The sequence below is a fragment of the Podarcis filfolensis genome (genome assembly GCF_964270895.1).
Source record: "Podarcis filfolensis genome assembly, chromosome: 4".
NCBI classification, from domain to species: Eukaryota; Metazoa; Chordata; class Lepidosauria; order Squamata; family Lacertidae; genus Podarcis; species Podarcis filfolensis.
In genome coordinates, this window is record NC_139607.1 from 34,353,069 (window position 1) to 34,424,155 (window position 71,087).

Below are 71,087 nucleotides of genomic sequence, written 5' to 3' on the forward strand. Positions count from 1 at the left end.
TTCAGCACAGAACTCCTCCAAGAAATAGTTGCCTTTCTCTACAATATTGAGATTCCACCCTATCTCATTCCATAGCAATAATATGGTTCAGGAACTGTTTTGTCACTTGATTCTGCCAGTTGTGTAAATTGACCCTGATCTCTCATGGTTATCCCAGATTTGAATATTCCAAAGACAGCAAAGAAGAACATTAACTTAAGATTGGAATGCAGACACAATAAACATTATTTTATTAAAACTATATGAATGTAGTATTTAAGAATGGCACTTGCAATATTGTTACCTGAGATGGCAAGCACCAGGTGCTTATACAAAGATTTGTCCATACAAAGCTTTGTCAGACCAACATCAATAACAAAGAACAAATTACAAGATCATTCTAATGACTGAGAATCTGTACTCCAGGTAGTTGCATTCTTTTGTGACTTAGTGGCACAAGTAATTTGTGACATTCAAGGAAGGCAGTCTTAACAAATGTCTGTTTCCATTCAACCAAATATTTCTATTAATATTTGTTCCATAAATTCTGCACAGTCAAAAGTGGTTAAATACATGCTTTCCTCCTCATGCTACATTTGCAGGTGTCTCTTAATAAGACAGGTGTCTTTCAGCTGCACCAGTCTAACTGGACTTTGACATCAGTTGCCTTTACTCAAAAGAAATAGAATCATGTGTGATAATTGTAGTCCATTTGATCTTCCAGAAACGTTTGGCAAAATAGTTCTGTGTAACTTGGCAGTTGAGGTTCTGCAATGAATTAGCTCCTGATTTTTCTTGAGGTCAATACAGTGCACTGGCAAAGTCAAATCAAATTTTATTAAACGGTCACAGACCAGATTAACTCGTACAGCTAGTCAGCAAAGCATAACACCGGAAAAAACAAAGGACAATTTCAATACAGATTAGGCCATAACAGCAATTTAAAATTAGACAGCATAAATAAAATTAAGTATTTGCCTTCGCCTGCATATTGGCATTGGAAAGCTCTTGTTTCCTGCGCCTAATAGCGGCTACACAGAATTTGGCAACATTGATCGTGATTTCAGGAACCTTATCTTCTACCAAGGCTCTCATACGTTGGAGTTCTGGTTCATTTTTAAGCTTTTGTAGAACTGGGGCAATAAAGGTCAGGCGTAGATCCTCGTAGTAACTACAGTGCAGCAATACATGCAGATTTGTTTCCACTTCCGATGAGCCACATGGGCAAACACGTGACTCATATGGTTTGCCCTCATATCTGCCTAGCAGCAGGGCAGAGGGCAAAATGTTAAATCTGGCCAGGGTAAAGGAGTGTCTGTACTTAGGTATTTGTAAATCAGCCAGATAATTTGCGGGTGAGAACCCTCTCCCAAAGTCTCTAATTGTGGCATATTTATCCATTTTGCCCATATGACATTGCAGCTCTATGTCCCTAATGCGTTGAAGCACTTGACTTCTGGCTCTCTCATATCCTGCCGCTATCAAGATCTGCAGGGAGAAGCCCAAGCTTCTTATCTTTTCAAACAGGGAAGCTTTCCAGGTAGAATGAAAGGTGTCTAAGAGTGTTAAAGGAGCCAAACCGGTCGGGGAAAAAATAAGTTTTAACCAGTAGTGTATCTTTAGAATCCACAACCGCGCGTTGACGGGTGGTTGTCCAACTTCTAAGCGGACAGCTATATTAGATACACAGGGGGGGGGGATCCCCAATAAACACCGATAGAATTTTGTTTGAAATGCCTCTATAGGCGCAAAATTTTTAAAACTGCAAACCTGGGATCCATAAGTGAGTTGTGGGAGTATTTTTGCAGCAAAAACCTAGGAGGCCGCCGGAACGTATTTACCCCCTTTCCCTTGAAAAAATCTTGTAAGGGCTTTATTGGCCCTTCCTGCGTTGGCAATGGCGTTTTTCATCTGTTGGTGCCACGAGACCCTTTCCTGAAAAGTTATTCCCAGATATTTGAAAGATGCTACCTGGTCAATAGGTTGACCATTAATTCTCCATTTGTGTTTCCTTCTTTTTTTTGAAAACACCATAATTTTAGATTTGCTGTAATTTATTGATAGTTGTTCCGCTTGACAATAGTCAGCAAGTGATCTCAAAAGCTTCCTCAAGCCAACGCAGGAAAAGGAGAGTAGGACTGCGTTGTCCGCATACAGAAGCACCGGGAGGGGCATACCTGCCAGATTGGGAGGGTGGGCATTTTCTTTCGCCATATTTACTGCTAGAGAGTTGATATAAAAATTAAATAGTGTTGGCGCGAGGACACATCCTTGTTTAACCCCATAGTGCGTTTGAATTTCTTTAGTCAGATGGCCTGACCGATCGCATCTTACCCTCACCCTGGTGTTTTCGTATAGACCACGGATAAGGCGTAATAAGCGTTTATCTATGTTTGTAGTGCCAAGCTTTTCCCAGAGTCTGTCCCTTGGTATTAGATCAAAAGCCGATTTAAAATCCACAAAAGCTGCATATAAAGACCCCCCTTTTCTAGAGTATTTGTCTGCCAGATGTTGAAGGATAAGGGCCTGGTCTATAGTTGAACGCTTTGCTCTAAAACCAGCTTGAGCTTCTGATAGAATATGCTCTCTTTCCATCCAGTCCGCTAATTTATCACATAAATGAGCAGCGTACAGTTTGCTAATAATACTTAATAGACTGATTGGTCTGTAGTTAGCTGGCTCAGTTCTGTTTCCTTTCTTGAATATTGGAATGATGATGGCTAGACCCCAGTCCTCGGGGATACACTGGCAAAGTTTATTACATTCCAGAGCAATACAGACTATCTATTCAATACTTTTTGCATTGGTGCTATTTGCATATCATGCTCTGAAAAGATTGGAGTATTTTCACTGACCCCAACATTTACGCATCTGCAGAGCTTCTTCTGTATCTTTCGCCGAAACTCTTTGGAGCCAAAGTAATAAACCAGTGGGTCAAGGCAGCAATTGATGGTGGCTACTGCAAATGAAATTTTATATTCAAAATAAAATGATTTTTTCTGAATAGTGAAGACGTAATGGATAATTGACATGATAATGTGAGGCAAGTAACAAACCGTGATCACCAGTAGCAACACTATTATCAAACAGACAGTCTGCTTCTTAGTTTCTCTGAGTTGGGTAGAAGGGGAGTGGAGAAGTGTTATGATGATTGAGAAATAGCAAAACCCCATGATGAGCAGAGGTAGGAAAAAGAAGAAAAATACCAGAGAGGCAAAGTAAGCGACGAAGCGTTCTGTCTTGTTGTCAAACATCTCTTTAGGCAAAACATCAAAGCAGGTGATTATATCCAGGTTTTGTACACGAATCGTTAGGTTGGTCTTCATGAGTGGGACGAGGGGCAGTAAGACAAACACCCAAATGAGGGCGCATGTCAGGACAGAGGTTCGCATGGATCTCATGGCTTTGTAGCGCAAAGGATGGACGATTCCCAGGTAGCGCTCAATGCTGATGCACATCATGGTCAAAAGGGAACAGTGCACATTACCATAGGACAGAACGGTGACAATACGGCACAGAGCATCCTCAAAGGGCCAGTTGTTTCCCCGTATATGGTAAACTATTTGAAAGGGGAGGATCATGCTGTACACAAAATCAGCAAGGGCCAGATTGATGCATAACACAATGGTGGGAGTCCAAGGCCTCGAATACCGACACAGGAACCACAAGCAGATGAAGTTGAGTGGGATGCTGATGCAGGCAATAACTGAGAAGATGGTAGACAAAGTGACCTGGAGTGCATAGCTTTGAAGCATCTCACATGTGTCATCTGACACACGCCTTACAGGAGGGAACAAGACTTTTGATGTTGGGATGAGTGGCATATCTTGAGGCATCCTTCTTCTGAAAAGAACTGAAAGCTGGTGGAGTCTTAGTTCTAGATTGAAAAAGGAAACATATATCTAACATCCTTCATTGTAAGCAAGCAGTATGGTAATATATGTACTTTAACCTCTGTCTATTACACAAATGTGGTGTTTTGTTTTTTAAAAAATGGATACATAAAAGCATGTAAAAAGTAAATACCACAAAAGCTCATAACCATTAGGGATAGTGGATTAGTGCAGTGGACCATTTTACTAATAAACACTGGGTATTTTCACACTTCATGGCATCACATCTGGTTTACCCCAACATGCAAATGACATAGGGAGAAATTGGATGCCTGATGCAGTTGCAGAAGATGGACAGGAGGTGGCACAAAAACATGCAGCTCCACAAGAGAGGAGAGGCAACATCTGTTGCTGTGGAACCGACAAATTCAGCAGCAAATGCCTGAAGTTAGATGGAGCAAAGCATTATATTACAGGGATCATATACAAGTCCACACTACCTACCTTTCTCTAGATTTACATGGGTACTTTCTGCCAATATGCCGTGCTGTTGGGACCAGGTGGAATAGTTTGTGTTATTCAACCATGATAGCCAACTGGTCAGTTCTCTAATCCTAATTAACACCACAATCTCTCAGTAGGATTATCGTGACTTGCTCAGGAGAAGGTAAACCTGAAACGTGGATGATGCTTCAGACTACGTATTGATATATATGAGCCAGGGACTATGGAAAATGCTGCACGAAGCTGAAGGCTTGCTTAGTGTCTGTGCAGATATAGGGACTGTCACCAAAGGAACACTTTATTATTATCATAAATGAATCAGTTAAGTGTATCCTCACCTACAGAAGTTAATAAGGTTCAGCAACATGAGGCTGCATCTAAGCTGAGCTGACAGAGGACCAGAATCCTATTCTTTTGGTAGTGGGCACAATTTTTCTCATTCACCCAGTGCTATGCCATGAAGAGCTACATTTGCCAAAAAACCCCACAACTCTTCTATACACAAGGTGCCCTTTCCTATATTGTGTGGGATTTTCCTTTCCATAAATAGTTCCAGCATTTTATTTTATTTTTAAAAAATAAATAGACGCTCAGAAATTTTATTGCTAATTATCACCAGAAACCATTTTAAGAGCAGGGTGCTTCTGGATGGGTGTTCATAAGGGGATCGGCACACCTCATGCTTGCAAGTTGTTGCTTTTCTCCATTGTTCATATGACACTCCATTCTTATGCATTCACAGCTTGTATTCCCCCACCCTGTGCCTTTAATTCGGATTGTCGCTTTCCAGAGAAAATCTGTTACACTTTTAAAAAACCTGTTGCTAACAGGCCATGTGAAATCTCCCAGTGACTCATTTATAATATTAATTAAACCCTGGTCTCAAATCATCCTAAGAAGTAGAAGCATACTATTTCCTCTGTCCTGATGTGCATATTTCATAGGTTCACTGAGCTAGAAAGCTGTGTAGGGAAGACCATTTCTTTTTTGTTTCCTAAAGTTCAGCCTCACTGTCATTTTACACTGGAGATCCAGGTATGCTTCTAAAAACAAGAGAATTGTATTATTTTGGATTAATACACAGGAATGTATGCTGGCCATTTTAGCTAATACAGAGGTCAAGGAGTACAGAAGAGAGAGGGGGAAATGGGGGCAAACACTTTTTGCAGCTTGCTGTCTCTTCACCATGTATTTACTGATGAGAGCAGTTTGGGTGAGTAGCTGCAGACATGATGAAGTCAGGAAATAAACCCAATTTTCTTTGCTTTTGCTTTCCTGTTGTATGTTTCACTTGCAGGAACTCACTTCTTGTGAAATACGTTTCCTTTCAGCATCGTCTTTCCTCACTGCTGTTTTGTAACCGAGAAAAGAAGAGGGAGCCCTGCTTCCAGAGACTCTAAAAGCTCCCTGAGAGGAGGTTGAAGAAATTCTTGGCCCACTCACGCACTTCCTGTTGTGAAGTGTTTCCTTACATGTTTTATGCTGAGAGTTGCTTCTTGTGTGAGTCTGCAAATGCTACAAGTGTTGAGTGTGCACAAAAAATATATCCCCATGACCCGTGTTCAAGTGACTAACAGCTAAGGCCATTGGTAGAGCCACCACAACCTTTAAGAAGGGTGAAGCAGTCCATTTCAGAGAGTCCATGTTGGCCCGAATATAAGCTGTACCCATATATAAGCAGCACCCTTAAAATTCAAGGGCCTGCAGTGATGGAACCAAGTGGGCCTTCTTGGAGAAGGCATTCCATAGCCCAGATTCCATGGCTGAAAAAGCTGCCTCTTGTGCTCACTTGGTGTGCATCAAATGGCAGTGGAACAGTTGATCTGAGTTACTTGCGTGGGTTTCTGCAGGAGGATAGCTCAAGATAGTCCATGAGATATCCCAGTCCTAGACCATTTGGGGCTTGAAAAGCTCAAGACCATTTTCTTCTGAATTACACCTGGAAAGAAATTAGTAATCCATGAAGAATGGAACAATACCAGAGCTTTGCTTCAATTCCAGTACAGTGGTACCTCAGGTTAAGTACTTAATTCGTTCCGGAGGTCCGTACTTAACCTGAAACTGTTCTTAACCTGAAGCTAATGGGGCCTTCTGCTGCCGCCACGCTGCCGGAGCCCGATTTCTGTTCTTATCCTGAAGCAAAGTTCTTAACCTGAAGCACTATTTCTGGGTTAGCAGAGTCTGTAACCTGAAGCATATGTAACCTGAAGCGTATGTAACCCGAGGTACCACTGTAGCTCTTTGGGAGTTGATGGCACTGCCATGAGTAGCACATGCCCATCTCACATATTGTATTCATAAATACATGGTGAGAGTAGGATTGTACTCTCCAGCCTTGCGTGCCAACATGCACCCTTGAGAAGGAATTCCACCTACATGTTCAGTGCCAGGGTGACACCATGGTGTGGACGCTGTAAAGTGAGATGTCGATATTTTAATAAAACAAATAAAAATAAGATACATGCATGCCAATGCTCATGAATGTATGGGAGGGATGTGTGTACCTCCCTCATGTCATTCACACCTTCCACATAGTGTTCCTACATCAAGCATTGACAGGTCCAGGCCAGAACAAAATAGCACCCCCTTTACACCATTCCATATATAGAAGATGAGCGGGCTGGCCACTGAATCTCATTTCAGCACTGGTGACAGGACAGCATCCACCTTTGCACCTGAGGGCAGCAGGCTAGCTTAGATAGCAGAGGACAAGCCGCATGGTACACACACAGCTTTATCCTTCAATAAAGGAGAATGGTTATGGGTCAGGAGAAACAGATACTCCATTGCCCTCTCCCCAGCATCTGCTGCCTGAGGTACTCGCATCACCTTGCCTATTGGTAGGGTAAGCCCTGACTATGGATATGGGGCAGCCCTACAGAAGTGACAGCCACACCACTAGTCACAATCTTCCAGATATCTTTCCCCTGTAAAACCACCAACCAACTAGTGCCTTCCCAATCACAGTGTGCCACAAAAGGAGGCTCGGAGCAAACATGGTGGTGAGAGGCTTTTGCCTTCTTACAGACTAAGTTTAGTAAAGCCAGTTAGTGAGCCAACAGATATACTGCAAGAGATGGCTGCCTGTGTTCCTCTTCTTCCCTCCCCAGGATTGCATGTCATTCTGACTGGGAAGATTATTCTTATGGACTCCTGGTATAAATTAAACAGTGTGAAATAAAACCAATCCACTGATAGGCCTGGCAAGACATCTTCTTTGGTCAGGTAGACAGAGGAAGCCCATCCAATCCAATTGCAAGTTCCTGATGAACTGGGTGTGTGGAGAGAACAACTACCAAACCCCATGCTATATTTAAAGGTGAGTTGCACTGGAGGACTCAGATGCCCACATAACAATTAGTAAGCTTGTGTACCTCAGGATTACTGCAAAGGCTCATGGGAGATCCTTTCCTGCCAATCAGAATTTTTCCCTATCTTTCTCTGGGACATGTAAACTAGAGGTAATGAATGTCCATTGACCTCATTTGTATTATTAACTGTTCTTCCTCAAACGCGCCCCTGAATTTCAAATAAGCTCTTTAAAAAAGAAAGAATCTAGCATACTTTTGGGATGCTTTTAAAACTGTGGGAGGGGCACAATAACTATTATCCAATGCATATAAATATTCAGAGATCTTGCTAGGTGGTGGGGTTTAGGGAAATTATTATGTTTGCTTAGACTGACAGAAATTATCTAAGGTCCTTAAACCTGCAGTACAGTGGTACCTCGGGTTATGAACTTAATTCGTTCCAGAGGTCCGTTCTTAACCCGAAACCATTCTTAACCTGAGGCGCGCTTTCGCTAATGGAGCTTCCCGCTGCTGCTGCGCTGCCGGCGCACAATTTCAATTCTCATCCTGGAGCAAAGTTCTCAACCCAAGGTACTACTTCTGGGTTAGTGGAGTTTGTAACCCGAAGCATTTGCAACCTGAAGTGTTTGTAACCTGAGGTACCACTGTATAGTGTTGAGAAATTCTGTTCTCAAAAAGGCGTACTTTCTCAAAGAGAATTTGTCATGTTAATGAGTGAAATTATCACAGTTAATGCAAAATTGCTTGCTAATGTATGGAAGAGCTATTTACTCTGGGAATGAAATTGACCCAAGTGGATGGTAAATTTGTGTCTGGTAAAAATTCACAAGCATCCAGATGCCTGCATACATATAAATAGATATATATTAGCCTGTTACTGCTACTACTACTACTACTACATACAGAACCCCCTTACCCAGAAGCACATACACTAAATACGTTCGGAAGATATAAGTACTCATCTTTTATATTCCTTCAATGTTCATTGTACATGCTCTCCTTCTAGTTAAATAATTTTGCAACTGAATTCCACCCAAAGCAGCTTCCTGAGTAACAGAGCTAGACTTTGCAATACACTTAATCATAAATACACTACACGTAAATAGTTTTTTTAAAAAGAAATAGCAGTCAAAACTAATACTGTATAATAAATTAAGCCTGTTAGTAAAAATGATTGCGTCTTCCGTTACCTTTTTTTAAAAAGAAAAAAACCCCAATTAGTTTACCTGTTTATTCATTCACATCTGCCGCTGTGAAGGTTTGAGGTTCAAATTTTGTCGCAAGTGTCTGGACGCTGACTCCAGAGAGTATATTGCAACACCTACTTCCTTTTCATGTTCATGCTTTTGCGCACAAAAATAACACATCTTGCATGGAGAACAGGATCTTCTATCCTCATGGTTCAAGTTTGTTTTTAAAAAGAACACACACACAAAAGCAACAAAAAAAAAAGCGGAAATAACTACGCCCAATTACCCATGTCATTTTTTGCTTTGTCCCTTAGTATTGCTATGAGTTTGTGGGGTGCCTGGAACCCCCTTCTAATTCTTGGATGCCGGATATTGGATTTAGCAACGTGTTAAAATACAGGTCAAACCAGTTTCCTGTGTTCAGGAAATCACCTGGGAGACCAGCCATTGTCCAAGGTCAAAGAAAAAGCAATGGTCCATTATGAAAGCTATGGAGAGGGGCTCTGTGCCTGATGGAAAAATGGGAGGAGCTCCTCCTCCAGCTCTGAGTTAGTTAGCAGGACAAAGACCAGGGTTGGAAGGAGAGTAGTTCCTTAGGATTGCAGTTGGCTGGAATGTGAGCACTGAGAGAATAAGTGGCCATCTGTAAAAATGCAGCAGACGGTCAGAGAGCCATGGCGAATTTCTTTGTGAACGTAAAGCTGCTTTGGCAATGGGAGAAACTTGTGGGGTGTTAATGCTGTGAGCCCCGCCATCGTAAGCTCAGGTTGTATGCATGTGTAAATAAACTATATATCAGAAGGACACCACAGTTTTCCCATTGCTAGTACAGACCACATTTCGTTAGTTGGTGGAGCATGAGACTCTTAATCTCAAAGTCATGGGTTCAAGTCCCACGCTGGGTGAAAGATTCCTTCACTGCAGGGGGTTGGACTAGATGACCCCATTCTTCCTTCCAACTCTACAAATCTGTGATTCTGTGGTGTACTGTTGTTTGAGCCAGCGGCTTCCTTGCAATGTCGGGATATTTATTGCATTAGATTTCTTACCCTCACCGTAACATCCCAGGGCAGGTTACGGTGCTATTTTTTTCTAGAAAAAGAGGTACCAGAAGTCACTATGAACATCTCCCTTGTTCTCTTTTAATAGCAATGGCACCCACCTGAGAGGTACTGGAACTGAGTATGAGTTTCAGCTGAAAAAGAGCCCTGGTTAAAGCAATTTAAAAACACAAGGAAAGGGGTTTAATGAGGGTAACAGTAGATGGATGTTTGCCTCCTACCTTTGGGAATTGGGCTCCTCACAAGCCAACTAAATCAACCCTGTACACCACTGGACTACAAGCTACCAAGGGCCTAAATAGCCTACTGCCTGTTGAGAACTGAAAAAAGAGAGGAATTGCCAGCCATCGAGCAGGCCATAATATTAAGTCTGCTAGGCTGTGTTTGGTTTGGAAGTTGCAAATTATTCAGATCTGCAATTAATACCTTCATTCAATACAGTGTGCCAAAATGCTCAGAAATGAACTCTGAAGAAAGTTGTAAGGATACTGCATTTCTTCAAACATTACCCCCAAAGCAGAACTTGAGCAACGTTACAAATTGTTGTCTATATTTCCATTGTGGTCTGACGGCACTCTGAATAACAACGCACTCAGTGGCCGGGGCATTCCCAACTGGTTGTGGTCTCTTTCCCCACCCCTTCACTTCCCAACAGCTAAAATGAGAGGCACAGTCTACTAGTGTGCAAGGCAAAAATGAAACATATAGGATTAAGTGAAAGGCCATTGCATCAATAAAGGTGGCAGAAAAGCACCCAGGATATTGCAGGGATGCAACATCACACATGGAAAAGTGTGACTGCAGTGGCCCAGACTTCGCATGCGTTAGGTGTGAGCAGAGCATGGCTGTGAAGTGGTAGGACAGAGGAGTGGTAATACAGCACAGTCATGTATTCTTTATTTCATAAATTTTATATACCGCTTTTTTAAAAAAAAGAAAACAAAAAACCACCTCTCTCTCTGTGCGTATATATTCTTCGTTTACAAAATTGTACACACATAAATCATAAAACTTGACACGGCTGACAAAAAAAATGGTTCATGGGGGGAGGGTAAATACTAAACATATTGTTTTACAGTACATAATAATGAAGTTATTACAGTAAACCAGTTCAATGAATTCTTCAATAAATCAACTCAGAAAATAGAACTGTAGAAGTGAGCTAATGAGCAGCGCCTGCTTATCTATGCCATATTGCAATATGCTGTAGGAATTTCTCATCTATGTATTGTTTCATTTGTATATTTAATAAAACCATACCACACAGTGTAAAAAACAGTATCATTTTTCTCTCTCAGTATCGTTTTCCATTATGGCTTTTTGCCAGACTATTTTATACCGGTGATCAATATTCATTAATTGCAAGGTTTTCTAAGTGCTGGCTATTACTGTTCTAACTGCTATTACTAAATGTGTTATTAATCCCTTACTTTTTAATTGGTCCATATCTGAAGTATATACATTAAGTAAGTCTAAAACTGGGGTTATTGGGATTGTCTGAGCTGTAATCTGATCTCTGTAGAAGCTTCCTTCAAAAATTTGTCAACGTTCCCACCACATATGTTGGTATGTACCTATAATTTGGCACCCTTGCCAACATAACAGAGAGCTATTGGGCTTTATATATAAGATAGATACCTCAGTGTTAAATACCATTAATGTACATTTTCCCCAATCAATCAATCAATCAATCAATCATCTCCTTTATTGGCATAGAAAAAGTACATTATATACGTGGATATAATGTATATACACAGCACAGTTAATGAAACATAGTAGGAGATACAGGTAGGTAGCTGTGTTGGTCTACCATAGTCAAAACAAAATTTTTAAAATCCTTCAAGCAGCACCTTAGAGACCAACTAAGTTTGTTACTGGTATGAGCTTCTGTGTGCATGCATACGAAAGCTCATACCAAATAACAAACTTAGTTGGTCTCTAAGGTGCTACTTGAAGGAATTTTTTTTTGTTTGTTTCGATAGTAGGAGATACTTTAGGATAAAACTTTCCAGACATCATGAGGTATGAAAATGGCTCTTAATGGTGATGTAATTTCATGGCGTCTGAAATATACTCAGAGTCGCAAAGTGATTTCATGCTCTTTATTCAGCTCATAGTGGTGAGGAGGAATGAATGAAAGTCCCCTCAAGGTATCTGCTTTATATACATTATTTACACAATGGGCTGCACATGATTGGCTAATTCCGGAATTCTACTGTAAGCCAATCAGGTTGTGGATTCACTTCTATCTGGAGCATGATTGGGTGGTTCCTGACAACCAATCATACCGCTGCATTGTTCTAGGACCAATCAGACTGCTGCATTCTGAATCCTATTGTTCTAGGACCAATCAGACTGCTGCCTTTTGGATTCTATTGTTCTAGGACCAATCAGACTGCTGCAGTTTGGATCCTATTCAACTCAGTACATAACAGCGTCACTCAAAAATTTTGCCACAATTTTTAGTGAACGTTCCCTAATAGTTGCTGACACAGATCTATATTGTGCTTTTGTGAGGGAAATAGGGATGTTCTAACATCTTTCAACATACTGTACTTGACAAACTAGATTTAACTTCTAAAGAACCAGTGGGAGCTGGATAAACCCTGAAAAGTGGCAATTCTAGCAATGCACTTGAATTGCATATATAACTAGGGACTACACCCCTGCTTGCTCTGCTTGCCAGCCAGCCTGCCTTTCCCCCACATTAACTTCCTAAAACTTCCTCTTCCCACTCCATGCAATTACTCAGCTCACTTTTCACCTTCCCAGCCCCTTATTCTGACACTGCTTCTCTTTTTTTTGTTCTCCAGCCCCATTTTGCTTCTGTTTTTACCCCGGTGCCCATGCTTCCTCCTCCTTTTGTACAACCCAGCATCTTCCTCGTCCCACATATTGCAACTTCTCTGCACCTTTTCCACCTTCCACCCAAATCTGAAGCTACCCTCCTCTCCTATTCTGCAAACTTTTTCATGACCCTACTTCTGAGTAGACAAGTTGAAATATACTCAGAGTCGAGAGTGGATTTCATGCTCTTTATTCAGCTCATAGTGGTGAGAAGGAAAGAAAGTCCCCTCAAAGTATCTGCTTTATATACATTATTTACACAATGGGCTGCACGTGATTGGCTAATTCCGGAATTCTCCTGTAGGCCAACCAAGTTGTGGATTCACTTCCATCTGGAGCCCTGGAGCCGGATTGGGTGGCTCCTGCAGATCAATCATGCTGCTGCATTGTTCTAGGACCAATCAAACTGCTGCATTTTGGATCCTATTGTTCTAGGACCAATCAGACTGCTGCATTTTGGATCTTATTCAACTCAGTACATAACACCAATATAGTGCTGCACAGCAAAACAGGTTGCTGCCCTGAGTAGATTACAATCTAAAATGTAACACAGAGGAAACAAAGGAAGGAGGTTCAATTCAAGAATTTTGCTTTCTATTCTATATAAGGTACTGAGAGATATGCTCCTATTGACTACATGACATTTAGCTGTCACAGCTAATAACCATTGATAGACCTATTTTTCTTTGTTGAATGTTTCCTTTGCCAACTGTAAATTGAGTCTAAGACTATGAAATAGGTTCAAGAAGTTAAGATTCCCTCAAAGCTTAATCTCATGGAAACAGCTTCCTCTAGCGGAGTTCTAATGTAATAAATTAGTTTTACTCAATGGTGTATTTAACAACATGCAATATAATCAGCCATTTGCTTGTTCAATGGGGCTTACTAAGATGTAAGTCCTATTATGTCAAATGGAACTTACTCCCAGGTAACTGGAAAAACTATGTTAAAGAGTGAAGCAAGTGGCAAGCCATTCTCAACTATCTGGACAATATTTTTAAATAGGGTGGGGGGTGAAGTCAGAGCTTGTGGACAGAGCAATTTTTGTACAATTTGGTTTTTAAAAAGCACACACAATCAGAGACAGATTCGAAAAGCATGGTCTGGCAAGAATTTTATTTGCAAAGGAATAATTGTAAGATGTCAATGTAGGAAACTAAAATAGTCTATTCTTCTTGGGAAATGAGTCTGAACTGATTTAAGCTTTTTGTTATCTACATACTTGCTTGATGACCTGCATATGGGAAAGAAATAGATACCATGGGCAGGCCACAGTCTGCTAAACCATTTGGTCTAGGAAAGGAAGGCTAGATTCTGGCCTCTAGTCACCCTGATCATAAGGATCTAAGGAAGAGACTTCAGTAGTGCTTTCACTTTCCAAGCCAAATGGAGCACAACTTCCCTCAATGAGGCATTTATTATATTCAAAATACATCATCCAATCCTACATCATCCAAACTAATACTGGTTTGTTTTTAAAATAATATTTTAATTAAATTTTCAACAGAAATAACAAAAATAAAAAACAAACCACCACCACCACAACCAAAGAAAATTATACACAAAAACAGTATCAAATCCAAAGGGAATCTCTTGACTTCCCTCCCCTCCATGCCCGGATTCCTTAAATTTCCTTTTCAACTGCATATCATTTCTACTTGAAATTATTTTTCTACCCCAACTTTCCTGTACTATTTCTTAAAATCCTGCCAATGTATTAACCTGTTTGCAATACTTTTGTAAATACATAATAAACATTTCCCATTCTTTTTAAAATTTCTTGCCATCTTGATTTCTGAGCCTTTCCAGTTAATTTCGTGAAACTAATACTGTTCAATGAAAACAGCTTGCAAGTTTACTTATGAGCTGTCATATAATGAAAAGCATCATGCTGGTCTTAATGGTCCAAACACAGCAGCTATTAAAGCACATGAAAGCACACACATGGAATAAGGTAAAAGGTAAAGGGACCCCTGTCCATTAGGTCCACTCGTGACCAACTCTGGGGTTGTGGCGCTCATCTCGCTTTATTGGCCGAGGGAGCTGGCGTACAGCTTCCAGGTCATGTGGCCAGCATGACTAAGCCGCTTCTGGCGAACCAGAGCAGAATACAGAAACGCCGTTTACCTTCCCGCCGGAGCGGTACCTATTTATCTACTTGCACTTTGACGTGCTTTTGAACTGCTAGGTTGGCAGGAGCAGGGACCGAGCAACGGGAGCTCACACCATCACAGGGATCCGAACCACCGACCTTCTGATCGGCAAGTCTTAGGCTCTGTGGTTTAACCCACAGTGCCACCCACGTCCCAGACCACATGGAATAAGACCATGGGTCAAATCCCCACTTGGCCATGAAGCTCACTGGGTGACGTTAAGCCAGCCACCATCTGTCAGCCTAGCCCAGAGCTTTCCACACTGTGTGTTGCGGCACGTTTGTGTGTTGGCTGCAGTGTGTAGGTGTGTCGCGCAAATGCTCCCTGCATTCCTCCAGAGGATGGAAAGGAGTTAGTATAACCTCTGGTTTGCTAGTAAAACTGAACTACTGTGTCATTAAATGATACAGGTCTAAAAAGGTGTGTCACCAACATGAAAAGTTTGGAAAGCTCTGGCCTAGCCCACCTCACAGGGCTGTTGTAGAAGATAATCATGTATGTCACCTTGATCTCCTTAGAAGAAAAGTGAGATATAATTAGAAATAAAATTAAGTAAGTACACCCTTATTCAGTGTGATGTACATTGACCCTGCTGTATGTCACGGTCAACGTGGGTCAGATTTTATGTTGAGTTGGCTGCTGAATTTATCACAACTCAGCTTTCTGACACACAAAATTGTCTTTTGTTGTTGTTGTTTAGTCGTGTCCGACTCTTCGTGACCCCATGGACCAGAGCACGCCAGGCACTCCTGTCTTCCACTGCCTCCCGCAGTTTGGTCAAACTCATGCTGGTAGCTTCAAGAACACTGTCCAACCATCTTGTCCTCTGTCATCCCCTTCTCTTTCCCAACATCAGGGTCTTTTCCAGGGAATACAAAATTGTCCAGTTTTCTTTTAAAAACCCACTATACTGTTAATTGGAGATTTTAAAACAAGAACAAAATAGTCTCAACGTCTTTTCCTTCGCTTGACATACGTTGAAAATTCGCACTGAACCACTAGATGGCAGCCCACCTTTAACGATGTAACTCCAGGAAGACAGTGATTTTTCTACGGTTGGGAAGCCCAATTCTTTTTAAACTCTATGATCTTAGTTCCATAGATTTATATACAGTATTTTAAGAATCTTTGTAACGTATCTTTGTCTCATCAGGAGGAATAATTGGTCTAACTTTGGAAAAGTCATTCTTGCAGCTTTCCTTGGAAGTGACAAATTCCCACAGATTAGAATACGATATTTGAATCTAGGGAGTCGTGTTGCTGTTGTTTTAACTTACATTTCTTTATATATCGCAGCTGTGCTTAGACACCAGCGTGAGCCCGCTCTCAGAATCAACAAGTCGCAGGCTACTAGCAGCAAAAAGAGGCACCCGTACTCCTATTAATTGCGGTCTTGCTTTGTATGAACGGCTTAAAAATAGTAATAGTCCCAACGGTGCAAATTCTAAAGCAAACGAGATCCATTGCCACGATACTTCAAAATTAGAGAACGGTATGAATGCTAGCACATTTGCAAAGCCAAGCAGGCTCCGGGCTGCTTTCAAATTGGATGCTGGAGATTCTTGCATTGCAGGGGGTTGGACTAGATGACCCTCGGACCCTCTTCCAATTCTATGACTCTGTAAGATGAGACCTGAGACTGCTGATCATTTTTTTATTAATAATCCCAAGACAAAACACGCATCACATTACAGTTGAAGCTCTAGCTACCCAAATTTATTCCGCGGCCGCCGCCGCATGCATGCAGGAGGAGCCGCGCGTCCCGCCGATCCGCGAGCAACTCAGAAAACTTTTCCCTCGGCGTCTTGAAACCTGAAGTGCATATCACGCGTGTCCCTCTACATTCCGCGCTCGCCGTCTCTCTGTGTGCACCAAGCCCTTATAAGGACATTCCCTTCACTCTATAGCGGGCGTCCTGCGGGCCCGCCCTCGTTTATCTCGGAGGAAGCGGAAGTGCTTTTGTTTTGGTGGCGCTGGGCACTGTGGGAAGGCCGGTGCGGTGCGCGCGTGCGCGGTAGGCCGGACGAGAGGGCGAGAGAGGCGACCGCGGGTTACCCTGGAGAGGAGGAGGAAGAAGGCGGGCGTCGGCGGCGCGGGGCTGCTCCTTCCTCCTCAGTTTGGCGGAGGCCAGATGTGCCAAGGACCGGGCGCGCGGTAGGTGCCTCCTCTTGCCCACCGCTCCGCCTATAGCCAGTCGCCCACAGTGCGCGTGTGCTGTTGTGCGTGTGTCAGGACCGACACGTTTCCTGGGTGCGTGTCTGTGCGGGAGACGCCAGCCTGCCTTCGGGCCCGTTGTGGCACTTAGCCCACCTCCGAAAAAAGCGAATGTCCTCTGCTCAAGTTCTCTATTCTGTGCTCATCGCCCCCCCTTTTTTCTCTCCAACAGCTCCTTTTTCTAAGTCTGCAGCCCCAGCACGACGTCGTCTTTCTTTCTTTCTTTCTTTCTTTCTTTCTTTCTTTCTTTCTTTCTTTCACCAGACTCCTGGTGGCTCCTTTCACCTGCGCTCAGGGCACTAGGCTTCCCTGCCCTTCCCCTGGAGTCAGAATCGGAAGAATCTTTATTTGCATCAGCCACTAGCCATAGGAATAAAATAAAATGTACTGAAGATAGAGGTAAAACTTGACCATAGAAAATACATTTTGGGGATTTGCATCAATAAGCCTTTCTCTGGTTTCATCCTCACAGCAGCACTGTGAGGTAGGCTAGGACCGTTTTCTAGTCCATGGCCAGGTGGGGGTGGATGTGAACCTAGGTCTCTCTCACTGGCCTTAGTACACAACACACTGCCAGTGTTGCATATTGTGCGGTCAGTCTTTTTGTTTCGGACCTGAAACCCTTCTTTAGCACCAGCCTGAAAAGTGGGGCCTACCCGATTCATTGCCCAATTTCTTCTTCCTTGTGTTTTAGGGAGTGTGCACTGAATACTGGGAGCAAACTGGAGGTAGCTGTCACCTTCATGCTCCCTGGAGACAATCTGGCCAGCTTTTGTTGGAAACAAAATGCTGGGTTGGATAGGCTTTTTGGCCTGAGCCAGCAGGACTCTCCTTACATTCTCCTGCTTTTCCCATTGACCAGCATATTACGTAGTTGCATAATTTAATTTTATGGTGTTAAATTAATTGCTATATTGATTGAAAGTAGAATATATTCATTCACCTTTTACAAATAGTAAAATACTTTTAACTTGCATGACAATTTAGTAAATTCTCTTTTTATCTTAACTGTTGTAGTTAATTTCTGAGTTAGGGTTGCTGAAACATTTTATGTTTCATGCAAGTAATGCTAATGAAAATATTATCAACTTAGGCTGTAGTCCTAACCCCATTTACCTGAGAGTAAGTCCCATTTAATTCAGTAGGATTTACCTCTGAATAGACAGGTTTAGGATTGCAGTACTTGTCAGTTGGATGTATTCTCATTGTGTAACAATAGTTTGTAAATTTTGCTCGGCATAGCAAATATATAATGCACGTGCTATACTTAATACTTTCCCAGAAATCATTTTATAGTAACTTTGGCTTTGAGGTGTTTGCTGCTCTTCAGTGCTTCATTAACTAAAAATAATCCTGTGTTTGGTTTAATAGGATGGAAAGTAAGACTCTTAATTCATTTGTTTCAGTTTCACACAGGTTTCTGTATCCACTCGAATTCATCTCAGTTGTGATGCATCAAACAACCTGCAATGAATTTGAAGCAAAAGACTACAGCTATTTCTCTGCATCTTCAGTTTCTTCTTAAACACAGTTAACTTTCTTAGTACCCATCACACAGCTTTGCAGTTTCTCTGCAGTTGGAGTACAGAAGTGCAGTGTGATTAGGAAAGAGCGTAATATTTTGTTGTGGACTCTCTCTCTCTCTCTCTATATATATATCGTTTTGATAAATTTTAACAGAGGACTTGTTCTTAAGCCTTTGAATGCTGCTTTCAGGAAACTGTTAAAATGATCATTTATTCAAAGAAAGGAACCACTTTCTGCCAGTGTCTAAATCACAGATAAGCCTACTATCCCTTGTTTGCTTATTGTCCTTTTTGTAGCTATGGCAGCTGCTACAATAGTTCATGACACATCAGAAGCAGTGGAGCTTTGTGCTCCTTATGGGCTATACCTTAAGCCCATTACAAAAATGACTATCAGTGTGGCACTTCCTCAGTTAAAGCAGCCTGGGAAGTCTATTTCAAACTGGGAAGTGATGGAAAGGCTGAAAGGAATGGTGCAAACACATCAGTTCTCAACCTTGCGGATATCTAAAAGCACCATGGATTTCATTCGCTTTGAAGGAGAGGTAGAAAATAAGAGTCTGGTTAAATCCTTCCTTGCATGCCTGGATGGTAAAACTATAAAACTTAGTGGCTTTTCAGACATTTTAAAAGTCCGTGCTGCAGAATACAAAATTGACTTTCCTACTCGACATGACTGGGACTCCTTTTTTCGTGATGCAAAAGATATGAATGAAACTCTGCCAGGGGAAAGGCCAGACACTATTCATCTGGAGGGCTTGCCTTGTAAATGGTTTGCGCTGAAAGACTCTGGCTCAGAAAAACCAAGTGAAGAAGTTCTTATTAAAGTGTTCAGTAAATTTGGGGAAATACGGAATGTGGACATACCCATGTTGGACCCGTATAGGGAAGAAATGACTGGCAGAAACTTTCATACGTTCAGTTTTGGAGGCCATTTGAATTTTGAAGCTTATGTTCAGTATGAGGAATATGCAGGTTTCATCAAGGCTATGAACGCTTTGCGAGGGATGAAGCTGATGTACAAAGGTGAAGATGGCAAAGCAGTGGCTTGTAACTTAAAGGTGAGATACTGTTGAGCTGTTCCTAGGAGAAAATTCTTCAAAGAAACATGTTCTTTTCCTTTATATTTTGATGTGCTGGTGCTTAAGTTACCAGTTTTAGGTGCATGCACCCCATAGTGAACCTTTAGAGGCATTTATTTTAAACATTTGTATGCCACCTTTCCACAAATGGTACCCAAAGCGTTGCCCAACTAAATGGTGTGGGGAATGTAACTTTGAATATGACAGAAGGAGCAACTCGCAAAGAAAATGTCACAAATTATAGTAACTGTGAAGTATGAATTGGGGGAATGTGCTGTCACTAGTTCTTAACAAGATACGGGTATACAGTTTATGAATTGTAATGATGTAGCAGACGTCTGAAAGACTAAATATATAGAGCAGCTGCCAGTGCAGCTTCTCTTTGTGCAGCAGAAATCCACTTGCACAAAAGTGCTTTTGGTTTTCTTATTTCTCCTTCAGCAACATCCCTGCCCCCCTCAAAAAAACAAGAAAAATAAATCTGCTCCAGTAGTGGGAGGATAGGAAGGGGAGCCCTGTTTCCTGTATGGATGCCCACTTACCCTACATTTGATCTCACCCATAGTCTCTTTTGGGATGCGGGTGGCGTGTGGGTTGAACCACAGAGCCTAGGGCTTGCCGATCAGAAGGTCGGTGGTTCGAATCCCCGCGATGGGGTGAGCTCCCGTTGCTCGGTCCCTGCTCCTGCCAACCTAGCAGTTCGAAAGCACGTCAAAATTGCAAGTAGATAAATAGGTACCGCTCTGGCGGGAAGATAAACGGCGTTTCCTTGTGCTGCTCTGGTTCGCCAGATGCGGCTTAGTCATGCTGGCCACATGACCCGGAAGCTGAACGCCGGCTCCCTCGGCCAATAAAGCGAGATGAGCGCCGCAACCCCAGAGTCGGCCCTGACTGGACCTAATGGTCAGGGGTCCCTTTACCCTTTACCTTTATAGTCTCTTTTAAGTCAGATGATCTCAAAAAAATACATTAAAAGCATATCCAGTCTTTTTGTAAACCTGAGTATTTTGTGGCATCCTTCTGAATTGCCTTTTGCATTGCTTCCTGTGCTTCATTCTGTGCTTACTTTTTTGAAGTTCGTGCCCTTTTCCTAGGCCCTATCGAAGCATGCTGTTTCACACACTAGAGAGAGTGGGGACATGCTGCCTAGCTGCTTCTCCTTTATATTCTAGTGTTCACCTTCTAGTTCTCACCTGTGCCTACCCTTGTTCCCCGTCTCAATGTAGGGATGGAAATATCTATAGCAGGGAGCTTGCTGCATTCATATAGGTTCCCTATGGGATTGAAACTCTACATGATTCTAAATTGCACATGGATCTCATAAGTAAAGCAAGCTCCCCACTGCACATATTCACCATCCAGGGAAGTAGAAGGGCATGGAGCCTGGTATGGGGACATGATGGGAGCTGGACCAACTGCTGTGTCTCTAGTCTCTCTTATATTATTCTAATTGCATTGGGGAATTGAATACCAAAATAGGGCTCTGCTACATGTGGGAACAGAGAGTAGGAGTGACGTAATAGGCTAAAGTTGCCTTGTGAGAGACTGATGGTTGGGCATTTCATACACTATTTCATGCAATTCCTAATTTAAAATTAAAGTTATTTTGCCAGTCTCCTATTTTTTGACATTCATGTAATCATAACACTGAAAAGAAGAGCAATTGTTCTGGCATTATTCATCTTTATCTTTCCAGCTGATTTTTTTTTAATAGTATATAATTCCATGTTTAATATGTTCTGTTAAAGAACAGAGTGAACTCTATGTAAAATTAGAGTTTGCATTTAGAAGTAACAATATTTATCTAGTCAGCAGTTTAACTAGAAAGGCATGTGGGTAAGTTAGTGGTTTTAACAGTACGAGTGGGCATCTAGGAAAATAGTTGGATCAGCCCCTCAATTACTGGAAATTTGCTGTTATCTGCATTGCAATATGGTTTCAGGCATGCAACCTTTGTGTTCCTTTTGAATGCAGTCCATTGAATGCAGTCCTATGTGAGCAGGGATTTGCCGTTCAATTTGATAATGATGCATTCAACATTGGAATCTTTCAGTGTTCCCATTTTATGGATGGATTAATTGGAATTGTATTTGCATACCACCTAGTCAATAATGTCCTCTGGGCGTCCCTTTTCCTTGTTCTTCCTAAGGACAAGTAAACACTAGGAAGCCTGTCATTTACAGTTCAAAAATCTTGCAAGGCTTTTTTGATAATTACTTAAGGAGGCACACTGCGGCAAAATATGAGAACCACTGTCGTTCAGGACTATTAAAGGTTAAGAATGAATATGCTTAACTGTGATAATATACATTAAGTTAGTGTCTGCTAATGTGGACAGACCTGATGTGGCTTAGTTTTCAAGCTTCTGTAACTGGTAACCAACCACAAGTGTACCATTCTAAAATGCACAATGAAATCAAATGGAACACTTAAAAATCTGTGTACTTTAATGTGAATACTTTTTGTTCTGTGCCTGTAAAAGGTTTCATTTGATTCAACAAAACACCTGAGTGATGCTTCAATTAAGAAACGTCAGCTTGAAAGGCAGAAGCTCCAAGAGCTTGAAAAACAGAGAGAAGAACAAAAACGTAAAGAAAAAGAAGCAGAGGAAAGACAAAAAGAGGAGGAAAGGTACGCTTCCTTCCTAAGAAATAACAAACTCTGTTGATGTTTTTGTACTTGTAAAATGCAACATAGTTATTTCTGTTCTTATATTTTGGGCTGTTTACTACTCAGATGTTTTGAATATTGTAAACCATTTGTATTTTGCTTTATGTAAATGTTTACATTAAGAAACCATAAATTGGGGTGTTTGATACAACCTTTTGGAAAATGCTACTATTCATCTAGAAAGCACAACAATAGACCATTCACTGTTGCTTCTGACAGTAAAATCAATCTAAGAAAATAACAGATTCTGAACAAGGCCTTTTCCACTTTCAGCTAATTAAGCTTAACACACTTGATCCTGTTAATATGTGTCTTTAGTTAAGCTCCTGTAGGTCTAATGTGGAGTAGCCAACTTGGTGATCTGAAGATGTTGTTGGGCTAGAACTCCCTTCGGCTCCAGCCAGCATGGCTAGTAGTTTGGGATGACAAGGGTTTATAGCGCCACAAAATCTGGAGTGACCATGTTGGCTACCCCTGGTCTAGTACAATCTGTTTAAAGCTTCTGATAGAACACCAAGCTGCAGTCTTTGATGAAATTACTTCAGAACAGTTCCATTGACACTGCACTTGTGAATGGTTACTCTGTACATTTCTCTTGAGCATCTTATTTATCAAAGTGTTACTGAGCATGTTATGAATAAGGCTGGTATATTTTGTTGGCTTGTGGGTGGAGATAATTAATATGCCACCAAACATGTTTAATTCCATGATTCTAGACCATGGGGTGATACCATTTAGTCATACTCAGAGGACGCCCATTGAAATAAAGTCTACTGATTTCATTGGTTCTGTTTTGAACATGGATAGCATCAAATGGCTTTCAGTAGCTCTTTGATACTCTTGGCAGTGTTCTATTGCAGTAAGAATAAATAAATAATAATAATAAACCTTTATTGTCACTACACCACCTGTGTGCATTGAAATTAAACGAGCCCCCCCCCCCATACACTCAGTCTTGTTCTCACTCTGTGTGCTTGTTGGAAATCAATTGCACCACTATTTTTTTCCATTCAGCAGCCCAACAGCCCACGGATAAAAACTGTTCTTTAACCTGTTGGTGCGGCTGACTATACTTCTGTGTCTCCTACCTGAAGGTAGGAGATTAAAGAGGTGCTGGCCAGGGTCTGAGTCATCCCTAAGAATTTTCCTCACTCTCCTGAGGCAGCAGTCTCCTGCGATGTCATCTAGCGAACTCAGGGGACAGCCCATAATGTCATGTGCTGTATTCGCCACCTGCTGTAGGGACTTCCTGTCCATGGCTGTCAAACCAGCATACCACACTGTAATACAGTATGAAAGGACACTTTCTATTGTGGCCCGGTAGAAGGAGATCATCAGTTTTTGTTTGACTTTTTTCTTTCGCAAGACCCTGAGGAAATGGAGTCTCTGTTGGCCCTTCCTAACCACCTGGGTTGTATTGATTTTCCAAGTGAGGTCTTCACTAAGGTAGACTCCCAGGAATTTAAAGGAAGAGACTATCTCCACACAGCCCCCCCCCCCGATATACAATTGGGCTAGTTCCCCTCTCTTCCTCCGAAAGTCCAACACCATCTCCTTTGTCTTACTGATATTTAGGTGCAAGTTGTTCTCTAGGCACCATGTCAAGACTTTTTGAACCTCCCTATATGCTGATTCATCTCCACCTCTAATTAGACCCATTATAGTGGTATCATCTGCAAACTTAATAATTACAGTAGATGGATCGGATGAGATACAGTCATGTATACAACGAGTACAGGTAAGGACTCAGCACGCATCCCTGTGGGGTGCCAGTGCTGAGCTTCAGAGAGGTAGATGTAACAGGCCCAATCCTCTATTTGTGTGCGATCCCTCAGAAAGTCTTTTGTCCAATCACAGATGGTAGAAGAAAGGTCCAGGTCCCTCAGCTTTTTAATAAGAATGTCTGGAAGGATGGTATTAAAAGCCGAGCTGTAATCAATAAACAGCATTCTGACATAATTCTCCAGTCTCTTAAGATGACTCGCTGCAAGGTGAAAAGCTGTGGCTATGGCATCATCTGTTGACCTATTTCTCCTATAAGCGAACTGGTGTTCATCAAAATCTGGTGGAAAACGTGTCCTAAGATGTTGAAGAACCAATCTCTCAAAGCATTTCATCACTACAGATGTTAATAGCACAGCTCTTGCAGTTTGATGGCTTTAGCTGCATAAATTACACCCAAACTTAATGATGCAGAGCTAGCTTTATGCCAGATAGAAGGTATGGCATCTATCCTCAGAATGTGAGCAGTTCTTCTCACACCTTGCATTACCACCTTTCTGATGAAAACAGGTGTTGTAATGGCCAATTCTGTTAATGTGTATTAGACTTAACAAATAAGGATGTGATTTATGGTGTTCTTGATACCACGTTCTTATCCATAAAATGATTAAAATAGTATCAGTTCTGTTTTACCTTCTTGTTGTGGCTTGGGAAAATATTCAGAAATGTTGCTTTGTGCTCAATATGGCTTCGTTTCTTACTTCTGTTTTGTAAGACTTCAATCCTTAACAAAGGAGCAGTTCTTTGAAATTGGTGAGGTTTAACCTCCAAATGAATTTGAAGCTGTTGGTAATAGTTTTGTTTGTTTGTTTGAAGAATTCTTTAAAATCCTTTAAAATTGAACCTATTGCGACTAACTGCAATCTTTATCCTTAGGAAACAGAAAGAACTTGAGGAATTGGAGAGAGAGAGAAAGAGAGAAGAGAAATTGCGCAAAAGAGAGCAGAAACAAAAGGATCGTGAAATTCGTAGAAACAAAAAGCGGCTTGAAAAAATACAAGCTGAGGAGCAAAAAAAACTACAAGAGAAAATAAAGCTTGAGGAGAGGAAGCTTCTCTTAGCTCAGAGAAACCTTCAGTCTATTCGATTAATTGCTGAACTGCTGAGCAGAGCGAAGGTAACTGGTTGTTTGTTTTTAAGGTTTGGACATGTGTGCATGGGAAAGCAGTATAACCCCCCCCCCAGCAGCTTATAAATGAGGATTTGATAAATTACACACACACAAACACAAATGGATTTCTTCTCTCTATTTTATAATGATGCCTCTTCAGTTACTCCATTTTAAATAATGTTCATAGCACCTTGCTGTTAGCATTGTGTTTTGACTAGGCTAACAACCCAACTCTGTCTTCCTGTTTGAAGGACGAATAGGCTACTGTGTTTTCCGACATCATAAAGCTGAACCAGAGTGTCATGCAATCTGTGCAAAAGGGACAAAAACCTGTATCCAGGAAGCATGCATAGGACCTGGGAGTTGGGCATCAAGGGTCTCCCTTTATCCCGTGCCGTTACCTGAGTTTCTCCAGTAAGGGATCATGACCAGCATTGGGATAGTCATGAAGCTTGCCACATCAAAGTCCTTTCTGAGTTCACAAGAATGCAATTGTTGCATTTGAGGAGTTAACGTTGTTATGTGTTTGTATCAAGGACCTTTTCAAGTATAGCTTGTGCTCATTTGCCAGGTTTAGGACACTGATTTTGCTGCTGTGGCACAAATAACAATTTGTCAGTTTCATGAGATCACTCTGCTTATAAATTTATTTAGGACCTGAATAGTAATTTACAGAGACTTGAAAACCTAGGAAAATCTAGCAATCCATTCAAGGAGAATAAAAAAAAACTAAAATAAAGTTCCGACTTTCCTTAATCTCAAGCCTTTCTTAAATCTTAAAGTCTTCATGTCATCAAGTTGACAACAGTGCAAAATTATTTGTTGCAAAAGTTGATCAGTATAAAGTAGAGTTTGTTTTTTGGTCCTTTTGAGCTTCTTTGTTGGGTTGTTCAGACTTGTTTCCTAGGAACTGATCTGCTTTGAACCTATTTCAGAAAGGCTGCTGGATTGCATTAACAATTTAAGAATGAGAAGCAGGAAATCTGCTATGGTTCTGTCCTTTAGTGTGTTGGTGAGTGCTGAGATGGGCAATTCTTTTTGGCCCTGAGAGTTGCATTTGGTGGGTGGAGAGCACACACACTCACATGCAAGCTCACAAACCTTTCTTTCAGCAAGCCCAATGGGTACACACACCAATTGTCCATGAATTCTCAGCTCCTCCCAGTGCCAGTCAGCTGAGCAGCAGGAGAGGGGAGGGACATGATAGGCAGAGGTCCTATCACATGCCTCCCCCTTCTCCAGTTCATTGGCTTGGGCAGCATGCTCCCCCAGCCCATCAGACAGGCAGGCTGAGGAAAGCACTATTGCAATAGGCGGTAAAGCCTATTGGTGGAGGGAGCCCTTTCTACCTATGTAAATTGTGTTCCCTGCATATATCTGTTTGTTGGGCTGATGGGGCGTATTGAGTTGGGCTGTAGGGAAGGTCTCTGTGGGATGCAGCCTGCCTACTTGTGGTCCGTGTAGTTCCCTTTTTGGGGAATAGTTTCCCTTCTAACAGTTCTCTGAAGTTGTGCAAGGTTGACCCTGCCATGGAATGAGTGTATTTGATATAGAACTAAGGGAAATCTCTTCTCTCTATATTTTTAGGCAATAAAGCTTATGGAACAGGAGCACAACGAGGAAAAAATCCGCCTTCAGCACTTGGAAGAAAGGAGGAGGCTGCAAGAAGCTGAACTCCGACGGGTAGAGGAAGAAAAAGAGAGAGCTCTTGGATTGCAGAGAAAAGAAAGAGAGTTGAGGGAGAAACTGTTGAGCAACCTCATGAACAAGAAGGTAGAAGAAACCCATCTGAAGAAGAGTGAAGCTAATGTACTGCAGCCTATGCCTTTGAAAGCTCTGGTGGGTGTTCCCCATTGTGTTGCATCTACTTCCATGCTGTCCCCTTTAGCCAAATCGATGCAGCTCTGTCCTAGCAGCATAAAGGCTAATGAAAGTGTGAGCAGTCAGCCAAAGTACTTAAATGGAAGCCTGCATGAGGATGTTCTCATCAAAGACACTAAGATTAATGTCAGTAACAGGGACACCGTTTCCGATGAAAGTAGTTCAGGTGTCCTTTCATGCATTCCTACAAATCAGCAACACAAGACCACCCCAGACCGTGAGCAGAACACCTGCAAGAAAGACTTGCTGTCTGAGCAAGGCAAATGCAATAGGGAGCCGAGTAAGGGGAAGACTCGCTCGTGCAGAGACATGGGCAACCATCATAGCAAGGATAAGACTGAAAAAAGCAGGCACAGAAGAGACTTAAGTAGCGATGATGAAAAATGTCGGAAAGAAAGGCGCCTCCATAAGAAATACTCTGCGAAAGGGAGCAGTCCTGGCCTGAGGAGCTTAAGTCGGGAATATGCACAGCACAGGCGATCCTTAAGCAGAGACAGGAAGGAAGATAAAAGAGGGCGCAGTCATGGCCACAAGAGCACAAGCAAGAAACAAAAGCACCGGAAGAGATCTTTGAGCAACCAAAGAAGCACTTGGAGTAGGTAATGAAGGACTTGGCCTTTTGTAAGGGCTATCTCAGAAAGGACTGTAGTGGAGCTCTCGTTATTCAGTCCAGGGAGGAAAAGAAAACTGATTGGGACTTCTTTTTTTTACTTGAATTTAGTTTATGGAGTCCAATACATATAGCTGCGCTTTTCAGAAATATTTTGGGGGCTTCTTTTATCTGTCAGCAATGTGTTGGCTTTCTACAGTGCTATAAATTCTGATCATTCTTGCTCACGCTTTTTCTGTGATAACCAGCCTAATTAGGCATTCAGCATTTCACTTCATTTTCAAAATTATTGGGTCCTTTTTCATTTCTAATGATTGCAGCCACAGCAATCTTTTGTTTAGAGACTGGCATGTGTATGTTTCTGAAAGGAAATGTAAACTTGACACGTTGACCTACTTGATTCACAGGAAATAAGTAATTCCATCCGGGATTTTTTGGTATCTTAATTGGTGCTAGATGCAACCATATTTTTTATACACTTCTGTGATGCCTTCTTTGCTATTATGACAATTGCAAACTTGATAGATTGTTACAGGGCCCGAATAGACATTGTGTTTGCTACTTTACACATTTTGTTCCATTTTGAAGGAAATATGCCAGGGGTTTGGAGCCTTTGGAAAGCAGATATACAGGCTGCTGTAGTTTTAGTATTCACATTTGACCTTTTCTTTGTTCAAACCATTGGTTGAAATTTTCTTCTACATGCAATTTCACAGGTGTCTATTTTGAAAGAGGGGCCTTCCTGCTAAATTATTTTTATGTGCTACGTTCAGGTTCAGAGTTGTACTTTCTCTTAAGTAACTTTTTAAATAATATATTTGCTTCTGAAAATGAAGCTCGGGAATTTCCCCAAAATATTAACGTTGCAGTGCAAAACCAGCTTTTTACCATCTAATGGTAAAACCACAGAAGCCATTGCCAGTGAACCCAAATTACTGTTTCGTATTTCGGTACATTAAAAGATATATACACCATTAAATATGAATTGGTTTGTCTTTTGTTTTAATAACTGATTATGCAGAATCCTTAACATAAAGTGGTTCTATTTTAAAGCTTCTTCTCTTTTACAAGATAATTTCATTTTTATCTGCTATTTTGCTCTTCCCAGAAGCAGGAACCTTCCCACTGTTCTTTCACATTGATGAAGATTTTTGTTTTATTTCCTGCACCAAAACTTTTTCCCTGAGGTCACATTTGACCTTTGGCATAATACTAGAAATCTCCTTTTTGTTTCTGTATTTCCAACGATGCCTTGATCTTATTGTATATAATATTTAATACTTTCCGTGGCATTTCAGTTTAATATAGCTGTATCTACATTGAAGCATGATCTGACCTAAACTGTGGGGTCAAAGGATTTCAGATGTTATTTGCTCACATTTTCTTTTTTTGCATCCAGAATTTCACAAATTTGAAAGCTTGGGGGACAGGACCTCAAATGCCCTGTTTCTGTGTGAAGCTGTTCAGCCTACACACAGCACTTTGCCATAGTTTACTTTTTGCAACCATGTTAGCTGTTGTACAGCAAGATCCCCCGACCCTTGTGACTAGTTGTTTAGGGGCACATGGGCTGCAGTGGTAAGAGCAGGTTAGGGAAGTCCTGCTATCTGCCCAGAAGCCACCTCATAGTCTTCTGGAGTCTGGTCAAGTTTGCACTTGCACAGGAAGTACTCCAGAGTTCCATGTTTGCCCCTTGATGGTGGATAATAGGTATCCTAATGCTTCAGTCAAATTTTCTAGCCATGCTTGTGTTTGAGAACATCTGTGCACCTGCATATCCAAAATGAGATCAAGCGCTGCTGACAGTGTTCTACATACTTTCTGGTTTCTGTGCAATGAACTTAAAAGCAACATCTCAAATTACAGGGATTTAAAAAAAATGTTTTTTTGAGAGTAGCCGCCGCATAACTGCTGTGGCTTTCTTTTGACCTAAATAGCCTTGAATGAATTCACCCTCACTTAGCCTTTTTTTCCTTTGCCATCTCTGATGGCTTTAAAAGAGATACTCCTGTTAACACAAATTTAGCTGTGAACTTCTAGCCCTCAGGCTAATTGGGCCAGGTTCTTAAAAGGTATCGTCATGAACATAGTTACTTTCGCACATTGCTTTTTTTTTTTTTTTTTTTGCAGAAAACAATTTGTGACACTGGTGGTTTTTCCAGCAGTTCTAATGTTGAGCGTTACCTAATTCAGGCGAGAATTTTCTCTTAGAACGAAATGAGCATGTTTACAAGCTAAAACCCACTCCATCCACTTCACACAGTAATGTGCACAATGTTGCATAACCAGATGCGGATTAGAGTCATGTCTGGCATACAGATGTAGATTGATGAAATGGAGCTAGAGAACAAGGCCGTTTTAAAAAAATCAGAGTGAATTAGAACATCCAAAACAGTAGCTCACTAATAAAATATGCTTTAGTCCCTCAGCCCACTAATTTTAATGTTTGTAGTTTGACACATGAATCAGAAGAACATGGGGTAGTTGGACTTGTATCAAAGAAACTAGGGTTCAAATCCACATGCAGCTTTGAAGCTCAGCACACTTTCTCTCTGAACTTAACATACAGTAAGCCTGCAACTTCCATGTTGTTAAGTTCCAGGGATCATGCCTGAAGCCAAAATCATGCATTGGGTGCAATGGCAGGTGGAATTGCCAAAGTCTTTTCCCCAACAGACCCCAGAACCCTTTCCTCCCCCTTTTAGTTTTTTTGGCCAAGTGTAAAGCTGAATTCACATAAGTTAAATGTGCATAAGTTGCAGGCTCACTGTACCTTACACAATAGTTGTGAGGAAAAAATGGGACAAAGTTCACATTAATACACATAGAACTTGGAATCAAGGTAGTTGCAAATGTGGTAAGTAGTCCAAATGCGACATTGCAGAAAATGTTGGCCTGTTTCTGGCTCTGTGCACATTCTGTGATTGTACTATGCAGCAGCATACATTATTATTGCACAGTTCAGTTTCCTGAGAAGAGACGCTTTCCTATCTTTTAATTTAAAAAACCACATTTTAATTAATTAATTAGCATTAAAAGAGAACATGTGCCGCATTCCGCAGAAGCCTGTGTTTTTTGTCATTAATCTGGCTAGAAATATGTGAGGACTGGATTACCTTTTGTCACAAGTGAAGCACCAATTTTGCTTACTGGCTGCTTTCATCTTCCTCATTGGGAAGGTGCTCCAATCCTTTACTTAGTCTTTCTCACTCAACCATATTCGTTCTGAGATGGGATAACCAGAGGTATCCACAAAAACGGAAAATATTTTCATAACAAGCACTTCGGGCATTAGGTTTGAGCACCTTAAAATATTCTTGGCAAACGAAACCAAACTCTAGTTTTATCTTCATATTCTAATGAGAGCTTAGATGGTAATAATCAAGGACAAAAAGCAGCTTGTGCAACCTTTGCAATGTGTTCAATCAGTTTAGTTATTAGAACTTTCAATCCTCTTTCAGATGCACTACTCTAGTAAATCTTTTCAGCTGATTATCTTGGGCCTCCTAAAGAGACAGATGCCATTTGAGCCATAGCAGGAAAGTGTTGTTTGCATCTGTATCTATCTATCTATCTATCTATCTATCTATCTATCTATCATCTATCTATCTATCTATCTATCTATCTATCTATCATCTATCTATCATCTATCTATATCTATCTATCTATCATCTATCTATCATCTATCTATCTATCTATCTATCTATCATCTATCTACTATCTACTATCTATCTATAAGGTAGATTTCAAAATTACTTTCTTTTTACTGAAAAGGGAGTTGACTCTTCCAAATGTTAAAGGTAAAGGTACCCCGCCCGTACGGGCCAGTCGTGTCCGACTCTAGGGTTGTGTGCCCATCTCACTTAAGAGGCCGGGGGCCAGCACTGTCTGCAGACACTTCTGGCTCACGTGGCCAGCGTGACAAGCTGCATCTGGTGAGCCAGCGCAGCACACGGAAACGCCGTTTACCTTCCTGCTAGTAAGCGGTCCCTATTTATCTACTTGCACCCGGGGGTGCTTTCGAACTGCTAGGTTGGCAGGCGCTGGGACCGAGCAACGGGAGCGCACCCTGCCGCGGGGATTCGAACCGCCGACCTGACGATCGGCAAGTCCTAGGCGTTGAGGTTTTACCCACAGCGCCACCCGCGTCCCTTCCAAATGTTATCTATCTGCATATGCATAGCAACCTCACTGTTGGCACCCATCTGTCTCAAGAGACAATGGAGTGTGCCTCCAGGGGTGAAGGCAAACCGCTGCATTAGCAATACCAAAGTGAGCACCTCAGGGCACAAGCCTGGGCAGCATGGTATAGAGGTCCTGAGCTGCCCAGACAAGAAGATGCTCTTCTCAGACTTGCTGGTGTGGTCCAAAGAAAACACAGTGATACATTTAGCACCAGCTTGGCTGCAGGAGTTGCTGGAAGGAGGTGCACAAGTTGTCATCCAACTGTCTTAGGGACTCCACTTTGGATTTGTGTAGGGTCCTGAGCCTTTTATTCCCCCAAAGATATCCTGCAAGGCACCAGAGGTATAAAATTTCCTTAAAGAGGTTTTCCTCCTTCTAGATGGGCTTCTTTCCCAGGTTGACAAGCCCCATGTGCTTCTTACTTCCTTCTACAGCATCTGTCTTCTGTGTGGAATAATCATGCAACAATAATGTTTGTACAGCACTTTTGATGTTCAAAGTGCTTCACATGCATAGAAAACAATGCTGAGGAACGGTGAAGGTCTGGATGATGTTGGGAAGTGGAGTTCATCTGGAGGGCACCACACTGGCTATCCCTGGCATAAGATGGTACTTCAGATTCAAGGGGAGGATGCTGAGGCTGAAAGAGATTGGCTTGTCTAAGGTAATCTAATGAATTCACACCAGAGGTGCAGATTCAAGGCTTATTCTCTTAGCCATATCTCAGTAGGCTAATCGGATTATTTTGAGGGATCAGGCTGGTTAGTCTGAGGCCTCTACTGATGACTTTCCAGAAACTGCAGAAGCAAAATATTCACTATTCCTTTTCCTCAGCCCTTTCTACTCACTTCAGACAACCCCACAGGTATCTATTTTAGTATTTGTCCTATCATCTTGACTTTAAAAAGGTAAAGGTACCCTTGACCATTAGGTCCAGTCGCGGACGACTCTGGGGTTGCGCACTCATCTCGCTCTATAGGCCGAGGGAGCCGGCATTTGTCTGCAGACAGCTTCCGGGTCATGTGGCCAGCATGACTAAGCCGCTTCTGGCGAACCAGGGCAGTGCACGGAAACACCGTTTACTTTCCTGCTGGAGCAGTACCTATTTACTTACACTTTGACATGCTTTTGAACTACTAGGTTGGCAGGAGCAGGGACCGAGCAATGGGAGCTCACCCTGTCACGGGGATTCGAACCGCCGACCTTCTGATCGGCAAGCCCTAGGCTCTGTGGTTTAACCCACAGTGCCACCCGCGTCCCTATCTTGACTTTAATTGGAATCAAAATCCTTTACTGGGGCCACTGCTGGCAAGGTCTTGTTCCATTTTAGCTTGGAGCATCATACCTAGGAGCTGATTCGATTGGCCCCTGCCAAGGGCCCAAGCCCAGGAGGATGCAAAAATCAGACCTCTCTACTCTGGCTTGGAGAGGCTAGGAACCCACCCATCTGTCTGTGTATTCCCTGGGCCGCTCCTCTGCTGCTCAGGGTTGCTGGGTGAGGTGCACAGACTGCCTCAGCGGAGGAATCTGATTGCTGGCATGGGGGCCCCCTCCCCAGTCAGCCACCACTCCTGTTAGCAGTGTGAGTCAAGTCTCCAGTGGGGCTTGGGAAGGAAGACAGAACAGGCCAGAGTTTCAGGAAGAGGAAAAAGGAAGGACGGAGGTAGAAGGCAAAGCAGCAAGAGGAGGCAGGGAGGCAGACAGATTTGGGACATAGAGGAGAACCCAATAGCCATGGAGGAAGTCACTGGCAGAGTGCAAAAGGAGACAAAAGCAAATGTTTTGAGTTTCTGGTACATGGTCTCACGCAACTTCAGAGACACCAATACAGCTTCTTGCCAAGGGTGCAAGGGAGTCTAGGTCATAGCTGTCAACTTTTCCCTTTTCTTGAGAGGAATCCTATTCGGAATAAGGGAATTTCCCTTAAAAAAGGGAAAAGTTGACAGCTATGGTCTAGGTACACCTCTGATCTTAGTGCAAAGGCTTACACTTGCACAGTAGAAGTTCCCATCACCTTTCTCTCTCCTTGTGTGTCCCCAAAATCTGTTCTGGGTTTCCCCCAACCCTCCAGAGCAGATCTGAGAAGTTCTCTTCCAAACATGGAAGTCCATGTGCTAACAGAATGACTTGTTTCGTTGTAACCCTTTGTTACCAAATTACTGTACACCACACTGAGTCGTTGGTATATATCAGGCATGTCCAACCAGTAGATCATGCTCTTCCGATAGATCCCCTGCTGATCCTGGTAGATCCTGGGATCCTGGTATTGATCATGGGATTAAATAAAGTTTACCAAAAGTTAACAAATAAAAGCTGAAGAATTCTGGACAATCCACCCACGCCACGCATGCTCCTCCTACCTCCAGTGATAATGGGTAGATCACTGCCAGCTTTTTTATACTGGGAGTAGATCACAGTCTCTTGGGAGTTGGACATGCCTGGTATATATAAAAGCTATAAATAAAAAGAATGCAAAATGCCTCTTTCGCACAGTCAACTGGTCTTGCACACTTGAAGCTATTCGGTGGTCACATTTTAATATATTTAACAATAGTTCAGACCCTTCTTTTGGCTAGTGGAGTTTTTAATTCGAGCAAATGAACCCATAACACTGACTACAGCATCCCCTGGAAGGGAGAGCTTGCGTCAGCACATTTGTGGTAATAAGACTAAATATGTCTGGAGTGGTATTAGTACAGTTAAAGTGGACTACCCAGAATCATCTGTGCCTACAGGCTAAAGAGGCTTATTTAAATGAAGAAGGAAAGAGGATTTCTCACAGTGCAGTGGACAAAAATGAGCTCCGCAGAGGACCTTGAATATCCTCGTCTCTTAATTCAGTACCAGAATGGATTTTTAATATCAAAGGTAAGGCTCACAAATGATATGCCTCAAGAAAATTTAAACCAGAAAGTGATACTTTTTTCTTCTTATTGTGGATGTGTGCAGAACCTAGAGCATCTATAGAGGTGAATCTTTTAATTTATCTGTTTTAATTTTGTGTTCAACAGCTTGCAACAACAGGTGTTAACTAAATGTGCTGGGATGAATGCAATGAATGAAATTTAAACCAGTATCAAAGTAAATACGTAATCTTAAACCCCACCATTTGAATCATCTCCGTTGAACCAGGGCTCCTTGTAAACTAAAATTTCCAAACCTGCAATCATTTCTTGGTAATCTAAAGTCCATACATGTTTAGGTTAAAAGCAAAGCATGTTTTGACTTTTCTCTGCATATCAAATTTGGAAAAATCCAGTACTAAGCAAAGATGTCACTTAAAGTAAATCTCACATAGAGTTTTCCCAGCTTTTCAGTGCCCGCTTGTAGAAAGAGCCCAATTGCTTTAGTGCTTACAGCTTGTGCCCTCCAGGAAGAAGCTAGCCTTGTTTCTTAACAACAGTATTTCGCTGTGGAAAGAGAGCAAGAGGTGTCAACACAGTTCCATTTTGATATACATCTCAGATTCTTCACAGGTGTGAAATAAGAAAACTCCTAATATGAACCTTTTTTTAAAAGAGAGGGGAAAAAGAGATTCTCTTCTGTAGGCGATATGCAATTCCAATCAATAGAAAAATGCAAAGGTTTTGTAAACCCGCAAGGAAGCTGGGAACAAGTAAAGTTTTCAAAGATGCTAGAGAATCATCAATAAATAACTTTGAACTAGCCCCAAGGGGGAAATTATCCCTTCAAAATTTGTGGTAAAGCTAGATATTGAAGCAAGCATATACTGTATAGAGGTCATGTTGCTCTTTTTAAAAAGAGTCTGTTGCCAGGATAAAAATAATCAGGACATCTACTTCCAGCTGTGGCTTCAACATACTGTTTTTATTATTGTGTATGGCAACAATAATAAAAACGCGGGTGGCGCTGTGGGTAAAACCTCAGCGCCTAGGACTTGCCGATCGCATGGTCGGCGGTTCGAATCCCCGTGGCGGGGTGTGCTCCTGTCTGCCAACCTAGCAGTTCGAAAGCACCCCCGGGTGCAAGTAGATAAATAGGGACCGCTTACCAGCGGGAAGGTAAACGGCGTTCCGTGTGCTGCGCTGGCTCGCCAGATGCAGCTTGTCACGCTGGCCACGTGACCCAGAAGTGTCTGCGGACAGCGCTGGCTCCCGGCCTCTAGAGTGAGATGAGCGCACAATCCTAGAGTCTGTCAAGACTGGCCGTACCTTTACCTTTACCTTTATGGCAACAATTGTGTATTGTGTAATATTATGTATGGCACCCGGGACGCGGGTGGCGCTGTGGGTTAAACCACAGAGCCTTGGACATGCTGATCAGAAAGTCGGCTGTTCGAATCCCCGTGACGGGGTGAGCTCCCGTTGCTCGGTCCCTGCTCCTGCCAACCTAGCAGTTCGAAAGCATGCAAAAGTGCAAGTAGATAAATAGGTACCACTCCAGTGGGAAGGTAAACGGCGTTTCCGTGCGCTGCTCTGGTTTGCCAGAAGCAGCTTAGTCATGCTGACCACATGTCCCGGAAGCTGTACGCCGGCTTCCTCAGCCAATAAAGCGAGATGAGCACCGCAACCCCAAAGTCGGTCATGACTGGACCTAATGGTCAGGGGTCCCTTTACCTTTACCTTATGGCAACAATAAAAATCCCACAAAAAAAAAATGCATTCAGACTATGTATGCTTAGTTTAATAAAGACTTAGATGAAGCTCAACAATGCATTGCAGAGGTCAGTTTAAAATTATTTCTGCCATTCGACTGTAGGCTGCCGTCCCAACCAACCCTGCTTACCTGGGAGCAAGCCTCATTGAATTCCATAAGACTTACTTCTGAAAAGTCACTGCACTGTTAGCCACTGCTGTGCTTTCTCTCTTTGCTTCTTTCATCCCTGCCCGTTCCTTTGGTTTTAGGTGATGTTTGCTGCCTGTGAGCTGGGAGTATTTGATCTGCTGAGAGAGTCAGAAGATCTCTTGACCTCGAAGGCCATTGCAGAGCAGCTGGGCAGCAGCTTCCAGGGAATGGAGAGGTTGCTAGATGCTTGTGTGGGTTTAAAGCTGCTGAGAGCAGAAGTGAAAAAGGAAGGAGGTAACCGTGTTAGAGGAATCTAACATGACCAGCCACCCCTGTTTTGGCCTCTGCACATTATGTGCCTAGAAACTGACCATAACGTTTTTTAAGAATATAGGAAGGAACCAGCTGCCTACACCAGCTGCCCCCAACCTGGGTATCCCAAATGTTTAGGACCTTAACACCCATCAACCTGAGTCAGAATGGCCAATGGTCAAGGTTGTCCAAGCCATCTACTGAGCCCCAGTATCCTGACTTGTGTTGGCTTTTGAGGGTTTCAGGCAGAGTCTTCCTCTGTCTGGAGAGGCCAGGGATTGAGCCTGGAGCCTTCTCCTTGCCAGTGGGCAACAAACAGATGGGCAGGGTATAAATAATAAAGTATTATTATTATTATTATTATTATTATTATTATTATTATTATTAGGTTGAAGGTAATCTGAAATAGAGATTGCTGGTTCTGGTTCACCTGCTCAGCTGTCTTTCAGCTTTGGTAAATAGGTTTTTCCTATTTCTATATTGTTTTGATAATCTGCAAGCTGTGTTTGCTAAATGCGAGAGTATATATATGCATGAATGCACCATGGAAGGTGATTCTCAAACCACTTCCAGCTCTTTTTAAAATGATTGTCTGTTTCCCACCTGCAAAACAGAAAGACTTTTGTGAAACATTCAAGGGTGAATGTGTGTGTTGCGCATACACAAGAGGGCATCTAATCTCTCTCTGCTTCCAGGCAGTTTCACCTTGAGTTGCACAAGGATGCTGTTAAATCCCCAAATTTGACATATATTTTTGGCAAATGGGAAGCAGCGTCAGTGTAGATTTCTAAGAGGATTGCATCAAAAACTGCTTTAAGCTGGACAGATAAATTGTGCAGATGCATTATTTTTGTTCTTAAGATGATGGTGCCACAGATAGCATCACCACTGTGCTAAATCCTGACTTTGCCTTCTTTCCTCTTCAGCATTTTATGGAAACACGGAAATATCAAATCTCTACCTCACAAAATCAAGTCTGAAGTCTCAGTATCATAACTTGATGTACTATTCCAAAACCATCTATTTGTGCTGGCACTACTTGACAGATGCTGTGAGGTAAGGTGAACGATGAGGAAGTTTATGTTGATAATTGAAAAATGAAACCTTTGTAAAAACTTGCAGTGAACCACTGCATTATTCCCTTTGCATTGATCTTTTTCAGGAAAACTACTGTTTACTGTTGAATGCTGAAGTGCTAATAGTTCAAACAGGACTGATATAGAGTTACTATTGTTACACTATTACTTTATTTTTTATACCACACACCAAGTGGTAGCATTGTGTTATTGTTAACGCTTAAGAAGATTCATTTTTTGCAGGTGTGTGGAAACCAGCTAGGGAATGCTTTGTCATAACAGCGCTATTTACCGAGAGAATTCTCAGGAGAATACTTAGCAATGAGGAACTGGCACGAAGGTGTTGAGATACCAGTTGATTCTATTGTCTGTGCCAGAAGAAAACAAAGGAAATTGGGGTGGATTTTTCAGCGAATGAGGACCACCATATGGTTCTACTGACTTCTTTGAAGTAGCTGTTGTTAGTAATACTAAGTTCTTTATCACGGATGGTTGGGAGCTGTGGAAGAGGATTTTCCAAGTTCAGCTGAAATTAATGCAAATTTAAAATGGCCCATTTAGCCAGTTTCCAAGTAGAAGCCTCCCAACAAATTTCCATTATCTTCAAGTTCTGGTCATTTGCCATAATCCAGAGAAAGCAATAAATATTAAAAATGGGAAGGCACTTTAGCTCAAGACATTTTGGAGACCCTCTTAACACCTGTCAGTTGTTTCAGAAGTAGTAGAAGGCGGAACTAAATCCATATTTCCCTTCAATTCAAAACAACTATCAAGCGTAGCTCTGGCAGAGAAGCATCCTGTATCACCCATGTGCACCAGTGATGGAACAATTCCCTTTGGCTCAATTAAGAATGCACTTGGCAATTACAAGCTTCCTCGGCATGTGTTTGGAAAAACACACACATCTGTTTTCTAAGAGATCTCTCTTGGCACATGTTCACTGGTGGTGCTCTGCAGATAGGCACCTTATCTTATGTCTGCTTGAGAGGAAAGCTGCCTTGAAATTTACCTCCACCTTTCCCAGCCAAAACAACAGCAACAACCGTGTAAATACATTCAGTGGGGAAAGAAAGGGTTTTTAGAGCTGGGTGAGAAACATCAGTTACATGAAACCTTTGCAAGGAACAAATCAAAGTAATTGACCCAAAGCAGATTATACGTGCCAAGCAAAAGGCTGCTTGGTTAGGTTGTCTGGCTCACACAGTTCAGAGACAGCTGTGAGAGTTTCATTGGGCACAGTGTGGTGTAGTGGTTAAGAGCGGTAGACTCGTAATCTGGGGAACTGGGTTCGTGTCTCTGCTCCTCCACATGCAGCTGCTGGGTGACCTTGGGCTAGTCATACTTCTCTGAAGTCTCTCAGCCTCACTCACCTCACAGAGTGTTTGTTGTGGGGGAGGGAGGGAAAGGAGAATGTTAGGCACTTTGAGACTCCTTCGGGTACTGATAAAGCGGGATATCAAATCCAAACTCCTCCTCCTCCTCCTCCTCCTCCTCCTCCTCCTCCTCCTCCTCTTCTTCTTCTTCATGCATGTGCCTACAAAGCTTATCTGGCTTTGGTTGTCAAGGCCACTGAATAGTTGGGGTGTGTGTGGGGTGTGTGTGTGCAGAATCTTGTTTTACATTCCAAATCACAGAAGACCTAGGGGGTGAGAAGCTTGATTTGCAATATTGTTAAGAATGATAAGCTGGGCAAATTTGTATTCCAGAAGAGGTCATTTCTGGCATCGCTAAATTGCATTTATGGTTCTTGATGCAGCTAGGAATGTAGGCATATATAAGCATACTTCTGTCTCTTAGGTTCCCAGGAAGGATGGGAGGTTACGGAATATTTTGATGATTTTTTTTTTTTAAAGCTAGCTTACTTCAGGATCACTGCTCCTGTGGAAAAGTGAACTCTATAAGCAACATCATGCAAACATTCTTAAGCATTTGTTCAGGACTCTTCTTGAGTATGGCAGTATTACGTAATATAAATGACATTTTAAAGTTAGCTGTTGAATTTATCAAGATTTTTTTCCCACTTAATTTAAGGGAGGGGAAAAACCAATATGAGAGAGCGTTTGGCATTTCATCAAAAGATGTCTTTGAAGCACTTTACAGGTAAGGCTTCCACTATAATGGTTTAATCTAAAACACAATAGATTGCCCCTGATCAAATGCCTCTGTGTGCACGCTGTTTTTGATAGCAACGATGGTTAGTGTGAAGGTCATTAAACTGGGGGGGGGGGGGAGCACACAGCAGTAATCTGTTTTGGAGGTTAATAGTATATGGTTAACTGAGGCCAGCGTGTCATGGTCCAATTCTTGATTTCTTAAGAATGCCTTGCTTGTGCAATAGAAACAGCAGATCTATGTGTCCGTTTGCAGAGCTGCCCTTCCACAGAAATGAATGGGGTCGTCTGCACAAAGATCTCATGGGTGTGTTAAAGAATATGTAATTCTTTTAATTAGGATGGCAGAAAAGCTGTCCATGTCTTTTACATAGCAGTAAATCATTGTGGACATTTGCAACGAGCTTATTGCTGGTGCAATTTCAAATCTCTAGATCAGAGGAAGAAATGATAAAATTCATGTATGGATTGAATGCAATTTGGAGCATATGTGGCAGAGATGTGATAGCTGCATTTGATCTTTCTCTGTTCCCTGTCATTTACGATCTTGGAGGTAAGTGCCATTTAATAAGTTTCAGTAGTTTTCCTTTGACACACACACAGAAATGTTAAAATCTTGCATGGAAAAACTTGCACTTTAATACAACTGCCCAGTTTAATGAAGGCATTAAAAATACACTGGGTCTATTTTATGGACTGCCATGAATTTTAAGAGTTGCAAGCAGTTACTCATATGGCAGCTTGAGGCAATCCAGTACTCAGCAGTACCAGTGTGTTTACTGGGCAGCTGTCCAAACCTGACCTTACTATAGTGGTTGGCGTGTTCTAGTACATAACCATGTTGGCCTCAGTGATACCTATAGGATTTGGAAATGCAGTTTGCAGCACTCAGTGGGGCTCGTGAGGGCCTTCTCTGTAGAGGAACCAAATATTTCCTTGTGTATCTTGGCTCCTGTTAGTAGTGGCAGAGTTGATTTCAAGTCCCAGCACCCCTTGTGCCATCAAAGAGGTTTGTGGAATGTCACTTCATTTCATGCCGGGTGCATACCAGGGGACCTTAGCTTGGGGTGTGGTCCTGTCCAGGCCAAGACAGTCAAAACTTATGCCACTTCAGATGAAGCAGGCATCATTCCCTGCCAGAAATGGTAAGAAACCCAGAGGCAGGCCCATCCATACTTAAAAAAGGATGTGAGAAAAAAAAAATAGTGCTGTGCTAATATGGGTTGGTTGGTTGGTTGGTTAGTTCGTTAGTTATTTTTCTCCGCCTCCTCCTCTGAACTCATCACTGGTTATTTTTAACCTTTTTCTTCAAAAAGGAGGTGCTGGTGCTTTAGCCCAGGAATGTGTTTCACTATATCCAAATTGTTCAGTCACAATTTTCGACCTGCCTAAAGTAGTACAAACAGCAAAGAAGCATTTTGTGTCCTCTGAGGAACGGCGGATCACTTTTCATGAAGGTAAAGATGGTGGTTTCTGAGAAAACTAGGTTGAGGAGGAGAGCATTGCTCTTTACTGTAAATTCCTTTCCCCTCTCTGTAGAAAGTAGCCCCATAATTTAATACTGTGCCTTTTTTCCTAAGGCTATTCCCCCCCAACATTTGAAATATTTTATTTGTTGGACATTTCAGAAGGGCCATACAAGTGCGACCTGGAGCTAGAGCTTATATATATGTGTGTGTGACTGCAAAGGCTCTCTCTGCCTAACAGATAAGTCACTGGATGGTTTTTAGAGTTGGCTCTTCCAGAAAAATGTTTTGGCTGCTTGCATGAATGTTTCTTAAAATCCCAGACTCTGGGTGATATTCAGCTACTTCTTAATCAGAGAAGACCCAATGAAATTAATGAAGATGATTGTATACCACCCACGGTGTTTAAGAATGAAATAGGTTAAATGATAATATTAGAACCTCTATTCTCCGAATTAATTACAGGATAGACCATCTTCACATGGAACCCAATACAGAAAGTGCCTGTATTGCTTGAACTTACTGTTCCTTCTTTCACACATGCCTTGTGTCCAACAAATAGAAAACATGTAGTTTAGATGCTTTTATTAACATGGTGCATATCAACAGTTACAAAACCCGTCCCCCTAGAGAACTTTAATGCTGGCTCAAGCATGAAAATAAACACCAGCGAATCTTCTTCTGATCTCAGCTACTTTGGACCCATTCCATGTTTTCTTGACATGCTGGATTCTCAGTTAATCAGAAATTAATGTTTGTTTTCTGCCTGACACAGGAGATTTTTTTGCAGACCCAGTTCCAGAAGCTGACCTGTATATTTTAGCAAGGATCCTCCATGACTGGGCAGATGAGAAATGTGTGCAGCTTCTCAAAAAGGTGCAGAAGGCTTGCAAAACTGGTACGCACACGTATATAATAATGTACAAGAGCCTGGCTATACATTGCATTCGTCACTTCAAAAAACCAAGTGCCTTTATCTCTCTGGGACTGTTTAATGTGCTCAGTGCTTTCCATTAATTGTGACGTCAGCTTGTCACTTAGCATTCTTGCAACCACAGAAGGAGGGGTGGTGGAATTGGTGGCAGGCTAGGCAAGCAGATATCACTCATGCAATAAGGCTTCTCCTTCCTCTCCTCTCCCTGTAGCCCTTCAATCTGTACTGGAGGGCTACAAGCTGTTTGAGGCTGGAGGGGAGAGAGAGAAGAGAAACAGGAAGTATCTCTGTGCAGGTGGGTGGAAGTTGTTGGTTCTCAACATACTTCAAGGAAACTTTTTATCAAGGGGTGAGCTGCAGCAGCAAATGTTCCCCAAACAGATTTTATTAAGAAGCTCTAAAGATAACCCTCGATAAGAAGTTTCTTGAAAACACATTGGGAACGATATCTATTTGTGCAGCTGTCTCTTTCATTCTTGAGTTTTTCTACAACTGTTACTGATCCTTTCTATTTGTGCTATTTTTTAAAAAGAAAGCTGAGATTCAAAACATCAAGCAGCTACTCCCATGTGCACAGATAAGCTTTTTTCCACTCTCAAAGCAGGCATTCCTCTTGCCACCTGACTATTTTTGAAGCTCAGAAGGGTTTCAAAAATAGTTGTGATAGCCTATGGGAACCTGCTTTTAAAAGGGAGAGGAAATATTCAAAAATCCCACCAAGCATGCACAAACTCCTAAGTTTGTCTACGTAGCTGTCCTTGGCATTAGAAATAAAGTAGCTGAAATGTTAGTGGCAGTTGTAGTTGTATTCCCCTTTCAGAAGTTATGGAAGGACTAAATGGACATGGGGGGCAGTGGCATTGTGATAGCAGGCTGAATATCCTGGCATCTCTCTTTCTACATTGATTGATTGATTGATTGATTGATTGATTATATTTCTGTGTTGCTTTTCATTCAAATGAATTACAAAGCAGCTTGCAAACAATAAATAACAATAACAGAACGTCACAAGTGCAACGTAAATCATAAAGAATAATTAACATATCATCAGTAAAACAATTATATAAAGCACTATTAGCAAAACAACTAAAAAAAAAAGCTAAACAGCACAATTACAAATCATATTATAGAATTCACAATGGTCACATGTATGACATGATGAGCCTGGCATTGTCATTCCTTTTATCAATCAATTTAGCCTTTCCATAACGTCTTGAAAAGTCTTTGGTTATTTTATAATGGCAGCAACAATACATCATGTTACTTTAATGGAAGATGCTCAGTTTATAGTAGGGATAGCCAGCCTGGCACCCTCAAGAGGCTTTGGACTCCAGCTCCCATCAGCGTCAATGTCAGGGATAATGGGAGTTGTAGTCCAGTAGTATCTGGAGGGCACCACATTAGCTAGCTCTGGTTTATAGGAGGAGTATAGAAACCCATACTTCGCTTACCGGTCTAAATCCTTGTTGTTCTGTTTCACGTAGCTCCATCTTCATTCCTGGGTGCTCTCTTTTTCTTGAAATCTTAGGCTGAGGTTATAGACCCCTTATAGGATTAAGATGAGGCCGGGCAATGTGTCAAAATGAATCTTGTTTTCCCCAACCAGGTGGTGGCGTTTTACTAGTCGAAACACTTCTGAATGAAGACAGAAGTGGTCCTTTGGAAAGCCAGCTCTATTCCATTAATATGTTGGTTCAGACTGAAGGGAAAGAGCGGACCCCTGCAGAGTACAGCAGCCTCCTCACAGCAGCTGGCTTCAGGGAGATTGAAATCAAGAAAACTGGAAAGCTGTATGATGCCATTTTAGGAAGAAAATAATATAGTCTCTGCAGCTTTATTATCAGACGTGGCAAATAAAGCAAGAATAATAATGATAGGGTTTGGTTTAAGTTAAAAATATCTATCCAACTCACAGTCGCAATTATAATATCAATAGCAATCTAATAACTGTCAAATGTTACAGTACTAATTTATTTAATTGCAGCCTAGGGAAAGAGAGTGCCTGCTTGGCCTTTTCAGTCTAGAATCCCTTTCAGCTTAAGCATGCCTTACAGTCTACATAGTGAATATTCGTAGGTATATTCTACTAGCCATTGGTTTGGGCCACTGTGATGTCATGTGGTGTTAAAAAAAAATTGGTCATGGAATGCTAATCTAGTGAGGGAAATGAAAACATCACACAGGTGCAGGGAGATATCTTAAGACAGATGTACAGGAGATGCAGGGTCATTGAGATGGTAGGTCATGAGAGAGGGCTAGGATAGAGTCAGTGGCCAGAGGACACTTTGCTCACATGTTGTAAAGCAAATTCCAAGTCTGCTATGGGGTCTGGTAAATGGTGGGGTATGTTTTCTTGTGCATTTCTGTGTGTGCAGTTGTTAAGCGGACATTTGTATTGCTGACTTCATGATAGAAATCCCGGCCGCATGTCTCCTCCACTCTGGCTCCAAGGCTCCTTCCTGCAAAGAATGAGACTTAATTGTTTTATTTATTTTATTTAACATATTTATATCCTGCCTTCCTCCCAAATTTGGATTCAAGACAGTTAATGGAAGTTTATAACATTATTTCAAAATACACAGTAATGAAAACAAAAGTAGTTAATAGTTAAAAATGTGTTAATTCACTTCTGGAGCATGATTCACCCCTTAAGGAACACCATATTACTCTGATATTGGCGGTATATTCCAAAAATAAATGAAACAAAAGAAAACCTTTTGACAGATGGTGATATCTTATTTTTTGTTCAGACTAGCCCTGTTCTATAATAAAGTTCTCTGAAATGAATTATTTTGCAAATGGCAACTCATTAATGAATGAAAGAAAAGACTTATCAGTTAAATATTTTGACCCTTGGATTAGTTAATAGAAATATCGAATGAGCAGGATTTATTTAAATGCAAAACAGTCCTGGAAGATGGATGTATGGGCTACTGTATTGTGTAATGATTTTGGGGGGACAGTCTGTTGCAGTCAAAACAAAGAGCATTCTGGCACTTCTAAGCAGCCTCTTGCAAGCTGATGCCCTCTAGAGCTTTGAAGTCCAAAAAAATCTGTAGGACATCTGCTTGGAGGAGGCTACCTTAAAGCTATTCAGTATAGCTTTGGTGAATTGGAGTCTATTTCATCGCATCAGATACGTGAAGTGTCATCCTAAGTTGGCAGGTGACACTATAAGCAATGAGGCTGGGTGGGAGGGAGGCAATGTAAATTAAAATGTCTTAAGAAGGTAAGTGAGCAAGTTGGCACTGAGCTTGAAAGCAAATCAACATTTCTCTCACGAAACAGTATCACATTCGCCATTAGATGGTGCTGCTCTTCTATACTTCAGCTGTACCCTGTGACTGGTTCTGAAATGTCTATGCTGGCCAGCACTTCTGCACTTACATTCAAGGATGAAGTTCAGCACTGAGGTCAAGTTGCTAAAACCAAGACAAATCCACTGTAAACACCCTGCTCCTTAATTCTGCAGAGTAAACATTCCATTATCGTGGAGTGTTTCCTTGTGAAATATAAGTGGAATCTCATTCCATAGTTTTAAAGTAACATGCTATATTTCCAGGTATACGTACATACAATAATATACTTTTCTGATACCATTTATTTGAAGATAGAACTTTTCTACAGGTTCAACAATCTAGAGATATGTAAGAAACTGGCTAAAGCAAAGCAATACTTTGGTCCAACGAAAAATGCATAATGTTGCAATAATGTTCAGGTAGCTGTCATTTTATATTCAGGGGTTGTCATGTGCCTTCATCAGGAAAGGATAGGATATGAACTGCAGGCTGTATTCTGCACAGTTAAAAGGAAAAGCTCCTTAGCCTACCACCAAGTGGCAACTCATCCAAAGTCTTATATAGTTCTGGACGAAAGAAGAGGGGACAGTTACTTGGTGGAGAGGTCTTGGTGACCTGGACAAAACTTGCAGGTAAGGATGGGTGAATCTGTCAGTTTTGGTTCTCTAAGATTCTAAATTTTCCAGTCTTAAATTCAGTTCTCTGCATTTCTACAACAATTTGTATTTTTTTTTAATGAAACAAAACAAAAAACCTAGTGAATATTCACCAGCTTGTCAGTGTCAGTTTTTAATGCATTTGAAGTGTAAATTTTGAAGGATAGTTGTATTTTGGTTTGCATGTTGATTCAAGAAGCGTGAATTAAGACAGAAACAAAATCAGTTTTCTACTCCATCTCTACTTGCAGGTGATGCATTTCCATGCCTGACCCTGTCTGAGGAGTTCATTTGACCAGATCTCTCATTACATTTTTATTTCAGCAGGCCTTTAAATTGCTTTAGGAGTGCCTTTTAAAATGAAATGTAGCTGTAATTCTTAGGTTATTTTTAATCCTGTCTCTGGAAAAAACCAGTGTAGGAATTTTATGGCTGACCTATATGAGGCAAAACCCCTGGTGTGAAACAATATAAACATAAGTAGACATCTTGAACATGCTGAGGGAAATCTATGGAGGCCATTTTCCAAAATGGCTGCCCTTCATCCTCTCACAACACTTGTCTCATGAACCATGGAACCCTACATTCACAGAATATATCCAATTACTATACTATATATTTTACAGGACTCCACAAATATTGCTCTCTAGAATATATTTGCTTTACTGGGCTGAGAATGTAAAGCAAAGTAGTTTTGCTTGGTTCAAGATGCGAATGAAACAGGCTTGCGGGTCTTATCAGTTGACAAGTAATTTTAGATGCTTTCCATGGCTGTGCACCCAAGTGAAAGGTGCTAGACAGTTATTTGCTTGTGCATCATTTTCTGCTTGCCTGAAATGAGAGCATGGCTGGAATTCAAACGAGGAAGCAGCATGCCATTTCTAAAACTGTTAAAATTCAGCAATATCGCTTTGCAACGATTGACTGAGACTTTTGCCTGGATCAATAAAAGTGTTGAATGCAGAGTGGGTGCTGGTAACAGTGACAGGAGATGTTCAGGTAGACAAGGAGCAGGATGTGAGAATATAAGCTATACAATAGCACGATTGTCAATACCTTGTGAATGCATGGAAGTGCTTCTTTCTGCAAAAGCAGTCAGATTCAGGGTTTGAAACAACTCGAAAGCTACAGGGATTTGGAGATTCTTCCTGAAAGAACTAGTGCCACCCCCCTACTCTAAAAATGGAGATATGACAGCGCTGCAGCATCCACAAGAGATAAGGTGGGAGTGGGATGTTGGGACAAAAAAGAAATTTTTCCTTTCTAGACTTGTAATAGAGGCAGGATAATTTAGATTGTGACACAAATGGGGAACCAGTGGCCCTGAAGACCTTGCTAGACTACAACTCCCATTAGCCTCAACCAGCATGGTCAATAGTCAGGGATGATGGGAGTTGTAGTCCAGTAACAATATAGCTTCTCTGGTCTGAGCACAGCTCTGAAACAGACATAAAATAGAAGATACATGACAGGATCTCTCCACACATTTAAAGATATGTTAATGTGAGGGAGGTTCTGGTTTCGGTTGGAGTAGTGGTGCTGAGGGAGGGGATGCCTGCTCTACTGGTCTGCTTAAAAAAATTATTAGCCCCACCCTGTGCCCGTATCATGGCTTTATTATTATTTTTCTAGTAGAGGGTAGCATTTAGATAAAAAGCAGTGCAGGGAAAAGGTGCCCCCCTCCTCTAGCTGCTGATCCAGTCAAGTTTCTTTGGGCAGTTTTAAGTTCTAAAATAAAATCTTCTGGAATTCCAGTTGCATTTTACTCTTATCATGTCTGTCTCATACTCTATTTCAGTTCCAAGCATCCCCAAAACCTGAAATCAACAGCCTACAGTTCCAGTCCTCCTGCAGCTACAGATCTTGTGGGATGGGGGCAGGGAGATTTATTACTTTTTGCTGGATTTGACTCATGGAGTATAATGTGAGGTTATCTAGGAAGGTTATGTAAGGTACTTTCCCTCCTGCCTTAAGGCTTTAAAACTCCACAGATCCATACTATGCAGGAGTGCTTGGTAGAACAGAACTTATAGATATATATTTTACTGCTTTTCATCTCTCAAACTCAGAAATGTACCTGAGAGTTATGAGGCATAAAGGTGACCTTGCCGATAGCTGCTTTTCCTTATGAGTAATTCACTATGAGTGCACCCACTTCCATTTCCATAAACAATAGAGCAACCTTTTGTAGTGAATGTGTGGAAAACACAGAGACGCTACTAAAAATGGAACAGACTGAAGAGAGCAGCAGACTAAAAAGAGTAGCTGACTCACAGCTTTTCCTTAACGGCAGTTGACAGCAGCCATTTTGCTTAGGTCAAGGGAGTGCATGTGCTCTTTATGAAAGAGAAAGGGATGACGTTTAGTGTTTCCCAGATGTCTGAGAGCTGGATCAGATGCTCCCTGAATTAAAACAGCAGACACATTTCACGAAAAGGATTGCTTCGACAGCACAGTCCAAACCCAAGACCTGGTAGGATGGGAGCGTTTGGGTTCAGCATATCTCAGGCACACCTTGATTCATCAATAGATAAGTCCCTTACCCTAGCTCAACTGACATAACCCATGTGTGTGCAAGTTACATTACAAGAAGAAGAAGAGGAGGAGGAGGAGTTTGGATTTGATATCCCACTTTATCACTGCCCTAAGGAGTCTCAAAGTGGCTAACAATCTCCTTTCCCTTCCTCCCCCACAACAAACACTCTGTGAGGTGAGTGAGGCTGAGAGACTTCAGAGAAGTGTGACTAGCCCAAGGTCACCCAGCAGCTGGGTATAAGATGTATCTTATATAAGCATGAAAGCTTATACCCAGAACAAACTTTGCTGGTCTCTAAGGCGCTACTGGACAATTTTTTATTTATTTCGACTGCGTCAGACCAACACAGCTACCTACCTGATTCTTCTTTAAATTATCTTTCCACTGATATATAGTGTTATGGTATTACTCAAAAAACAACAACTGGTGTTATGAGTCATCAAACCTCAGAAATACACTTTTCCCAAAAGGTTTCTACAATTTTGGCCACTAGTGTAAGTAGGAAATCGTGAGATAGGCTGCTGGAATATATGGACCTTCCTGAGAGAGACCTGGTGGGGGAAGCCTGCGTATATCTTATTTTTCTTCAGAGTTATTTTTTTTGAGTAGTGGGGGGATTTTTGCTCTAATAGGTATGTAGAAGCAGTTGTAAAGCATGGAATGGCGATGGGAAGAGAAATGTTAATTTTGTGCTTTACAACTGAAGTAATGCACAGAACGCTTGTAAGAGCAATAAGTGCAGAGTCCAGAAGTATCCAGCTGCTTCACTGCTTTTAACATCCTTTTACAATGCAGTACTATTGCCAAACAGGGAAAAAAGAAACTATACAGTGGCATCAGCCAGCTAACAAATAGGCCAGGAATATTTTTTACCTTCAATCTACTTTTCTGAAATGCCGCTTCAGCATAATATCTCCTTTGATTCCCTCTTGAAGTGAGCAAAGTATTGGTTGTTGTGAACCGTTTGTATCTATTCATTTATGTCAGTTATTCTCCCTCTGAGGGTCATCAATGCAGTCTGCCTTTCTCTGCTAGTCAATGGAAACATAAAAAAGTGTGTCAAACTGAGTTGTCCTTGTTAAGGGTGAAAAATATATTACGTGACAGAAAAAAAGTAATGTCTTTTGATCTGGCTTTTGATCTTCGGAGATTAAACTCAAGTTATTCTCTAATTATTTTCATTGGATCCCAGTCACTGTGTACAATAAAATTTAACCTAAACAGTTTTTGAGAACTGTTTCCACACTGATGGGTTGACAGAGATATATCTAAAAACTGCAAACTCTGCAGGTGTCTTCCTTTTTGTCCCTCAGCCAACTTATGTTGTCCATCTGATTGACAGGTGGGCACCCTTGCCTGATTTAGAGGGAGGTTTAGGACTAAGAAACATGAATCTCAGTGTGGCTTTCTTACTTTTCTTACCGTGCTTTGAGAACCTTAGGACAATTAAGAAGGAATATTCTGTCAATAGTTAGCTGATATCTAATTTTTAATTTTTACATGTTATGTGATATAGTTGCTGTAAAGGTTTCAAATTGTATGGGAGACCATGTGTTGAGATAACTGCACTCCAGGGGCTTAGATTAGATAATCCTCAGGGTCCCTTTCAACTCTATAATTCTATTATCTTCTAGACTGAATGCTGTCATCTGCCCCATGTTTCAGGTGTGCCACTTGCTTTGGAACCACCCCTTCTTCCCAAAGAACCTTCCACGGTTATTCACCTAAATATCTTTCCTAAACACTTTCCAGACCAGACATATACTTTAGTGGTTCTGAGAAAAGAGGAGGTGACTCTGTGACTGACATAAGAGCCAACCAGTCAGTGCCCTGCTCCAGACAGGGGGGAAGCTGCTTCAGGAGTGACATTGGAGCTGTCCAATCAGCACCGCAAATCTGGCTTCTGCTCACACTACAGAAGCAGGCCTGCTTTGTCCCTGATCTGAAGGAGAACAGTGTGTATGTGTGTCAGAAGTGTGGTGAGCACAGATGCACCTCAATCTCACTACTGAAATTACGTATGTCTTCACACTTCATTTAACATGCATATACCATCTTCTCTAATAGCAAACTCAGGGTAGTCAAGTGCCTATCCAACTGGAAGCATAATAGCCACCTTAAAGTGGTTGTTTCTATGTATTTTGAGGACTCCCTAGATGTCCCTAGAAGCACAGGTTTGTTAAAGAGAGAGAGAGAATATGCTGCTAACCCAGCTTTGCCAAGGACCTGTGAGCTTCCACGCAGTATGGCAGTGATACTTGAACCTTTAGAGAGGAGAAATTATATAGATCCCAGAGGTAGGGAATGTATTTTAGCCTGAGGGCTGGATTGGAAGTTGTCCAACCTTCTTGAGGGCCACATTCCAATGGTGGGTGGGGAAAAATATGTTTCTGGAGAGAGAGAGAGAGAGAGAGAGAGAGAGAGAGAGATGTTACTTTGTGTGTCTCTGGGCTCTGCAATCAGAATTTCTCTCCCCAGAGCTACTGGCCAGTATCTAGAAATAAAATGCACTACACACAACATATTGCAGGCTCCATATCTCAACAATGGCTTGGAGCTAAAGGGGCTTCATGTGCACTTAGTCTTCCTATTACAGCACTTTGAACCTCCAGAACATGGTGTGAGGGCTGTACCCATCAGGGAGTATCAGCCCCCCCCCACATTACACAGAGAGACTATAAGCATCCACAGTAGGGTTACCAGATGTTCCTGTTTCCTGGGACAGTCCCAGGATTTGCAAATAAGTCCCCGGACAAATTCCATACCCAGATTGTCCCTGGATTTCATCTAATGTCCCTGGGAAATGCAGCAGCGGCAGTCAAAGCAGCCCAGAGCAGTTGGCTCTGGCTGACTTCAGGAGCTGCTTGGAAGTCCCCATATGATGGTGGTGCAAGGTCTCTAAGATGCAGCTTCCGGGCTTCCTCCACCTTCCCTGACTGCAGCAACTAAGCTGTGAAAGGAGGCTTCATGCTGCCTATTGGAACAGCCTCCCAACTCCTCCTTGCACACAAGCAACAGTGTGGCGGGGATCTCTCAGCTGTGAAGGGAGGCTTCACACTGCCTATCAGAGCTTGCGTGCAAGCAGGAGGGGGTGGGCAGGGATCTCTTAGTTAGGCAACGGAAAGCCTCCCTTCCCAGCTGAGGGATCCCCGCCCCCTCCTGCTTGCACGCAAGTAGGAATGGGATTGGGGCTGCTCCTATGGGAAGGGAGGCATTGTGCTGCCCGAGCCTCGCTGCCTCCACTGCTCTCGGCCCTCCTTCTCCACCTTCCATGCCTGACCCACCATGCACCCCTTCCCCACTACCACCACCAAAGAACCAACAACTCAGGGGCTGCCCAGGCTCATGGAGAAAGCAGATAGAAGCCTCGGAGAAAGGGGAAACATGGCGGTTGAGATCAAGGCGGTGGCCACCCCTCTTCCACTGCCATTGCTGCAGCATCAACGTCCTGAATGTATAGTATGTATGTATTTAAAGTGTCCCTGGATTCATTGAAAAAAATCTGGTAACCTTAATCCACACTGCTACTTTGATCTGTCCAAAAGGAAGAAACAATTTAAGTCAACCTTAACAATAGTCCTAGGACAGAACTAGAACAAGCACTGGGTGCTGGAGGAGGAGAAGCAGAGTAACTACATCATGGCACTGCAAGTATTAAGTTGGAATGTGAATGCACTCAACTCCCCGGAAAAGAGACAGAGAGTCTTTCATTTATTAAAAAAAGAACAATTGGACCTGATTTGTTTACAAGAAACGCATGTGATAAGGCTACACAGGAAGATTCTAAGTAATAAAAGATTAGGATATGAATTTATTTCATCAGATAAAGTAAAGAAAAGAGGAGTAGTACTTTATGCAAAGGAGAGCCTATCACCGAAATTTTTATTTAAAGATGATCAAGGAAGATTTGTTGCAATTGAAATTCAATCACAAGGAAAGAAATTTTTGATACTAGGTATTTATGCACCAAATGAGGGGAAATCGGAATTTTTCAAGAAGCTACATGAGACTCTGATGGACTATCTGGACTATAATATGATTTTGATGGGAGATATAAATGGAGTAGTGTCTACTAATATGGATAAGGCACAGAGACAGGTAGTAACAAAAGATGGCAGACTACTAAAGACGTTTTTTGACATGACTGACAATATGGACTTAGTTGACATTTGGAGAACTAAGAACCCCATGGGAAGAGAAGGAACTTTCTATTCTGAGGCCAAAATGACATGGACAAGAATTGACCAAATTTGGGTAACTAGGGGGCTGGCCCCGAAGATTAGAAAAGTGGAAATTTGTCCCAAAACCTGCTCCGATCATAATGCGGTGAAGATGGAAATGAAACTAATACCAATTGGTTCCTTTAGGTGGAGGATGAATGACACTTTGTTTAGGAATGAAGAAGTGACTAAAAAGGCACAAAAGAACTTGAGAGACTACTTTGAGATAAATTTGAATATCACGGTTGAAAAAAGAGTAATCTGGGACGCAAGTAAAGCAGTCATGAGAGGGTTTTTGATACAGCAGAATGCAATTAAGAAGAAAATTCAAAATGAAAAAAAGGATAAAATTCTGGAGAAAATAAAGGAAGGAGAAAAGAGACTGAGAGCAAAACCAAAATCACAGGAGATCCTGAAAGAGATAAAGTTATATCAAGTACAATATACGAAATTGATGAATCAGGAAATTGAATGGAAGATCAAACAGATGAGACAAAAGACATTTGAATTGGCAAATAAATGTGGGAAACTGCTGGCTTGGCAAATGAAAAAAAGACAAAAGCTTAATACTATTACCAATTTGGAAGTGGAGGGAAAGAATATACAGAATCCAGTGGAGATTAGGCAGTGCTTTCAGAGGTATTTTAAACATCTATATACACAGGAGACCCAGAAAGAAATGGACATTGACCGATTTTTGAAAATAAATGGATTACAAAAAATCTCTCAAGAAAATAAGCTAATGCTGAACTATAAAATAACAGACCAGGAGGTTGAAGGAGCCATTCAGAACATGCAATTGGGCAAATCCCCAGGGCCGGACGGCTTGACCTCAAGATACTACAGATCCTTGAAAGAATGGTTAGTACAGCCTTTAAAGGATGTTTGCAATGAAATACTGGAAGGGAAAAAGGCACCAGAGTCGTGGAAGGAAGCATATATTACACTTATACCGAAAACAGAGTCTGAGAAGACACAGCTTAAGAACTACCGCCCTATATCATTGCTCAATGTGGATTACAAAATTTTTGCTGATATTATGGCCAAAAGGTTAAAAAAGATACTGGTAGAAGAAATTCATAAAGATCAAGCGGGCTTTCTCCTGGGGAGACACTTGTCTGACAATACGAGGAACATAATTAACATTTTAGAAAAATTACAAGTGAAGATCAACACAAAAGCAGTTTTGATATTTGTGGATGCGGAGAAAGCCTTTGACAATATTTCTTGGAGTTTTATGAAGAAAAATTTACAGGGAATGGAGGTAGGCCAAGGTTTTGAAAACGGTATAGATGCAATTTACTCAGAACAAAAAGCTAAATTGATTGTGAACAACGTAGTTACAGAAGAGTTCAAGATTGAGAAAGGAACACGACAGGGGTGCCCAATCTCTCCATTGCTTTTTATATCGGTCCTGGAGGTTTTGCTAAATATGATTAGAAGGGACCAATTGGTTAAAGGCATACAAGTCGGAGCTAAACAGTACAAATTGAAAGCATTTGCGGATGATTTGGTATTGACATTACAGGAGCCAGAATCTAGTACTAAAAGAGTATTGGAATTGATTCAAGAATTTGGTCAGGTAGCAGGTTTCAAGTTGAATAAGTTGAAGACTAAGGTTTTAGAGAAAAATCTAACACCGATTGAGAGAGAGAGGTTTCAGAAAGAGACAGGATTAACATTGGTTAAGAAAGTGAAATACCTTGGGGTTAACATGACTGCTAAGAATGTGAACATGTTTAAAGATAATTATGAAAAATGTTGGATGGAAGTGAAAAAGGATCTAGAAATATGGACAAATTTGAAGCTTTCATTGCTAGGCCGAATTGCTGCGATAAAAATGAATGTATTGCCAAGGATGCTGTTTTTGTTTCAAACATTGCAAATTTTGGACAAAATGGAATGTTTCAAGAAGTGGCAGAAAGATATTTATAGATTTTTCTGGCAGGGCAAGAAGCCCCGAATAAAATTTAAAATATTAACTGATGCTAAAGAAAGGGGTGGATTTGCCCTGCCAGACCTTAAGCTTTATTATGAGTCAGCCGCATTTTGTTGGCTGAAGGAATGGCTACTTCTTGAAAATACTGATGTATTGGATTTAGAAGGGTTCAATAATGTATTTGGTTGGCATGCATATTTGTGGTATGATAAGGTCAAAGCACATAAAGCGTTTAAAAACCATATTGTCAGGAAAGCACTGTTTAATGTCTGGATAAGATACAAGGATTTGCTTGAAAACAAAACTCCAAGGTGGTTGTCACCAATGGAAGCAAAGGCTCTGAAAAAGCTCAATATGGAGGCCAATTGGCCGAAATATTGGGAGATATTGGAACAAGAAGGAGACAGATTAAAGCTGCAGAGTTTTGAAAAACTAAAAAACAAAGTACGGGATTGGCTTCATTATTATCAAATAATGGAGGTTTATAATTTGGATAAAAAAATTGGGTTTCAGGTGGAGAAATCAAAATTGGAAACAGAATTGTTAGATCCTAAAACTAAGAATTTGTCAAGAATGTATAACTTGCTGTTGAAATGGAACACTCAGGATGAAACAGTGAAATCAGCTATGATTAAATGGGCACAAGATGTTGGACATAATATTATGATAGCTGACTGGGAACAGTTATGGACCACAGGTATTAAGTTTACGGCACGTAATGCCTTAAGAGAGAATATAATGAAAATGATATACAGGTGGTACATAACACCAGTCAAGCTTGCAAAAATCTATCATTTGTCTGATAATAAATGTTGGAAATGTAAAGAGACTGAAGGTACATTCTTTCACCTTTGGTGGATGTGCCCAAGGATCAAGACCTTCTGGGAGATGATTTACAATGAAATGAAAAAGGTATTTAAATATACCTTTCAGAAGAAACCAGAGGCCTTTCTCCTGGGCATGGTCGGCCAATTGGTGCCAAAGAAGGATAGAACTTTTTTTATGTATGCAACAACAACAGCAAGAATACTTATCGCAAAGTATTGGAAGACACAAGATCTACCCACCCGGGAAGAATGGCAGATGAAAGTGAACTGGCGGAGATGACTGGCAGAATCTGAGACCAAGGTGAAGAGTTGGTGGAAGAAGATTGGGGAAAATTTAAAGTCTATCTACAGAAACATTGTAAAATCCAGGAATGTTAGAAGAATGTTGGAATGAAGTATTGTGGTATTAGCAGAAATGATATAAAAGATTAGGTAAAAATTGATTTTTCAACTGCTGAAAGACGAGAATGTAAAATTATAGTACATTAAGATAAACTATTAGGATAAAAACCAAACTGGAAAGGATTTGCTGAAATATTTAATTGAACTAGAATACAAGAAAGGGAGGTGTGAGGAGGTCAGGGAAATAAGTAAATGAAAGACAAGACATGGAAAGATGGAAATGTTTTTAATTGTTCTTATTTTTCTGTACTTTGTATTTTCTGTTTCTTTTTCCCCCTTTTTTTCTCTTTCTTTTTCTCTTTTCTTTTTTTTTTACATTTTTGTAACTTTTTTGAAACTTTAATAAATATCATTAAAAAAAAACAATAGTCCTAGGGATGGAGAGTTAATGAAGCTATCTAAGAAATGTTTTATTACTCAGTGAGATTAAGTTATTATAGCTGTTATGCTTTATTTTGATGAAGTTGTCTGTTACTATAAAACCCAAGATAACTAAGATTAAGAATAGTTTAAAGACAGAACAAATTAATGAAGAAGGTTATGGACTTTTATTCCTTGTTGGTTTGGCATTATCCCATTATTTCAATCTCCTGGAGGATTTGAGCTCCCTGATATATTTTTATGGGTAAATTGGGACATCAAGTCAGTCTGCTGTTCTGTGCACTACACTCACAAAGGTTAGCTTCTCAGAGTGTGATGATACAGTAGCAATGCATTTAAAAAGCAGCTAAAAACGGAGGACATTGGTTAATGTGGCTCTACCAGGAAGAACGTAGGGTTTTGTTTAGTAACTGCAGTTATCACACTTGCCATGGGGTGTAGCTATTGCATTTCTCTACGACAAAATGCCGATTTGCCAAAGGGCATACAGTATTTGTAGAAGGGCTTAAACAGAAGAGCTGCATAGTATATTCCAGGGAAAACAGAAATCCTTCTAAATTAGGCTTGACAGTGGGAAACAAAACGTGCACTGTGGCACATGGACAGTGCTTTCTGACACACCTTTTAATCACTAAGTTTCTTTGCTTAAAGGTCTGGGGAATTTACAATTTCAGCAATGTCATATGTCAGACATAGGTTTTTATTTTATTATAGTGGTACCTCGGGTTAAGTACTTAATTTGTTCCGGAGGTCCGTTCTTAACCTGAAACTGTTCTTAACCTGAAGCACCACTTTAGCTAATTGGGCCTCCTGCTGCTGCTGCACCACCGCCGTGTGATTTCTGTTCTCATCCCGAAGCAAAGTTCTTAACCCGAGGTACTATTTCTGGGCTAGCGGAGTCTGTAACCTGAAGCGTATGTAACCTGAGGTACCACTGTACTTTTATTCATTATTCAGGCTTAGTTCTTCACCTAAGAATGCAGATAAAACCTGGTGACATATAGCTGGATTGTCAAACACAGGAATTAAGAGTAAATTCTTCTTTAATGCATGGTTGAAGGAAACCATATGATACTTCATATGAGGTTCATATAGTTTGGAGGTCTGGTTACACTTCATCTGTATATGACTGCTAATGTGTACATTTTGATCAGATTTTTTATATACCGTATATACAGAAGATGGAATTTTTCCTTTCCCTACCTCCACACTGTCTCTTATCTGTTTGGGCTTTTGTGCTGACATGAGCTGCAGCCCTAAGGAAACTTAGTTGGAAGGAGTAAATCCCAGTGAAATAAAATGCCTTTTAAATTTATTTTCTTTTGGCATTTGCATGCATAAAATTTCTCTGCGTGGTTTACAATCATTAAGTAAACAATTTAAATGCAAAACAAAACATAAACCTATAAATAAAATAAAATGCAACAAAAGCATTAAAGCACAAGCAAAATTGAATTTTTCCATCTCTAACCCTGTGGACCCAAACATGTGAGCTCTACACTCATAGTTATTTATATGTAATGTTCAACAAGTGTTACAATCTGCATATGCAATAGCTGAGCTATACACACTAACAAGTGTGTGCTCCATAACACTTGCTCATGTATACAGACAGCTTGTACCTGCTTTCGGTGTAACATTTGAACAAACCTTGGGCGCCTGATACAATGGCAAGTGATCTGGGAAGAAAGACATGCTACTGCACCTTAGATAGGCAGCTTAGATAGCTGTCTTAACAAGGGTGAGGGAGGTAGCCAGAAACATTTTAGCATTTCATTTTCTGCTCTCTCATGCACAATATAACTAAGGTGGAGACAGGCATGCTGGGTAACTGAAGATTTATTAGAAAACACCTTGTGGCATCCAGTATGGGAACAGCATATGGATTTCTCTTATCCTCCTCTGTGATTTTCTCCACCGCCACAAGTATACTGTGTGCTTGATGAAATGTCAGCCGAGAACTGCTTTGAGATTTCCTAATGGCTCCTGGCAGGTAGAAGCAGCAGCAGCTAAAAACCACAAGTAAATCAGTCTTGCAGCGAAACTCCCTTTATTTACTCCTGGGTTATCTTGTCAAGCACTGGAAATATCTTAACATCTAACAGAGCGCATAAATCATCTCTGCACATGGCGTATCTGCGGTTTGTCTTGATGATGGGTTAATTAGCAGGAAGATCCTTGATGAGTCTGTAATTTGTCTCTGTGACAATGTCTGAGGATAGAAGAGTGTGTGTGTGTGTGTGTGTTTGTGTGTGTGTGAGAGAGAGAGAAATAGAAATAGTCTGTGAGAGAATCTCTGGAGTGAGTTATGAAGCCCTGGGTTATGACAGAGATGAGTATTGCTGTCTAAAGTTACTTGCAGATTTCTTGTCCAACCAGGGTCAAATCCTCCATGTCATTTGATGTTTTGGCTTTTCATAATTATATTATTTGTTGTGGGCCAACTTTTACTGGTGACTCAGAAGCAGTGACAGAGTACGATGTATTTAATTAAAGGGATAATCAGGAATGAGTCACGCCTGAGCGTACGTCACTCCATGCTCATTTGCTCCCTGGCTTTTCACTCAGTAGACTTGTATTTCAGCATGAAAACTTCCTCCATTGAAAAGGACTATGTTTGAAATGAAGTCATAGCAGATGACTTGTCATGATAGCTTTGTCTGCACTGTTTGACTTGCGATTCTCACGTGAAAGTCCAGACCTGTTCATGCAGCCATTGAGCAATGAGCTATAGAGCCACAGGAAAGCGTTGTGGCAGATTTGTGGTGTCTGATGGGATAAACCAGTCCTGTGATTTAAGTATGGTAACAGTTTGTGAACAGACAAGTGTATCTTTCTTTCTTTCTTTTTATAAATGTTTTTTATTGGTTTTACATACAATCACATTACATAACATCGTATCCTCTTGTTTTATCTCTTTGCCTCGATTGAGCCTAATGACTTCCCTCCCTCCTGTCTGATGGTTTACAAAATTAAACTTTGATTTCGCTTCTTTTCCTAGCCTTGTTATATCATTACCCAAAATATTATATTACGCAACCTGAATAGGTAGCAATTTCACCTTACAGATCTTCAGATAACCCTGCTAATGATGTTAATTGCTTACAGTTTTCTTTCAAATATAATATAAATTTGTTCTAGTCCTTTTGAAATGCTTGGTTTCGCTGGTTCTGGATTCTTCCCATCAGTTTTGCCAGTTCTGCAAAGTCCATCATTTTCATCTGTCACTCTTCTTTTGTTGGTAGCTCCTGTTGTTTCCACCTTTGGGCTAACAAAATGTTTGCCACAGTTGTTCCATATAAGAACAATTTTTTATCTTGTCTCGGTTTCTCTCTACCCACTATACCTAATAAAAAAGCTTCTGGTTTTTTTTAACAAAGGTGTTTTTAAACATTTTCTTTAACTCATTATATATCATTTCCCAGAAAGCTTCTGCCTCTTTACATGTCAGACAAGTGTATCTTTCAATAGGAATCAAAGATTTCATATGTTTATTTGGGGAATTTGATTGGCTAGGCTTGGCAGACCAAAGCTTGCATGCTGTCAGCACCAGAATCCTCCTTCTTTCTAACCAGGGCTGATGTTAGCCCCTGGCATCCTTTGGTGTTTTGAATGCACCAGCAAGACCCACCATAGATACCTCCCTTGGGTCCCCTTTAGTATTTTCTTTCTGGACTGGCACCCCAAGCAGTGCCAGATAGTTGGGACTACCCATTATTTAAATTTCCCATCTTGCCCACACTGTAGTGCCACTCTGGGGCATTGTAGAGAATTCAAATGGTAGCTAGAGCCAGCTGCCCAGCTCTGCTCAGAGCCCTGCCACTGCCACCAAGTGAGTCCACCAGGGCTGATAGAGAGAAGAGGGGGCCAATCAGAGAGCACCTTGCTCAGGGGGTCCCTCAAATCTGGACCTTGTTTCTAAGGTCTGTGGATGGATTTCAAACATGAGCTCTTGCTTAAGGTGGTTTGGGGAGGCAGCAAGAGCAAGGGCATATTCATGCAGGGCTAAAAGCAATTCTTTCTTCGCTTGGTTTGTAATGTGAATTAATCTACATTGGCCAGAATTCTCTATTTGCATTACAGATGTCTTGCCTCTGCATTAATCTCTCCCACCTTAACAGGGATGGGCTGTTGACATAAGTAGCCCAAGAGGAGGGCTCAGATGTGGTTAGACTGTAAGACTGTGGGCAGAGACTGCCGTGGATTTCTATTTATTTTAGTGCCTGTTAAGAATCAGAAAAATTAAATATCATGACAACAAGCCTCATTTGCGATGCTCCAGATCCCTTGCAATTCCTGTTTTTGTACTTCTTCTGCAACAGTCAAAGCCTGCTCCTGGTGCAATTTCATGCATTTCAAACCATAGAGAGTTCCATTGGCAGTTTACATGCTGCACTGTGAAGGAAGAAGAAGAAGAAGAATTTGGATTTGATATCCTGCTTTATCACTACCCGAAGGAGTCTCAAAGCAGCTAACATTCTCCTTTCCCTTCCTCCCCCACAACAAACACTCTGTGAGGTGAGTGGGGCTGAGAGACTTCAGAGAAGTGTGACTAGCCCAAGGTCACCTAGCAGCTGCATGTGAAGGAGCGGAGACGCGAACCCGGTTCACCAGATTACGAGTCTACTGCTCTTAACCACTACACCACACTGGCAGAAGTTCATTATTTGGATTTTATAGAGCAGAATTGTGAAAAGAAGTGCAGGTGATTAATGCTTTCTGTCTCCTGCATTGCTCCCACAACACAAGGTAAGACATCTGATGCTGGGCTGAAGCTGGAATCACTGAGGGAAAGGTGAAAAAGACTCCAACTCATGGGCCAATTGAGGTTGGTAGGAAAATTTCTTTCTGGCCCTGACAACCAGTGACCCAAGTGAGGTTTTAAAGCTGAGAGTGGAGGAGGGGAAGCTTGTGGGACAAAATGGCCCCAAACTTTTGTATACCCTCCAATATGTTGGAGGAAGAAATTGGGATACTACTTTCCTCATTTTTTCTCACAAGAGCATGGTGGTCATTTTGGGTGTTGCAATTTTGCACAATTTCATGCCATGTTTCCCCCCTGGAAAAAATGCTTTTTAGGGGCACAGCCCCCCCAACATGTCTCCAGAAAAGTGCTTTTTTCGGGGGAAATTGTGGTGCAAAATCATGACGCCCAAAATGGCTGCTGTGCTCGCATAAGACAAAATGTGATATCCCAGTTTTTCCAGGATAGTTGACAGGTATGCTGTTGTGGGCAAGGCCTTTTTAAACACCTCAACCCTTTCTCCCTCTTGTGATCACCATCCCATGAGATCATGTCTCCCCACCCCTTTCTGGGCCCACACACAGCCATAAAAAGTCATCACAGTTGCAATTGCACCCTTGAATGAGGCTAACAGGGATGTCTGTATAGGATGCAACATATAAACATTTCTAAAACAACAGAAACTTGCGGTAAATAATAATGACAGACGGAGCACTGAGACGGGATACAATTTAAGTGACAACTTCATAATAACCATTCATGAATACATAACCAGTGATGTCTCATTACTTTAGATGCTTGCTTGTTTTTAAAAGGATTGCAAATTGTTTCTTTTTTTTAGCTGTAGGTAGTTTCACTTAATTCCCACTTTTGATAAATTAATCCAATCCCCTCTTATTCGAGAGCTGTTTTCTAGCATAATTCTATAATGTCTTGCTTGTACTCAGACTAGATGCATTATTCATTCCTTTTGATCTTTTCTGCAGCCATTGCCTTTGGAAAATATCTTGGTTTCATTACCAAAGGCCACAGTGGGGGTATGGGACCACACACATATGCACAATTAATGCTTGTTTGCAGTTTTTTTGACACAGAGAGTAAGTATATTGTGCATAAACATGCTCCATGACAAACTTTATAAGGCTAACCATCTAAAACTGTATTAATTTTATTCTAAACAATGTAAGGAACATTGAATTGCCTCCTTATAAAATCCAGAATATTCATTCATTCATTCATTCATTCAGTGTATTAGCTACCCAGTAGCAAGAATTCTCTGGGCAAAGTACAAAGTAAAAAAAACCTAAATTTAATTATAGTAGGACAACTTTGGAAGCAGCAATAGGGAGATTTTAAAATCAACACAATAGACTTTAAAATGGACAACAATATATTAAAACCATTGCAGCAATCATTAGTTGGAATAAATATTTTATTTTAAAGAATCACAGAACCAGTAATTTAAAAATCATAGCATACTATTAAATTAAAAGATGTGGGGAAAAAAAAAGATTTAATACCAGGGTCAGACTTGACCAATCAGCTTGTTTACATCAGAATCTAAAAACTGAAATGTTCATCCAGTAATGTAAGACCTGGACAGCTACAGTGACTGATTTGTATTAACTGTGAAATAATACCAAATCAGAGATAATTTAGTGTGAGTCATTTCTCTGCTTGCCTTCAGGTCTGGGGGTTCTTACACTGACACTTAGCTTTAGATTCAATACACTAGCAGCACAAGAACGAACCTTCTCCTCACCTGCAGTACTTTACTGAGAGGAGTCTATAGTAGAGAAGGAACATGACACCATTTTCACCCCAAGCTCTCATGGAAATCCCCCTGGGGACCACATGACAATGGTGGGTGGGGCCAGAGGCAACAGGAGGTGGAGCAACAGATTGACGCTTAGCCAGGCTTCCTCAACCTCAGCCCTCCAGATGTTTTGAGACTACAATTCCCATCATCCCTGACCACTGGTCCTGCTAGCTAGGGATCATGGGAGTTGTAGGCCAAAAACATCTGGAGGCCCGAGGTTGAGGAAGCCTGCTCTTACCTTTCTACAGTACAGTGGTACCTTGGGTTATATACGCTTCAGGTTACACACTCCGCTAACCCAGAAATAGTGCTTCAGGTTAAGAACTTTGCTTCAGGATGAGAACAGAAATTGCATGGCGGCGGCACGGCAGCAGCGGGAGGCCCATTAGCTGAAGTGGTGCTTCAGGTTAAGAACAGTTTCCGGTTAAGAACGGATCCCTGGAACGAATTAAGTACTTAACCCAAGGTACCACTGTAGAGTGCATTCCAACTATACAAAAGTCAGAGATGTCTAGACCACACTACACCCACAAATACCCTCTCCATCCAGTCTCACAATTCAAGCACATATTCCAACCAAGCAAAAGCAATTGTTCAAGGAGATTGCAGGTCAGGAGCAGTGAGTAAAGTTCCAGGGGTCAGAGAAGTCTTGAAGGCTACAAGCCATCCTTGGCTCTGCCAGGTACAGAGAATGACCGCTCCCCGCTTAAAACGGGGGGCGCCCTTTGTGTGGACGCATGCAGCCCCTAGATCTGGAGCGGCCCCATCAGCATAGGCTTGGCTTTGTGAAATATACTCAGAGTCGCAAAGTGATTTCATGCTCTTTATTCAGCTCATAGTGGTGAGGAGGAATGAATGAATGTCCCCTCAAAGTATCTGCTTTATATACATTATTTACACAATGGGCTGCACATGATTGGCTAATTCCGGAATTCTACTGTAAGCCAATCAGGTTGTGGATTCACTTCTATCTGGAGCATGATTGGGTGGTTCCTGCCAACCAATCATACTGCTGCATTGTTCTAGGACCAATCAGACTGCTGCATTCTGAATCCTATTGTTCTAGGACCAATCAGACTGCTGCCTTTTGGATCCTATTGTTCTAGGACCAATCAGACTGCTGCAGTTTGGATCCTATTCAACTCAGTACATAACACCCCTCCCCTCTAAGTTCCAGTCCTGCCCGGGAGGTCGCATTCATAGTCCTCAAGGTACGCCGGCGGCCTACGTGTGCGTTGCGGCCTGGGGTGTTCCCTGGTCCGGGGTTCAGGTTCTGGCTCGTGTTCCAAGGATGCTGGCTGTGATAGGGCTGTTTGGTCTGGCGCAACCGGCTCGCTCAGTCGTGGTTCTGGTTCCGGTGTCCTTTCGGCCTCACGGGTCCCCTCTGTATTTACTGATTCTGCCTCTCCTGCTTGCCCCTGCTGCTCTATGGGCCTCACTGCCCCACTGTTCCCTGACCTGTCCTCCTCCTCCTGGTTTTCTCCCGGGAATCGTCGCCGTATCTGGTCACAGTGGCGGCGCCAGCATTGCCCCCCATCTGTTAGCACCTCGTACGACACGGGGCCAGTGACCCTGGTGACTGTGGCGGGTACCCATGCAGGGCCTGCCCCAAAATTCTTTGCGTACACTGGGTCCTGGGCCTCGAAGGTCCGGGGGTTCCTGCCTTCCCCCACCACTACCTCATCCTGAGCTCTATCGGGGTGAAGGCGGTCCAATCTGATTGCAAGGCGCCGACCCATTAGTAGTTCAGCGGGGCTCCGGCCAGTCGTTGAGCTGGGGGTGCTGTGCTGTGCTAGAAGGAATGTGGCAAGGCGGTACTCCCAATCCCCTTGCGTCATGCGGCGAAGGGTGTCCTTGGTGGTCCGCACCATGCGTTCTGCTTGGCCATTGGTGGCAGGGTGGAATGGCGCCGAACGGATGTGGCGGATGGCGTTCTGCACTGTGAAGGTTTGGAATTCTCCTGACGTAAATGCAGTCCCGTTGTCTGAGACGAGAGTGTCAGGGAGCCCGTGGGTTGCAAACAGCCTGCGTAGTACCCGGATGGCTGCGGACGTAGAAGTGGATGGTACCAGTGCGACTTCCAGCCATTTGGTGTAGGAGTCCACCACTATGAAGAATGTTTTCCCCTGAAAGGGGCCAGCGAAGTCCACATGCAGGCGTGACCATGGTGCTCGGGCGGACTCCCAGGACTGGACTGGGGCCCTTGGGGGATCTGGGCGGGATTCTTGGCAGGCCTGGCAGTGTTTGACCCAGGCCTCTATCTCTCCGTCGATCCCCGGCCACCACACATAACTCCTGGCAAGGGCCTTCATTCTTACTACCCCTGGGTGTGTCTCATGTAGGGCTGTGAGGACCCTTTTGCGGAGGGGCTGGGGAACAACGACCCTGCTTCCCCATAACAGGCACCCCTTGTGGGCCGACAGTTCATGTCTGCGGGTTGTGTAGCCAGCGAATTCTGGCCCGGGGCTGCTGCTGGGCCATCCCCTCCACACCCAGTCCAGGACCCGGGAGATGACCCTATCTTTCTTGGAATGGTGTGCAACTTCTTGTGCCTGAATGGGGCGGTCAGGAAGCAGCTCCAGGCTCATAACCTCTTGTGCAGGTGCTGGGTCAGGGCCTGTTTCCGGTAGTGGTAGCCTGCTGAGGGCATCTGCATGGCCCATCGCCTTCCCAGGGCGGTGAATCAGTGCATACTGGTAGCTGGCAAGGAAAATTGACCACCTGAGGACGCGAGGAGACAGCACTTGGGGGGTCTGCTTTTCGGGGGCAAACAAGCCAAGCAACGGCTTGTGGTCAGTCACCACGGTGAAGGGCCGCCCGTACAAGAAATCATGGAATTTTTTTACTCCCTTCACGATTGCCAGACCCTCCTTGTCGATTTGCGAGTAGTTCCGCTCGGTTGCGTTGAGTGTCTGGGAAAAGTATGCCACCGGTACCTCTCTTCCATCCGGGAGTTGGTGTCCCAGGACAGCGCCAATGCCATAGGGCGAGGCGTCGCATGCTAGCACCACTGGCAGCCTCTCGTCGAAGTGTGCCAAGACCGAGTTTGAGACCAGCAAGTCCTTGACTGCCTGGAATGCGGCCTCCTGGCGCTGGCCCCACACCCAAGGGGCCCGCTTGTCCAGGAGTCTGTGTAGGGGCTCCGCTACCGCCGCCTTGTGGGGAAGGAAGGAATGGTAAAAGTTCAATAGTCCCAAGAAGGCCTGAAGTTCAGTCTTGTTCTTGGGCGCTGGGGCATCACAAATGGCCCGTACCTTGTCCCCAGTCGGGTGGACCCCTTCTGCGTCCACCATAAATCCCAGAAAGTCCACCTGAGGCACTCCTAGTAGACATTTTTCCCGCTTCACCTTGAGACCCGCCGTCTGGAAACGGTGCAGAACGGTGCGGAGGCGGTCCTCAAACACCTCTGGTGTGGGCCCGGCAATCAACACATCATCGAAGAAGGGGGTGACGCCAGGAATCCCTTTAAGGAGAGAGTCCATTAGATTCTGGAATATGCCTGGTGCCACGCTGACACCGAATTGCAGCCGCTTTACCCTGAACGCTCCTCTGTGCGTCACAATCGTCTGTGCCTCTGCTGTGGCCTCATCTACTGGCAGCTGTTGATATGCTTGGGCCAAGTCCAGCTTGCCAAAAATTTTCGACCCAGCCAGGGTGGCAAGGACATGGCTGACCACTGGCACTGGGTATGCATGGGCCATGAGGGCCTTGTTTATGGTACATTTGTAGTCTGCGCAGATGCGGACCGAACCATTAGGCTTGACGGGTGTGACGATTGGGGTTTCCCAGGGGGCATTAGGCACCGGCTCCAGCACTCCTTGCTCCATGAGTCGGTCCAATTCCTCATCTATACGGGGTTTCAGAGCGAACGGGACCCGGCGGGCCTTGAGCCTGACTGGTCGTACTGCGGGGTCAAGCTGTAGAGCAATGGGGGGGCCCGTATACTGTCCCAATTTCCCATCGAAAACCCCCGGAAATTCCTTGCATATGGCGTCCATGTCCACTTGTAAGCTGGTGTGGTTCACCCCGGTGACGGCTAGCCCCAGTGGTCCAAACCATGCCAATCCCAGTAAGCTAATGTAGGGGCCCTTGACCACAAGCAAGTCCAGTTGCCGCGTCCGCCCTCGGTATTGCACCCTGAAGGTCCCCACCCCCATTGTGGGGACCTTACGTTTCTGGAAGTCCCGGAGGGTGAATGGGGCCGGCCTGAGTTTGGGACCCCCAGTAGGACACAGTTTCCTTAAGGTCCTTGCCGAGATTATGGATAGAGTTGAACCCGTGTCAAGCTCCATGCGGCATGGGGCCCCCTCTATCTGTACCTCTACATAAATTTTCTCTACGTTGGGGTGGGGCAACTGGTATACCTGGAAGTCCGTGAGCTCCGTCGAGTTGCCTTGGTGTGTTGGGCCCCGGGACCTGGGGCTCTTGGATTGGTCATCTGATGCCTGGCGTCGGGTGGGCCGAGCTCGACACACCCGGGCGATGTGTCCCAATTTTCTGCACTGCCTGCACTCTGCGTTGCGGAAACGGCAGGTCCTCCTCTCGTGACTTTCCCCGCAGCTTGCGCAGTTCCCTCCTTCTCGTCGAGGCAGCTGTGGTATGTGGGCTGCTTGAGTGCGCTGCTGTACTCGGTGCACCTCCTCCTTGTCAGATGCTGAGTAGTCGGTGAGGTCTTCGTGGTGGACCCTCGATTGGGACGGCTGGCTCGGCCGTGCCTCTTGCGTCGACCTTTCGGCAGCTTCCGTTGCCAGGGCCTCCTCCAGAGCGACCTGGAACGTTAGGTCCTTCTTAGCGTAGAGGCGTCGTTGCAGCTTCTCATCCTTCAGGCCACCGACGAGGCGGTCACGAAGCATGTTCTCCAGCTCTGAGAAGTTGCAGAACCGGGCAGCTTGGCGGAGAGAGGTCACAAACCCAGTTATGGTTTCCCCAGGGGCTTGCCGCTTTGCGTAGAAGGCATTTCGACGAGCCACCACTGAGGGCTGTGGCGAAAAGTGCCCCTTCAGCTGTTCCATTATTGTTTTGTATGGAACAGTAGCAACATCTTCAGGCGCAAGGAGAGCCCGGGCGATTTCAAACGTCTCCTCTCCGCAGACGCTGAAGAATATTGCCCTCTTCTTGGCGTCTTCTTCATCGGTGACCCCTTTGGCTTCTAGGAGGAAGGTGAAACGGGAGGCGTACGCTTCCCAGTCTCCAGATGCTGGGTTGAATGGCGAGAAGCTGCTGTCGGTTGCCATTCTGAGTTCCTTGTGTCCCGGAGCTGAAGCCTGGATACACGGTGCGAGGCAGCGGTGCGGCAGGTGGCGGTGCTGCGGTGCTGTGTGTGGCAGTCAGCTCAGCGGGATCCCACCTTCGTCGCCAGTGAAATATACTCAGAGTCGCAAAGTGATTTCATGCTCTTTATTCAGCTCATAGTGGTGAGGAGGAATGAATGAATGTCCCCTCAAAGTATCTGCTTTATATACATTATTTACACAATGGGCTGCACATGATTGGCTAATTCCGGAATTCTACTGTAAGCCAATCAGGTTGTGGATTCACTTCTATCTGGAGCATGATTGGGTGGTTCCTGCCAACCAATCATACTGCTGCATTGTTCTAGGACCAATCAGACTGCTGCATTCTGAATCCTATTGTTCTAGGACCAATCAGACTGCTGCCTTTTGGATCCTATTGTTCTAGGACCAATCAGACTGCTGCAGTTTGGATCCTATTCAACTCAGTACATAACACTTTGCCTTCCCTCAGGTGGGATACCTGGAGGTCTCCGCCTACCTCAGTCAGTTGTCCAATCCCACCTGGGGGAAGCGTTGCCAAGGAGACCAGGCCAGGTAGGGGAGGGATTACCTGCCCACACAATAGAGGGAGGATCTTACCTGGGAATCCTCACTTGGCTCCAGAGCTTCTCCCACCCTACCCACCCTCAGTTAATGTCTTATTTTGCAGGTTAACTTTTCTTCACAGGTATGCGGGCGCTGCTACGTTAAGGTCGCTGTTAAAGGGCCGGAAAGGAATTTCCCTGCATTGGCAGGTTTCGCCTTTCCCGTAGCAAAACGTCACAACTTTGGCGGTATCAGGCCTTGGGCGGAATCCTTTAGTCTATCTTCCTCTTTGCGGCGGCGATACCAGGGTTCCCCGTTAAAGAGGTTTCTGAAGGGAGGCTTTGACCGTACGCCGAAAGGTCGTCATTGCTCTCCCCTGAGACGGGGGCGGCTATCTCTGCTTGAACATATGTTCTTCAGAGCCGGCCCATCCCCCCCCCACTGGATAACCCTGATGCTCCCTAGGTCCCCGGCTGGGGACTGGGGAGGGAGAACGCCCAATGCCTGAGCCAAGGTCTACCCACATTTGAAATTTAATAAAGTTGTGGCCAATTTAATCCCATAGCACGTTGTCTTGAGTCGTTATTCCACATGACGGGGGGGGGACCGCGCAGGATCTGGGGACTCCGCCTGTCCACGCAATGCAAAGCTGACCATAGGGGATGCTGATTATTTGTCCCCATAGCTCTGTAGTTGGCTGCATGTTTATTTGTACATAAAAGGACTTTGTCTGGTATCTTCAGCAAAAAAAAAAGGAACTTAGACAGTATTAGGAGAGAACCTTGAGAGCTAGTACCTTTTGGCGCAAGCTTGGCCAGACAGAGCAATTGTCTGATTCTGTACTAGGCAGCTCCAGAGGCGATTAAAAGGGGAGAAAGCAAGGCAGTTAACCCAGGCATGTCCATCTCTCCCTTCCCAATTATGAACTTGCAAACAATAGACTAAACATCTGCCATCTTCTGTTGGCTATGCCTGGAGCGGCTGTCTTCTGCTGCTGCTCTCGCCAGGTGGTCTGGGTCTTTCCTCCCCTTCAGAGAGACCATCAGTTCCACTTGCCCAGTGAGAAATAACAGCAGGAGCATCTGCTCTGGGGTTAATGGTATCAGCTCAGCTTCCAAAGCCTATGTGCCTTGAAGGGAACTATAAGAAGATGGCAGATTCCAGCTACGCCCTGGTAGGCCAATAACTTTCCAGCTGCTGCTCCAGAACACGCTTCTTAGTTTTTTGGGGGTGTTTTTTTGTTTGTTTGTTTTTCTAAAGAGTGGTAAATGCTCGGAAAGAAAGTATGAATAAATGAATAATCCAGAAGGCAGTACAGAATTGGAGAAGTATTTGAACAAGACAAATTCCTCGTAAAATGGATTTTAAAGTTAGATATGCAAATAGTATATTTTCAAGTAGGTTGAAAGGATTTAATTAAACACACTTGGTATATTTTTCTTGTTTTTTTATCTCAGCTGTTCTGGGCCATATTAGTTACTTTAAAATGAAAGTCAAAACAACAGGCTTTTCCCTGCTTCCTTAGAAATCAGTGGTAAACATCTTTTCTCAGGAGCAAAAAAACTAATAACTGGACTTCAGATATGAAGAAGATTATTGCCTTTCCCCTCTTTGAATTAATAAATCATAAAAAAGTTATGTGGGTGGAGTTTCTAAAAAGGATTATAAGCGCCAGGATATCAAAACAAAGCTGTGATCTCCAAATAATTATTTTTGAATAATCCCCTTGACTTTTAAGAGACTAGAACTGAGCAAGAGAACAGAGAACAAAAGAACTGAGAGAAGCAATTGAAAGTCACCTAACTTAAATGAAGCCATTTTGAACTTAAATGAGGCCATTTAGCCATACAAAATGTGTGAA

At 42.5% G+C, this 71,087-nt stretch overlaps 3 protein-coding genes across 8 annotated transcripts; 2 read left to right on the top strand and 1 right to left on the bottom strand.

The window, feature by feature from the left end:
- Positions 1 to 207: 207 nt before the first annotated feature.
- On the bottom strand, positions 208 to 9,342 carry LOC310761186 (P2Y purinoceptor 8-like). 2 transcript variants are annotated; one of them, XM_083610964.1, is made up of 4 exons: positions 8,854 to 9,039; positions 6,106 to 6,255; positions 2,724 to 3,856; positions 208 to 793 (listed from the first exon to the last, which is right to left on the bottom strand). In XM_083610964.1, the coding sequence occupies exon 3, from the start codon at positions 3,813 to 3,815 to the stop codon at positions 2,760 to 2,762; it is 1,056 nt and encodes a 351-aa protein (XP_083467090.1). In that variant the 5' UTR covers positions 3,816 to 3,856; positions 6,106 to 6,255; positions 8,854 to 9,039; the 3' UTR covers positions 208 to 793; positions 2,724 to 2,759. The 2 variants fall into 2 exon arrangements, with proteins under 2 accessions (XP_083467090.1, XP_083467089.1); XM_083610963.1 differs by lacking the exon at positions 6,106 to 6,255 and having other exon boundaries at positions 8,854 to 9,342.
- Positions 9,343 to 16,833: 7,491 nt separating this feature from the next.
- AKAP17A (A-kinase anchoring protein 17A) lies at positions 16,834 to 28,733 on the top strand. Of its 2 annotated transcripts, none has more exons than XM_083611887.1 (5): positions 16,834 to 17,032; positions 18,499 to 19,679; positions 22,183 to 22,331; positions 25,029 to 25,269; positions 26,851 to 28,733. In XM_083611887.1, exons 2-5 carry the CDS (start codon positions 18,918 to 18,920, stop codon positions 27,745 to 27,747), a joined length of 2,049 nt encoding a protein of 682 aa, XP_083468013.1. In that variant the 5' UTR covers positions 16,834 to 17,032; positions 18,499 to 18,917; the 3' UTR covers positions 27,748 to 28,733. The 2 variants fall into 2 exon arrangements, with proteins under 2 accessions (XP_083468013.1, XP_083468014.1); XM_083611888.1 differs by having other exon boundaries at positions 16,886 to 17,128.
- A 3,640-nt stretch (positions 28,734 to 32,373) lies between these two features.
- On the top strand, positions 32,374 to 45,371 carry ASMT (acetylserotonin O-methyltransferase). Of its 4 annotated transcripts, none has more exons than XM_083611890.1 (9): positions 32,374 to 32,603; positions 34,675 to 34,807; positions 36,805 to 36,979; positions 37,924 to 38,053; positions 40,105 to 40,173; positions 40,619 to 40,737; positions 41,501 to 41,641; positions 42,426 to 42,548; positions 44,191 to 45,371. In XM_083611890.1, exons 2-9 carry the CDS (start codon positions 34,694 to 34,696, stop codon positions 44,400 to 44,402), a joined length of 1,083 nt encoding a protein of 360 aa, XP_083468016.1. In that variant the 5' UTR covers positions 32,374 to 32,603; positions 34,675 to 34,693; the 3' UTR covers positions 44,403 to 45,371. The 4 variants fall into 4 exon arrangements, with proteins under 4 accessions (XP_083468016.1, XP_083468017.1, XP_083468018.1 ...); XM_083611891.1 differs by lacking the exon at positions 32,374 to 32,603 and adding an exon at positions 32,786 to 32,804; XM_083611892.1 differs by lacking the exon at positions 32,374 to 32,603 and adding an exon at positions 33,401 to 33,799 and having other exon boundaries at positions 33,897 to 34,807.
- Positions 45,372 to 71,087: the final 25,716 nt, after the last annotated feature.

Coding starts and splice junctions, on each gene's coding strand:
- LOC310761186 (XM_083610963.1), bottom strand. CDS start 3,815: ATGCCTCAAGATATGCCACTCATCCCAACATCAAAAGTCTTGTTCCCT.
- AKAP17A (XM_083611887.1), top strand. CDS start 18,918: ATGGCAGCTGCTACAATAGTTCATGACACATCAGAAGCAGTGGAGCTT. Junction 19,680..22,182: donor CAGTGGCTTGTAACTTAAAG/GTGAGATACTGT, acceptor TGCCTGTAAAAG/GTTTCATTTGATTCAACAAA. Junction 22,332..25,028: donor AGACAAAAAGAGGAGGAAAG/GTACGCTTCCTT, acceptor CTTTATCCTTAG/GAAACAGAAAGAACTTGAGG.
- ASMT (XM_083611890.1), top strand. CDS start 34,694: ATGAAGAAGGAAAGAGGATTTCTCACAGTGCAGTGGACAAAAATGAGC. Junction 38,054..40,104: donor TACTTGACAGATGCTGTGAG/GTAAGGTGAACG, acceptor ACTTAATTTAAG/GGAGGGGAAAAACCAATATG. Junction 40,738..41,500: donor TGTCATTTACGATCTTGGAG/GTAAGTGCCATT, acceptor TTCTTCAAAAAG/GAGGTGCTGGTGCTTTAGCC.